At 61.3% G+C, this 69,703-nt stretch overlaps 3 protein-coding genes across 3 annotated transcripts; 1 reads left to right on the plus strand and 2 right to left on the minus strand.

The window, feature by feature from the left end:
* Positions 1-703: 703 nt before the first annotated feature.
* Positions 704-22,309, minus strand: LOC141937041 (dual specificity tyrosine-phosphorylation-regulated kinase 1B-like). The gene is made up of 11 exons (XM_074854449.1): positions 22,190-22,309; positions 19,215-19,354; positions 18,135-18,254; positions 16,426-16,614; positions 13,796-13,943; positions 12,355-12,641; positions 10,343-10,489; positions 9,221-9,361; positions 6,540-6,843; positions 4,044-4,150; positions 704-1,525 (listed from the first exon to the last, which is right to left on the minus strand). The coding sequence occupies exons 2-11, from the start codon at positions 19,275-19,277 to the stop codon at positions 719-721; spliced, it is 2,313 nt and encodes a 770-aa protein (XP_074710550.1). The 5' UTR covers positions 19,278-19,354; positions 22,190-22,309; the 3' UTR covers positions 704-718.
* Positions 22,310-22,866: 557 nt separating this feature from the next.
* Positions 22,867-33,960, minus strand: LOC141937040 (rRNA 2'-O-methyltransferase fibrillarin-like). The gene is given in 10 exon segments (XM_074854448.1): positions 22,867-23,101; positions 23,829-23,911; positions 23,913-23,975; positions 25,354-25,466; positions 27,631-27,763; positions 29,259-29,429; positions 30,883-30,977; positions 31,642-31,785; positions 32,352-32,405; positions 33,910-33,960. Coding segments are annotated over 10 exon segments (888 nt in total). The 5' UTR covers positions 33,920-33,960; the 3' UTR covers positions 22,867-23,079.
* Positions 33,961-34,850: 890 nt separating this feature from the next.
* Positions 34,851-38,451, plus strand: COX6B1 (cytochrome c oxidase subunit 6B1). The gene is made up of 4 exons (XM_074854451.1): positions 34,851-35,020; positions 36,520-36,628; positions 36,761-36,861; positions 38,223-38,451. The coding sequence occupies exons 2-4, from the start codon at positions 36,523-36,525 to the stop codon at positions 38,274-38,276; spliced, it is 261 nt and encodes an 86-aa protein (XP_074710552.1). The 5' UTR covers positions 34,851-35,020; positions 36,520-36,522; the 3' UTR covers positions 38,277-38,451.
* The last annotated feature ends 31,252 nt before the right edge of the window (positions 38,452-69,703 follow it).

The raw sequence follows: 69,703 nt of genomic DNA on the forward strand, positions 1-69,703 counted from the left end.
CTATAGCCCCCCCCCCCATGGCCGGAGCAGTGAGGGGACCCCACGGGTGCTGCTGTCACCAGTTTATTCACCGCCCCCCCCTGGGGACACGCCCCCTCCCCCCCGTGAGGGGGGGGGGGGGGCAGCACCCATGGGTGGCCCTTGGGTGTGAGGGGGGAGGGGCAGCACCCATGGGTGGCCTTGGGGGGGGGGCAGCACCCTTGGGGGGGGGCACGGGGGGGGGGGGGCACCATCTTTGGTACAATGAATTAAAAACAGACCGGGGGGGGGGGGCACCCCCACCCATGGGTGCTACCACATAGAGCTAAGGGGGGGGGGGGGGGGGGAACGCTGAGAACCCCCCCCCAAGGGTAAAGGGGGTGGGGGGGCCCCCCTAAATTGTGGGTGCGCTCCCCCAAAACGGGCGGGTGCCCCTAAAAGAGGTGGGTGCCCCCCCTCGGAGGTCGCAGCCCCCCCCAAAATGGGTGGGTGCTCCCCCCCCCCCCCCAATCACTGGGTGCTCCCTCAAAGGGATGGGTGCCCCCCCCCCCCCCCAAAAGGCAGAACCCCCCCCCCTCAATGTCTGGGTGCCCCCCCCCGGAGGTGGCAGCGCCCCCCCCCTCAAGAGGTAACACCCCCCTAAAAAAGGGTGGGTGCCCCCCCCCCCCCGATTTTCAGCCATTTCCCCCCCCCCTTACCCCAATTCCTACCCGCCCCCCCCAATAATAATTAATAATAATTAATAATAACAATAATAATAATAATAAAGCGCCGCGGGGGGGGGACACACACCGCCGGGGGGGGCTGGGGGGAGCCACGGGGTGCGGGGGGGGGGGGGGGGGGTTGTGTCAAGAGCTGGCGGCCGTACTTTGGGGGACGCCCCCCCCCCCCAAAATGGCCGAGTCCTCGTGATCGGGGCGTCCCCGTAAATGGGGGCCCCCGTACGGGGGGTGGGGGGGTGTCGTGGCCCCCCCCCCCCCCGCCTCCTCCTCCCGCCGTCGATGACATCGTGGTGGCGCTCGCTGTCGTCGTCCCCCCCCCGCCACCTCCTGCCGCCCCCCCGATTGTGCCGCCCCCCCCCCCCGCCTCCGGTGACCCCCCCTCGAGTCCGGAAAATTGGGGGGACAAAGGGGTGACAGTCCGGGTGGTGACGAGGAGGCGGGGGGGGCGGTGGAGGAGGAGGAGGAGGAGGAGGGGGGGGCGGTGGTAGAGGGGGAGGAGGGGGGGGTCCCCCCAAATCCATCCGCTCGCTTAAGGGGACCCCCCCGGGAAGTTGGGGGGCTGGTGGTGGCGGGTGGTGCTGGTGGTGCTGGTGGTGCTGGTGGTGCTGGTGGTGGTGGTGGTGATGGGGGGGGTGGGGGGCTGGGGGGGGCCGTGGGAAAGAAGAGGGGGGGGCGCCCCCCCCTCCTCCTGCTCCTCCTCCTCCTCCTCCTGGCAAAATTGGGGGGGGTTTGGGGGGTCCCAAGGGAGCGAAGGCGTCGCTGACGGTGGCGGGGGCGGCCGGGTCCCCCCCGGGCCAAGGTCGGGGCGGCTGCGTTGGGGGGGCCTGGGGGGACAGAGAGAGAGAGAAAGGGGGGGGTGTTAGATTTGGGGGGGGGTCACGGTGTCCCCAAGGTCCCCACGTCGTGGTTATGGGGTGCCCAAGATGTTCTGGGGGGGTGGAAGGTGGTTATGGGGCCCCCAAGGTCCCCACGTCATGGGTTATGGGGTCCCCAAAGTCTCCAGGTCATGGTCACGAGGTCCCCAAGGTCCCCACGTCATAGTCAGGGGGTCCCCAAGATGTTCTGGGGGGGTGACACGTGGCCATGGGGTCCCCGAGGTCCCCATGTCATGGTTATGGGGTCCCCAAGATGTTTTGGGGAGGTGGCACGTGGTTATGGGGTCCCCAAGGTCTCCAGGTCATGGTCACGAGGTCCTCAAGGTCCCCACGTCATCATCAGGGGGTCCCCAAGATGTTTGGGAGGGTGGCACATGGTTATGGGGACCCCAAGGTCCTCACGTCGTGGTTATGGGGTCCCCAAAATGTTTGGGGGGGGGTGACACGTGGTTATGGGGTGTCCAAAGTCTCCACGTCATGGTCATGAGGTCCCCAAGGTCCCCACGTCATCGTCAGGGGGTCCCCAAGATGTTCTGGGGGGGTGGCACATAGTTATGGGGTCCCCAAGGTCCCCAGGTCATGGTTATGGGGTCCCCGAGAGGTTCTGGGGGGGTGGCACATGGTTATGGGGTCCCCAAGGTCCTCATGTCGTGGTTATGGGGTCCCCAAAATGTTTGGGGGGGGGGGGGGTGACACGTGGTTATGGGGTGTCCAAAGTCTCCAAGTCATGGTCATGAGATCCCCACGGTCCCCATGTCAACATCAGTGTGTCCCCAAGATGTTTTGGGGGGTGGCACGTGGTTATGGGGTCCTCAAAATGTTCTGGGGGGGTGGAAGGTGGTTATGGAGTCCCCAAGGTCCCCACATCATGGTTATGGGGTCCCCAGGGTCCCCACATTGTGGTTATGGGGTGGCCAAAGTCTCCAGGTCATGGTCATGAGGTCCCCAAAGTCCCCATGTCATCATCAGGGTGTCCCCAAGATGTTCTGGGGGGGTGGCACATGGTTATGGGGACCCCAAGGTCCTCACGTCGTGGTTATGGGGTGCCCAAGATGTTCGGGGAGAGGGGGGGGGTGGCACGTGGTTATGGGGTCCCCAAAGTCTCCAGGTCATGGTCACGAGGTCCTCAAGGTCCCCACGTCATCGTCAGGGGGTCCCCAAGATGTTTTGGGGGAGTGGCACATGGTTATGGGGTCCCCAAGATGTACTGGGGGGTGGCACGTGGTTATGGGGTCCCCAAGGTCCCCACATCATGGGTTATGGGGTGGCCAAAGTCTTCAGGTCATGGTCATAAGGTCCCCAAGGTCCCCACGTCATCGTCAGGGGGTCCCCAAGATGTTTTGGGGGGGTGGCACATGGCTATGGGGTCCCCAAGGTCCTCACGTCATGGTTATGGGGTCCCCAAGATGTTCTCGGGGTGGGTGGCACGTGGTTATGGGGTCCCCAAAGTCTCCAGGTCATGGTCATGAGGTCCCCAAAGTCCCCACGTCATCATCAGGGTGTCCCCAAGATGTTCTGGGGGGGTGACACATGGTTATGGGGTCCCCAACTTATGGCCACGAGGTCCTCAAGGTGCCCACCTGGTGGTCATGGGGTCCCCAAGGTCCCCATGTCATCATCAGGGGGTCCCCAAGATCCCCACGTCATGGTCATGGTGTCCCCAAGGTCCTCACCTCATCACCATGGTGTCCCCAAGTTCCCCAACTTATGGCCATGAGGTCCTCAAGGTCCCCACTTGGTGGCCATAGTGTCCCCAGGGTGTCTTGGCTGGGTGACACACAGCCATGGGGTCCCCAAGGTCCCCAACTTATGGCCATGAGGTCCTCGAGGTCCCCATCTCGTGGCTACGGTGTCCCCAAGGTGCCCTGGGTAGGTGGCACAAGGCGTTGGTGTCCCCAGGCTCCCCATCTCATGGCCAACGCAACCTCATGGACTCCAGTGTCCCCAAGGTCCACGTCACCCTCCTGGTGCCACCAGAGGAATCCCGAGGGTCCCCAAGGTCCATGTCACCCTCCCAGTGTCACTAGAAGAGTGCCAAGGGTCCCCAAGGTCCATGTCACCCTCCCGGTGTCACCTGAGGGATCCCAAGTGTCCCCAAGGTCCATGTCACCCTCCCGGTGTCACCTGAGGGATCCCAAGTGTCCCCAAGGTCCATGTCACCCTCCTGGTGTCACCAGAAGGGTCCCAAGAGTCCCCAAGGTCTGTGTCACCCTCCCGGTGTCACCTGAGGGATCCCAAGTGTCCCCAAGGTCCATGTCACCCTCCTGGTGTTGCCAGAGGGGTCCCGAGGGTCCCCAAGGTCCACGTCACCCTCCCGGTGCCACCAGAGGGATCCCGGGAGTCCCCAACCTCCATCCACATCTCCCACCCATGGAACCAAGATGTCTCCAAGGGCCGCGTCTCCCACCTGCCCTGGCCGGGGTTGTCCCCAGAGGGGGGTGGCACCCATGGGTGCCAGGGGCGGTACCTGGGGGCTCTGCATCTCGTAGTCGGCGTGGGGGGGGGCCGCGCTCCCGTAGTAGCGGTTGCTGTAGCGGTAGCTGCGGTTGTCGTTGGAGGAGCCGCTGGAGCCACCTGAGGGGGTACAACGGGGGCATCAGAGGTGGTGGCCTGCGATGGGGAGGTCCCTAAGGGGGGGACTTGGGGCACCCAGGAGATGTCACCCAGGAGGAGGAGGAGATTGGAGGGATGGGGAGGGGACAGGACTGGGGGTGGGGGTGGTTTGGGAGCCACCAGACACTGGGACACGGAGCCTGGTGGGACAAGGATGGATCAGGGACACGACCCAACCCAACGGCCACGTTTTGGGGCACCACGATGAGCTGAGAAGATGGAACCCCAAAGAACATGGAGCCTGGTGGGACAGGGATGGAGATGGGAGATGACCAAGAGCTTGTGGTGGACTTGGGAGCCACCATTGAGCAGGACATGGAGCCTGGTGGGACAACGATGAATCGGGGTCACGACCCAACCCCATGGCCACGTTTTGGGGCACCACGATGACCTGAGAAGATGAAACCCCAGAGAACATGGAGCCTGGTGGGACAGGGATGGAGATGGGAGATGACCAAGAGCTTGTGGTGGACTTGGGAGCCACCGTCAAGTGGGACATGGAGCCTGGTGGGACGAGGATGGACATGGGACAAAACCAAACCATGTTTTGGGGCACCACGATGACCTGAGAAGATGAAACCCCAAAGAACATGGAACATGGTGGAACATGGATGGAAATGGGAGATGACCAAGAGCTTGTGGTGGACTTGGGAGCCACAATCCAGCAGGACATGGAGCCTGGTGGGACAACAATGGATCGGGGTCACGACCCAACCCCATGGCCACGTTTTGGGGCACCACGATGACCTGAGAAGATGAAACCCCAGAGAACATGGAGCCTGGTGGGACAGGGATGGGGATGGGAGATGACCAAGACCATGTGGTGGCCTTGGGAGCCACCATCCAGCAGGACATGAGCCTGGTGGGACAATGACAGATCTGGGAGAGGATTGAGGCCCATGGCCACGTTTTGGGGCACCATGATGACCTGAGGAGATGGAACCGCAGAGAACATGGAGCCTGGTGGGACAGGGATGGAAATGGGAGATGACCAAGAGCTTGTGGTGGACTTGGGAGCCACCATTGAGCAGGACACGGAGCCTGGTGGGACAAGGATGGATCAGGGACACGACCCAACCCCATGGCCACGTTTTGGGGCCCTACGATGAGCTGAGAAGATGGAACCGCAGAGAACATGGAGCCCAATGGGACAGGGATGGAGATGGAGAGGACCAAGAGCTTGTGGTGGCCTTGGGAGCCACCATCCAGCAGGACATGGAGCCTGGTGGGACAACGATGGATCGGGGTCGCAACCCAACCCCATGGCCACGTTTTGGGGCACCATGATGACCTGAGAAGATGAAACCCCAGAGAACATGGAGCCTGGTGGGACAGGGATGGAGATGGAGAGGACCAAAAGCTTGTGGTGGCCTGAAGAACCACCATCCAGCAGGACATGGAGCCTGGTAGGACAATGATAGCTCTGGGACACGACCCAACCACATGGCTACATTTTGGGGCACCATTATGACCTGAGAAGATTGAACCCCAGAGAACACGGAGCCTGGTGGGACAAGGATGAAAATAGGAGAGGACCAAGAGCTTCTGGTGGCCTTGGGAACCACCATCTAGAAACACATTGAGCTTGTGGTGGGACAGGGATGGAGATGGGAGATGACCAAAACCACGTGGTGGCCTTGGGAGCCACTATCCAGCAGGACATGAGCCTGGTGGGACAATGACAGATCTGGGAGAGGATTGAGGCCCATGGCCACATTTTGGGGCACCACGATGACCTGAGGAGATGGAACCACAGAGAACATGGAGCCTGGTGGGACAGGGATGGAGATGGAGAGGACCAAGAGCTTGTGGTGGCCTTGGGAGCCACCATTGAGCAGGACACGGAGCCTGGTGGGACAAGGATGGATCAGGGACACGACCCAACCCCATGGCCACGTTTTGGGGCCCTACGATGAGCTGAGAAGATGGAACCGCAGAGAACATGGAGCCCAATGGGACAGGGATGGAGATGGGAGAGGACCAAGAGCTTGTGGTGGCCTTGGGAGCCACCATCCAGCAGGACATGGAGCCTGGTGGGACAACGATGGATCGGGGTCGCGACCCAACCCCATGGCCACGTTTTGGGGCACCACGATGACCTGAGAAGATGAAACCCCAGAGAACATGGAGCCTGGTGGGACAGGGATGGAGATGGGAGATGACCAAGAGCTTGTGGAGGCCTTGGGAGCCACCATCCAGCAGGACATTGAGCTTCTGGTGGGACAACGATGGCTCTGGGACACAACCCAACCCAACAGCCACGTTTTGGGGCCCCACGCTGCCCCAGAAGTCCAACCCCTGTCACATCCCAGCACCCCAAAGCCCAGGGGGGTGGTTTTGGGGTCCCTACCCGAGCTGGAGATGGAGCTGGTGGTGCTGGTGCTGTGGCTGTGCTCCATGGCCGGGCTGGTGGAGGTGCTGTTGCTGGTGTTGGTACCTTCATCGTTGGTTTTCTTGAAGAAGTTGTGTTGGAGAGCGTAAAAGGGGGTGATGCGACTTCGGGGTTCGTAGTCCAACATCCGTAACACCAAGTCCTTGAACTTCAGGTAGTCGGAGGGCGCGTGGCCCTGTTCCCCCGCCCGGCGGCCACCCGGGCCACCGCTCTCCACCCCCAGCACCTCGTGGAGTCGGCGCGTCCCCGGCACCTTGTACTCCTGGGAGGGGACAGAGGCGGGGTGGGGTGGGGGGAGGTTCTTGGAGGGGGGATCTGATGGTTTGGGGGGGGTCCTTGGGGGAAGATCTGATGGGTTTGGGGACGGATCTGAGGGATTTGGGGATCCTTGGGGGAGATCTGAGGGGTTTGGTGGGTCCTTGGGGGCAGATCTGATGGGTTGGGGGGGGGGTTCTTGGGGGGTATCTGAGGGATTTGGGGATCCTTGGGGAGATCTGATGGTTTGGGGGGGGCCCTGGGGGGGAGATGTGAAGAGTTTGGGGATAGATCTGAGGGGTTTGGGGGTCCTTGGGGGGATCTGATGGGTTGGGGGGGTTCTTGGGGGGGTATCTGAGGGATTTGGGGGTCCTTGGGGGGATCTGATGGTTTGGGGGGGCCCTCGGGGGAGATATGAGGAGTTTGGGGGCATATCTGAGGGGTTGGGGGGTCCTTGGGGGAGATCAGATGGTTGTGGGGGGCTTGGGGGGAAATCTGAGGGGTTTGGTGGGTCCTTGGGGGGATCTGATGGTTTGGGGGGGTTCTTGGGGGGTATCTGAGGGGTTTGGGGGTCCTTGGGGGAGATATGATGGATTTGGGGGGAAATCTGAGGGGTTTGGGGGTCCTTCGGCGGAATCTGATGGGTTTGGGGGGAGACCTGAGGGATTTGGGGGTCCTTGGGGAGATCGGATAGTTGGGGGGGGGGCTTGGGGGGAAATCTGAGGGGTTTGGGGGTCCTTGGGGGAGCTCTGAGGGGTTTGGTGGGTCCTTGGGGGGGGATCTGATGGTTTGGGGACAGATCTGAGGGATTTGGGGATCCTTGGGGGATCTGATGGTTTGGGGGGGGCCCTGGGGGGGAGATATGAGGAGTTTGGGGATAGATCTGAGGGGTTGGGGGGTCCTTGGGGGGATCTGATGGGTTGGGGGGGCCCTCGGGGGAGATATGAGGAGTTTGGGGGCATATCTGAGGGGTTGGGGGGTCCTTGGGGGGATCTGATGGGTTGGGGGGGTTCTTGGGGGGTATCTGAGGGGTTTGGGGGGAGAACTGAAGGATTTGGGGGTCCCCAGGAGAAGGACAGGAAGTTTTGGGGGTCCCTGAGGGGAAACTGAGGGTTTGGGGGGGTCCTTGAGGGGAGATCTGAGGAGTTTGGGGGGAAATCGGAGGGGTTTGGGGGTTCCCAGGTAAGGGAAAGGGGTCTGGGGGGGCCTTGGAGGCCCTGATGGGATACTGGGCTATACTGGGAGGCCCTGAAAGGCAACAGGGCCATACTGGGAGGGACTGGGATACACTGGGACATCCGGGGAGGCACCAAGAACCGAGTGGAGCTTGGGAGGTTCTGAAGATCCACTGGGCCATACTGGGAGGTCCTGAGAGCTACTGGGCCACACTGGGAGGTCCTAAAAGGTTACTGGGCCATACTGGGAGGCACTGGGATACAAATCAGAGCCATTGGAACATCCTTGAGGCACCAAGAAGCGACTGAGCGGAGCTTGGGAGGTTCTGAAGATCTACTGGGCCATACTGGGAGATCCTGAGGGCTACTGGGCCATACTGGGAGGTCCTAAAGGACTACTGGGCCATACTGGGAGGTCCTAAAAGGTTACTGGGCCATACTGGGAGGCACTGGGATACAATTCAGAGACATTGGAACATCCTTGAGGCACCAAGAACCAACTGAGTGGAGCTTGGGAGGTTCTGAAGATCCACTGGGCCGTACTGGGAAGTCCTGAGGGCTACTGGACCATACTGGGAGGTCCTAAAGGGCTACTGGGCCATACTGGGAGGTCCTAAAAGGTTACTGGGCCATACTGGGAGGTCCTAAAAGGTTACTGGGCCATACTGGGAGGCACTGGGATACAAATCAGAGCCATTGGAACATCCTTGAGGCACCAAGAACCAACTGAGTGGAGCTTGGAAGGTTCTGGAGATCTACTGGACTCTACTGGGAGGTCCTGAGGGCTACTGGGCCATACTGGGAGGCCCTAAAGACCTACTGGTTCATACTGGTGCATACTGGGAGGTCCTAAAGGGTTACTGGGTCATACCGGGATACAATTCGGAGCCATTGGAACATCCTTGAGGCACCAAGAACCAACTGAGTGGAGCTTGGGAGGTTCTGGAGATCTACTGGGCTGTACTGGGAGGTCCTGAGGGCTACTGGGCCATACTGGGAGGCCCTAAAGGCCTACTGGTTCATACTGGTGCATACTGGGAGGTCCTAAAGGGCTACTGGGTCATACTGGGATACAATTCAGAGCCATTGGAACATCCTTGAGGCACCAAGAACCAACTGAGTGGAGCTTGGGAGGTTCTGAAGATCCACTGGGCCATACTGGGAGGTCCTGAAACTCTTACTGGTCCATACTGGGAGGGTCCCGCTCACCTTCTTGCTCTCCTTGTTCCTCTTGAGGGCCCACCCCCCTTCTGGCAGCTTCTCAAAGTACTTCCGGGCTTTGGGGGCCTGGTCCAGCATGTGGGGGGGGGGCAGCCCCAGCACCTCCACGATCCGGTTCATCTGGTCGGCCTGGGGACGGGGGGGGACGTCACCGCTGTCCCCAAGGCCACCGGGGTCCCCAAGGCCACCCTCCACCCCCCCAGTGACGTCCATGGTATCCCCAAGGCCACCCAACTTCCTGGGAAAAGGGGATGTGGCAACCTCGAGGCCACCAGCATGGTGGTCCTCCAACATGGGTCAAGGACATGGATGTCCCCAAGGCCACCTCGGTCTTGTCATGATGTCCCCAAGGTCCCCAAGGCCACCTCGGTCTTGTCACAATGTCCCCAAGGTCCCCAAGGCCACCTTGGCCCTGCCCAGGACATCCCTGATGTCCCCAACGCCAGCTCGGTCTTGTCACAATGTCCCCAAGGACCCCAAGGCCACCTCGGCCCTGCCAGGACATCCTTGATGTCCCCAAGGCCACTTCGGCATTGTCACGATGTCCCCAAGGCCACCTCGGCCCTGCCCAGGACATCCCTGATGTCCCCAAGGCCACCCCAGCCTTGTCACAATGTCCCCAAGGCCACTTTGACCCTCTCAGGGGTGTCCCCAGGCTCCCCAAGGCCACCCAGGGATGTCCCTGGGGACTCACCCTACCTATGGCACCAAAGCCACCCCCCTCCCCCCGCCTCGGCGCTTCCAGGGTGCACCCCCCTCCAGGTCTGGCCCCGCCCCTTTTCCCAGGAGACCCCGCCCACCTCAACAGGCCACACCCCCTCCTTAAACCCCGCCCACCCCAGTGCCACCCCTTAAAGGGACACTCCTCAATTCGCACCTCCCCCAGCTCCGACCCCCCCAAGCCCCGCCCTCACCCCAGGCCACGCCCCCTCCCCCAACAGGCCACGCCCCCTCCCCAAGCCCCGCCCACCCCAGTGCCACCCCTTAAAGACACACTCCTCAATTTACACCTCCCCCAGCTCTGACCTCACCTTAACCCCTGCCTTCCCCCCCCATGGCCCCGCCTCCTCTCCCAGCAGGCCCCGCCCACCCTCCCCAAGCCCCGCCCACCTCATTAGCACCGCTGAAGAGGGGCTCGCCCGTGTGCATCTCCACCAGGATGCAGCCCAGGGACCACATGTCGATGGCCAGGTCGTAGGGCAGCCCCAGCAGCACCTCGGGGGAGCGGTAGAAGCGGCTCTGGATGTACTGGTAGATCTGGGGAGAGAGAGGGGCGGGGCGTCAGCGGGGGAGGGGGCGGGGCCAAGCCGGGGGGGCGGGGCCACGAGGGGGAGGCGGGAGAGCCCCCCCCCCAGGTGACAGCAGGGGGGTTGTGTGTGTGTGTGTGTTTAAAAAGGGGCGGGGTTACCGCCCAAGGGGGGTGGCTAGAGCGCAGGGGGCGGGGCTTGACACAGAAGGGGCGGGGCTTGACACAGAAGGGGTGGGGCTTGACACAAGCGGGCGGGGCTTAAAACACCCCGTCTCAAATGGGGGTGGTGGTGTCTGCTGCAGGCTGGGGGCGGGGCCAAAGCAGGGGGTGTGGCTTCATACGGGGGGCGGGGCTTAGGGATTTAGGGGGCGTGTCTTTGTGTAGGGGGCGGGGCTTATGGGGGGGCGGGATTGGTGCGTCATGGCTCCTAGGGGCTGGACTCTGTGTCCAGGGGGTGGGGCTTATGGGCCAAGGGGGTGGAGCCTAATCAAGAGGGCGTGTCCTTACGACATGTGGGCGGGGCTTATTGCGCCGGGGGGGGGGCTTACTGCTCCACAGCCCTAAGAGACCCAACTGTAGGCGGGTCTTCCTGGCAAGGGGCGTGTCCTTACAGCCGGGGGGGGAGGGGCTTATGGGCCAAGGGGGTGGAGCCAAGGCAAGGGGCGTGTCCTTGTGACATGTGGGCGGGGCTTATCGCGCCAGGGGGCGGGGCTTACTGCTCCACAGCCCTAAAGGCACCCGAGGAAGGACTCAGCATCCTGGGGGCGGGGCTTATGGGCCAAGTGGGTGGAGTCAAGGCAAGGGGCGTGTCCTTATGGCATGTGGGCGGGGCTTATCGCGCCAGGGGGCGGGGCTTAGTGCTCCACAGCCCTAATAGACCCAACTGTAGGCGGGTCTTCTTGGCAAGGGGTGTGTTCTTACAGCCGGGGGCGGGGCTTATGGGCCAAGGGGGTGGAGCCAAGGCAAGGGGCGTGTCCTTGTGACATGTGGGCGGGGCTTACCGCGCCAGGGGGCGGGGCTTACTGCTCCACAGCCCTAAAGGCACCCGAGGAAGGACTCAGCATCCTGGGGGCGGGGCTTATGGGCCAAGTGGGTGGAGTCAAGGCAAGGGGCGTGTCCTTATGGCATGTGGGCGGGGCTTATAGCGCCAGGGGGCGGGGCTTAGTGCTCCACAGCCCTAATAGACCCAACTGTAGGCGGGTCTTCTTGGCAAGGGGTGTGTTCTTACAGCCGGGGGGGAGGGGCTTATGGACCAAGGGGGTGGAGCCAAGGCAAGGGGTGTGTCCTTGTGACATGTGGGCGGGGCTTATCGCGCCAGGGGGCGGGGCTTACTGCTCCACAGCCCTAAAGGCACCCGAGGAAGGACTCAGCATCCTGGGGGCGGGGCTTACGGGCCCAGTGCGTGGAGTCAAGGCAAGGGGCGTGTCCTTGTGACATGTGGGCGGGGCTTATCGCGCCAGGGGGAGGGGCTTGGTGCTCCACAGCCCTAAAGGCACCCAAGGAAGGACTCGGCCTCTGGGGGGTGGGGCTTATGGGCCCAGGGGGCGGAGCCAAATCAAGGGGGCATGTCCTTGTGGCATGTGGGCGGGGCTTATCGTGCCAGGGGGTGGGGCTTACTGCTCCATAGCCCTACAGGCACCCAAGGAAGGACTCAGCATCCTGGGGGCGGGGCTTACGGGCCCAGTGGGTGGAGTCAAGGCAAGGGGCGTGTCCTCATGGCATGTGGGCGGGGCTTGTTCCTCCAGGGGTGGGGCTTAGTGCTCCACAGCCCTACAGGCACCCAAGGAAGGACTCAGCATCCCGGGGGGCGGGGCCTCCGGGGGCCAGGAGGCGGAGCCAACGGGAGCGGGCGCGTCCTCCGCGGGCACCTCACCCTCTGTCCGAGCTGACAGGAGCTGCCAAAATCGACGATTTTGACGGCGGAACGTTTGGGGTTGCAGAGGAGGATGTTCTCGGGTTTGAGGTCGCAGTGGATGATGCTGAGCTCGGGGGTGGCGAGGAAGAGGAGGGCGGCGCAGAGCTGCTGGGCGAACTTGCGGGTGAGGTTGAGGGAGACGCCGCGGAAGTTGGTGTTGCGCAGGAGGTCGTAGAGGTTGTAGGAGAGGAGCTCGAAGGCCAGGCAGAGGTGGTTGCGGAACATGAAGTGGCGCTTCAGGTGCACTGCAGGGGCGGGGGGGGAAAATGGGGGGCGGTGAGGGGGGGCGCTGAGGGGAAAGGGGGGTGCTCGGGGGGGTGGGGGTGCTTAGGGGGCAGGGGTTGGCCTCAGGGTCCCTCCGTGGGGGGAGATGGGGATGGTGTCCTGCCCCAGAGATAGGGGCTGGGGGGGTGGAGCCCCCCACGCGTGCCCCCCAAGTGTGTCCCCCAAGCATGCCCCCATGTGCCCCACAAGCGAGCCCAAGCGACTTCCCCAAGCAACCCCAAGCGAGCCCCCCAAGCGTGCCCCCAACATGTGCCTCAGTGTGCCCCCCGTGTGTGACCCCCAAGCGAGCTGAAGCGTGCCCCCCAAGCGTGCCCCCAAGCGAGCCCAAGCATGTTCCCCAAGCGAGCCCCCCACATATGCCCCCTAAGTGAGCCCAAGTGTGCCCCCCAAGTGAGCCCAAGCGAGCCCCCCAAGTGAGCCCCAGCATACCCCCAAGTGAGCCCCCAAGTGTGTTCCCCAAGCGAGCCCCCCATGTATGCCCCCTAAGTGAGCCCAAGTGTGTCCCCCAAGCGAGCCCAAGCAAGCCCCCCAAGCGAGCCCCTCACGTATGCCCCCAAGTGAGCCCAAGTGAGCCCCCCAAGTGAGCCCCAGCATACCCCCAAGTGAGCCCCCCAAGTGTGCCCCCCAAGCGAGCCCAAGCGAGTCCCCCAAGCGAGCCCCAGCATACCCCCAAGTGAGCCCAAGTGTGCCCCCCAAGCGAGCCCCCCATGTATGCCCCCTAAGTGAGCCCAAGTGTGCCCCACAAGTGAGCCCAAGTGTGTCCCCCAAGTGAGCCCAAGCAAGCCCCCCAAGCGAGCCCAAGTGTGCCCCCCAAGCGAGCCCAAGTGTGCCCCCCAAGTGAGCCCAAGCAAGCCCCCCAAGCGAGCTCAAGTGAGCCCCCCAAGTGAGCCCCAGCATACCCCCAAGTGAGCCCAAGTGTGCCCCCACAAGCGAGCCCAAGTGTGCCCCCCAAGCGAGCCCAAGTGTGCCCCCCAAGTGAGCCCAAGCGAGCCCCCCAAGCGAGCCCCAGCATACCCCCAAGCGAGCCCCCCAAGCGAGCCCCAGCATGCCCAGGTGTGCCCCCCACATGTACCCCCCAAGCGAGCCCAAGCGAGCCCCCGCGCGCCCCACTGACCGATGTAATACTTCATCTCGGTGTGGTGCTGGTTCATCAGCTGCAGCAGCCGCAGCTCGATCTGCGCCTGGTTCAGAAACGCTTTCTTGTTCTTGATGATTTTAATGGCCACCCACTCCTGCGCCTGGTGGTCGTAGGCCTTCACCACCTGCGGGGGGGGGACGGGGCACGTGGGTTGGGGGAGCAGGGGCACCCCAAAACTGGGGGGGACACCCCGAAAATGGAGGGGGGGGTCCCAAGAGGGTGCAGGGACCACAGGGAGGAACCTGGAGGGAGATGGGGGGTGCAGGGGGGACGCCCTGGTGAATCTGGGGTGATTTGGGAGGGATATGGGGGACCCCAAGACTTGCAGGGGCACCCCAAAGGTGTTGGGGGGACCCCAAGAATGGGGGGGGTCCCAAGAGGGTGCAGGGACCCCCAGGGAGGAACCTGGAGGGAGATGGGGGGCACAGGGGGGATGCCCTGGTGAATCTGGGGTGATTTGGGAGGGATATGGGGGACCCCAAGACTTGCAGGGGCACCCCAAAGGTGTTGGGGGGACCCCAAGAATGGGGGGGGTCCCAAGAGGGTGCAGGGACCCCCAGGGAGGAACCTGGAGGGAGATGGGGGGCACAGGGGGGATGCCCTGGTGAATCTGGGGTGATTTGGGAGGGATATGGGGGACCCCAAGACTTGCAGGGGCACCCCAAAGGTGTTGGGGGGACCCCAAGAATGGGGGGGGGGGTCCCAAGAGGGTGCAGGGACCCCCAGGGAGGAACCTGGAGGGAGATGGGGGGTGCAGGGTGCACGCCGTGGTGAATCTGGGGTGATTTGGGAGGGATATGGGGGATCCCAGGGGCACCCCAAGACTTGCATGGGCACCCCAAAAGGGTTGGGGGGACCCCAAGAATGGGGGGGGGGGGTCCCAAGAGGGTGCAGGGACCACAAGGAGGAACCTGGAGGGAAATGGGGGGTGCAGGGGGGACGCTCTGGTGAATCTGGGGTGATTTGGGAGGGATATGGGGGACCCCAAGACCTGCATGGGCACCCCAAAAGGGTTGAGGGGACCCCAAGAATGGGGGGGGGGGTCCCAAGAGGGTGCAGGGACCCCAGGGAGGAACCTGGAGGGAGATGGGGGGCGCAGGGGGGACGCCGTGGTGAATCTGGGGACCCCGCAGGTGATTTGGGAGGGATATGGGGGACCCCAAGACTTGCACGGGCACCCCAAAGGTGTTGGGGGGACCCCAAGAATGGGGGGGGGGTCCCCAAGAGGGTGCAGGGACCCCAGGAAGAAACCTGGTGGGACATGGAGGGTGCAGGGTGGACGCCCTGGTGAATCTGGGGTGATTTGGGAGGGATATGGGGGACCCCAAGACTTGCAGGGGCACCCCAAAGGTGTTGGGGGGACCCCAAGAATGGGGTGAGACCCCAAGAATGGCAGGGGCACCCCAGGGATGAACCTGGAGGGAAATGGAGGACTGGGGGTGCAGGAGGAACATCCCCGAGGGGACCCCAAGACTCTCAGGGAACCCCAGGGCTTTCAGAGGGACCCCAACGATGCTCCGGGAGACCCCAACAATGCTGTGGAGACCCCAGGGATGGATCTAAAGGAAAATGGAGTATGGGGGTGCAGCGGGGACACCCCAGTGACAGTTTGGGGACCCCGAGGGGACCCCAGGACTTTCAGGAGGACCCCAGGGATGCTGTGGGGAACCCCAAGGATGCTCTGGGGACCCCAGGGATGAACCTGAAGGGAAACGGAGGATGGGGGTGGAGCGGGGACACCCCAGTGACAGTTTGGGGACCCCAAGGGGACCCCAAGACTGTCAGGGGGACCCCAGGACTTTCAGAGGCACCCCAGGGATGCTCTGGGGACCCCAGGAATGCTCTGGGAGACCCCAGGGAGGGATCTAAAGGAAAATGGATTATGGGGGTGCAGGGGGAACACCCCAGTGACAGTTTGGGGACTCCAAGAGGACCCCAGAACTGTCAGAGGGACCCCAGAACTGTCAAAGAGACCCCAAGGATGCTCTGGGGACCCCAGGGATGCTCTTAGGTGACCCCAAAAATGCTGCAGAGACCTCAGGGAGGAACCTGAAGGGAAATGAAGGATGGGGGTGCAGGGGGGACACCCTGGTGACAGTTTGGGGACCCCGAGGGGACCCCAGGACTTTCAGAGGGACCCCAGGGATGCTGTAGGGACCCCCAAAGATACTCTGGGGACCCCAGTGATGCTCTGGGAGACCCCAGGGATGAACCTGAATGGAAACGGAGGATGGGGGTGGAGCGGGGACACCCCAGTGACAGTTTGGGGACCCCAAGACTGTCAGGGGGACCCCAGGACTTTCAGAGGCACCCCAGGGATGCTCTGGGGACCCCAGGAATGCTCTGGGAGACCCCAGGGAGGGATCTAAAGGAAAATGGATTATGGGGGTGCAGGGGGAACACCCCAGTGACAGTCTGGGGATTCCGAGGGGACCCCAGGACTTTCAGAGGGACCCCAGGGATGCTGTAGGGACCCCCAAAGATGCTCTGGGGACCCCAGTGATGCTCTGGGAGACCCCAGGGATGAACCTGAAGGGAAACGGAGGATGAGGGTGGAGCGGGGACACCCCACTGACAATTTGGGGACCCCCAGGGACCCCCCCGACCTGGCCGAAGGAGCCCTTGCCGATGAGGGAGTCGATCTCGTAGCGATCCAGCCAGCGCTCGCCGCTGCGGACGATGTAGTCGTGGTTGTCGTCGTCGTAGCCCTCGTTGCAGAGGCGTCGCTCCTTCTTGGTGCCGGCGTCCTCGGGGGGCCCCTGCTGCGCCCGACGCTTCTTCTTGGCGTAGTAAACCTGGGGGAGGGGGTGGGGGGCATAAAAAAGGGGGGACACGCACGCGTGGGAGATGGGCGGGGGGATTTGGGGGGGTCGGTGGGGGGGGATTTGGGTAGGTGGGAGGAGATTTGGAGGGGCAGGGGGGATTTGGGGGGCTGTGGGGGGGTCAGTAGAGGGGTTTGGGGGGATGTGGGAGGCTGGGGGGGGGATTTGGGGGGTCGGTGGGGGGGATTTGGAGGGATGTAAGAGGATGGTGGGGGGATTTGGGGGGTCAGTGGGAGGATTTGGGGGGACATGGGAGGCTGATAGGGACATTTGGGGGGTCGGTGGGGGGATGTGGGAGGCTGGTGGGGGGATTTGGGGTGTCAGGGGGGGATTTGGGGGGATGTAAGAGGCTGGTGGGGGGATTTGAGGGGGTGTGGGAGGATGGTGGGGGGATGTGGGGGGCTGGTGGGGGGATTTGGGGTGTCAGGGGGGATTTGGGGGGATGTGGGGGCTGGTGGGGGGATTTGGGGCGTCAGGGGGGATTTGGGGGGATGTGGGAAGTCACTGGGGGAATTTGGGGGGTCAGTGGGGGGATGTGGGGGGCTGGTGGGGGGATTTGGGGGGATGTGGGAAGTCACTGGGGGGATTTGGGGGGTCAGGGGGGGGATGTGGGGGGCTGTGGGAGGTCATTGGAGGGATTTGGGAGGTCAATGGAGGGATGTGGGGGGTCGGTGGGGGGTCGGTGGGGGGATTTGGGAGGCTGATGGGGGGATTTGGGGGGGTGTGGGGCAGTGACGGGGGATGTGGGGGGGGCAGGGGGGGATTTGGGGGGACGTGGGAGGTTCTCCTACAGCACCCACGGGTGCCAGACACCCCCCCAGGGGAGATCTACCCCTCCCAGAGCACCCATGGGTGAAAAACACACCCCCCCAGGGGAGATCTACCCCTCCCAGAGCACCCATGGGTGACAAACACCTCTCTGTAGAGGATCTTTACCCCTCCTGGGGCACCCATGGGTGCCAGACACACTCCCCCAGGGGACATCTACCCCTCCTGGGGCACCCATGGGTGCCAAACACACCCCCCCAGGGGACATCTACCCCTCCTAGAGCACCCATGGGTGCCAGACACAACCCCCAGGGGAGATCTACCCCTCCCAGAGCACCCATGGGTGCCAAACACACCCCCCCAGGGGAGATCTACCCCTCCTAGAGCACCCATGGGTGCCAGACACAACCCCCAGGGGAGATCTACCCCTCCCAGAGCACCCATGGGTGACAAACACACCCCTCCCAGGGGAGATCTACCCCTCCCAGAGCACCCATGGGTGACAAACACACCCCTCCTAGGGGACATCTACCCCTCCTAGAGCACCCATGGGTGACAAACACTCCCCCCCAGGGGAGATCTACCCCTCCTGGGGCACCCATGGGTGACAAACACCTCTCCATAAAGGGCCTTTACCCCTCCTGGAGCACCCCCGGGTGCCAGAAACCCCCCCCCCAAGACCCCCCGGGGGGGTGCACCCATGGGTGCTGGCACCCACCGCTGACCTCATTGATGTGCTTGTAGGTCTTGATGAGGTCGACGGAGAGTTTGCGCAGGGGAGCGCTCCCCGCGTCCCGAAAACTCAGGGGGATGCGGCGCTGCAGCAGGCTCAGCTCCGGCAGGATCTGGGGGGGCCACCGGGTTTGGGGGGGGGCACACAGGAATTAGAGGGTCCCCAGGGGGCCCTGGAGCAGCCCTGACCCCCCCCCCGATATCAGCCAAGGGGGTTCTGGGGGTCCTAAGGGGAGGGTGGGGGGGATATAGGGGGCGTTGGGGGGATTGAGGGGGGCCTGGGGGTGCCAGGGGACTCTTGGGGGGGCTGAGAGCTTGTGGGGGGTCCCATTAGGCTCTGGGGGGGCAAGGGGGTGAAGTGGGGGTCCCAGTGGGCTCTATGGGGGGAATTAGGGGGGCTGCGGGGGGTCCCAGTAGGCTCTGGAGGGGGAATTGGGTGAACTGGGAGTCCCAGGGGGTGATATGGGGGGGAACTGGGGTGAAGTGGGGGTCCCAGTGGGCTCTATAGGGGGGAACTGGGGGTCCCAGTGGGCTCTATAGGGGGGAACTGGGGGTCCCAGTGGGCTCTATCGGGGGATATGGGGGGAATTAGGGGGTCTGGGGGGGGTCCCAGTAAGCTCGGGGGGGGGAATTGGGTGAACTGGGTGTCCCAGTGGGCTCTATTGGGGGAACTGGGGGGAACTGGGCGTCCCAGTGGGCTCTATGGGGGGGGAACTGGGGTGAACTGGGGGTCCCAGTGCATCTATGAGAGGATACAGGGTGAACTGGTGGGACTGGGAGGAAGAACTGGGGTAAACTGGGGGTGCCAGGGGGCTCTATAGGGGAATATGGGGTGAACCGGGGGCACTGGGAGGGTGAACTGGGGGTCCCAGGGGGCTTTCGGGGGGTCCCAAGGGTCCCTATGTCCCCCCCTGGGGGGTCCCAAGGGTCCTAGTGCCCCCCCTACCCCTTCAGGGCTCCCAGGGGTCCTAGTGCCCCCCCACCCCCCATTTCAGGGGTCCCAGGGGTGCCCGTTGTCATGTGTCCCCCCCCTCCCCGGGGGGGGGCCCCCCCCCACCTCATTTTGGGGGTACCTGGGGGGGCTCGGCCATGGGCTGGAGGCTGGCGAAGGGGGCATGGCCGGGCTGGCCCGACATGGTGGGCTCAGAGCGGAACCAAACGCCCGGCCAGGCCGGCCCGGGGCATCCTGTGCTGCGGCCGCGGCTGCCGCCACCTGCGGGGAGAGAGAGGGGGTGGGGGGAGTTAGGGGGAGCCCCCTCAATCTGTCCTGACCCCCCCCCAAACCCCACCACAACCACCCTAAAGATAAGGGAGCTATGCTTGTTTTGACTATCAGTAGGGACCAGAGTGAACGCGCACGACGAGTGCTCCAGGCTCATGAATTAAGAGACAGAAAGATCCGGCGGTCAACCCTCAGTAAGGACCAGAGTAAACGCGCACGATGAATGGCCCAGTCTCATGAATTGGACTCAGAAAGATCGACAGTCAGCCCGCAGTAGGGACCAGAGTGAACGCGCATGATGAACGGCCCAATCTCATTAATCGGAGTGAATAATATCAATGGGTGACCGTCAGTAGGGACAGGAGTGAACGCGTGTAAAATAGAGCCCGATCTCTTGTCTTCAAAAGGACAAAATTAATGTCCAATCGTTAGTAGGGCCCAGAGTGAACGCGCACAAGAAACGGCCAATCTCATCTCTCGGAGTGAACAAACCAGCGTTTGACCATCAGTAGGGCCCAGGGTGAACAGACACTAAACATGGCCCCAGCCATGTTGCATACAGCAGGCACGAGTAACCCTTGGCCATCAGTAGGGCTCAGAGTGAACACACGTAATAAACAGCCCAATCTCATCCCTTAGGGTGGGCAAACCCCAACATTCAACCATCAGTAGGGCCCAGACTGAACGCGCACAAGGAATTACCTCAACCGCAGCCCTCAGAGTGGACAAGACTAGTTCTAGGCCATCAGTAGGGCTCAGAGTGAACAGGCCGGGTGCCCTCCACCCTGCCTGGCCCTTCCCCAAGTGGGTTTTTCCCCCTTGAATCCTCAGTAGGCTCCAGAATCAACAGCCCTCAGTGGGGCCCAGAGTGAACGCGACAAGTGTCCCCCCTTCCATGCCGGGGGGGCAGGGGGAGCCATTTCTGAGCCTTCGGTAGGGTCCAGAGTGAACAGTGTGGGTGCACACAGACCCCCCCACCCCCCCGCCATCAGCAGGGCCCAGAGTGAACACGCCAAGATGGGGGGGGGGGGGGGGGGGGCGGTAGGGACACGACCCGCTCTCTACCTGCCGGCGTTGCCACCCGGCGTCTCCCACCATGGCAACAGGCTTCCCATTGGCTGCCCGCCCTCCCCCGCAGCCAATAGCGAGCCGGCGGCTCTGGCAATGGGCGGAGCCACGGCTGCGAGGGGGGGCGGGGCCTAAAAATCCCCCTCCCGGGTCCTAAACTCCCCGCTCTGTCCTGGGGGGGGGGACACACACACACGACACCCCTAAAGTTGCCCCGGGGGGGGGGGCAGTTGCCCCCCTGGCCCCCAAGTTGCCCCAAGGGGGGAGTAGAAGTCGCCCCCCAAAAACTGTCACCCCCGCCCCCCCCCCCCCCAATCTCCTTGAGGGGCTTGAAGGACCCAGGGCAAACCAGTATGGCCCAGTATGGCCCAGTATGGCTGGGGATGGGACACCGGGGGGGGAACTGGGACGGGACTGGGATGGGACTGGGGGGGAACTGGGACGGGACTGGGATGGGACTGGGATGGGACTGAGACTGGGAGGAACTGGGACGGGACTGGGATGGGACTGAGACTGGGAGGAACTGGGACGGGACTGGGATGGGACTGAGACTGGGAGGAACTGGGATGGGAACTGGGATGGGACTGGGGGGAACTGGGACAGGACTGGGATGGGACTGAGACTGGGAGGAACTGGGACGGGAACTGGGACTGGGGGGAAACTGGGATGGTTCTGGGGAGGAACAGGGATGGGACTGGGATGATGGGGGGGAGAAACTGGGATGAATTGGGACAGGGACTGGGAGAAACTGGGACAGGGTAGGGAGGAAACTGGGATGGGACTGGGGGGAACTGGGACAGGGCCAGGACTGGAATGACCAACCAGTCCTGGGGGGGCCCAAACCAGTATGGAAAAAAACACACCTGTACTGGGCAAACTGGTAGAGCCACACTCATACTGGGAGAACTGGGGGATCCATTACTGGTCCCGGGGAACCCATACTGGTACTGGGGGGGGGGTCATACTGGTCCCGGTGAATCCATACTGGTACTGGGAATCTCATACTGGTACTACGGGGATCATACTGGTCCCAGACAATCCATACTGGTATTGGAGAGACCATACTGGTCTCGGGGAACCTGTACTGGTACTGGGGGGGTCATACTGGTACTGGGGGACCCATACTGGTACTGGGGGGGGCCATACTGGTCCTAGGCAGTCCATAATGGTACTGGGAATCTCATACTGGTACTACGGGGATCATACTGGTCCCAGACAATCCATACTGGTATTGGAGAGACCATACTGGTCCCGGGGAACCCGTACTGGAACTGGGGGGGTCATACTGGTCCCGGGGAATCCATATTGGTACTGGGGGGGCCATACTGGTCCCAGACACTCCATACTGGTATTGGGAGGGTCATACTGGTCCTAGACAGTCCATAATGGTACTGGGAATCTCATACTGGTATTACGGGGATCATACTGGTCCCAGACAATCCATACTGGTATTGGAGAGACCATACTGGTCCCGGGGAATCCATACTGGTACTGGGGGACCCACACTCGTACTGGGAGGGCCACACTCGTACTGGGAGGGCCACACTGGTCCCAGTACCGGTTCCGGGGAGCCCCGAGGGAGCCGGTAACCGCGGCCGCGACACCCCCCCCCTCCCCCCCCCGCCCCCTCCCCGGGCCCGGGGCGAACCGCGAAGCCCCTGAGGGCGCCGCCGGGTCGCGTCAGGACGCGGAGCCCCGGGGCCGGTGGCGGTGCGCGGGCCCGGCGGAGGCCGTGCCCGGGAGGAGGGACAGTCTCACCTGAGGCGGCGGCGCGGGGGCTGGAGCGGGGGCGGAGGCGGCGGCGGGGCCGGGCCGGGGGCGGCGGCGGCGCCCCGGGGATTTCCCAGTAATGCCCGCGGAAAATGGCGGCCACAACAAACCGCCGCCGCCGCCCTCGCCTCTGCGCAGGCGCAGCCCCCGCCCCTCCACCCTCCACCAATCAGCGACCGCGAAGCCGGGCCTCATCATCCAATAGGCGCTGAGGACGGGCTGCTCCTTGCCCCCGCCCTACCGGGTGCGGCGCCTGCGTGTTGCAAGCCCACCGCCCTCCCCGTGACGTCACCACGGCGCGCCGCCCCGCCTCAAGGGAGAGGGAAAGGGGCGCGGCGCATGCGCGGAGCGGCGGCGCCTCGGCTGAGACCACGCCCCCCACGCTGGAAAGGGGCGGGGCTTAAAGGAGATACGCCCCCCCCCCCCCCGCGACCCGCTCCACCCCCCCCGGGGGCTAATTACACCCCCCCCACGGTTAATTAACACCCCCCCCCCCCCCATCTGACCCCCCCAGGGGCTAATTACCACCTGGGCTAATTACCCCCCAAATCTGACACCCCCCCCCCCCAATTATCTCCCCATTTGCCCCCCCCCCCCCCCCGGCTAATTACCCCCCCCAAGGGATTAATTACCCCCCAGGCTAATTACCCCCCCAGGCACAAGCCGCTTTTTTCCCTTTATTTTAATAAAATCCCATTTTCCTCCCCACCCCCCCCACCCACCCACAAAAACCCCAAAACCGCCAGAATTTGCCCCAAAACCGAGGGGGGGGGATGGGCAGTAGGAGCCCCCCCCCCCCCCCCCCAGGGCAGGATCGGGCCCCCCCGGGTTGGGGGGGGGGGGGGGGAGGAAGAGGAGGGGGGGGGGGTGAAGAGGCGTCACTTCTGCTTGGGGGGGGGCCTGGGGACAGAGGGGGGGGGGCACCTCAGTCACGTGACCCCTCCCAGTCTGTCCCAGTCCCTCCCAGTTCAACCTACTCCCCTCCCAGTCCAACCCAGTCCCCTCCCGTCCCCTTCCAGTGCTTCCCAGTCCATCCCAATCCCCTCCCAGTCCATCCCAGTCCCACCCACTCCCTCCCAGTCTACCCCAATCCCCTCCCACTCCCTCCCAGTCCCTCCCAATCCCCTCCCAGTCCATCCTAAATCCCGTCCCAGTGTCTCCCAATCCCCTCCCAGTCTATCCCAGTCCCTCCTAGCGTACCCCCCATCCCCTCCCAGTCCCCTCCCAGTGTCTCCCAATCCCCTCCCAGTCCTTCCCAGTCCCTCCCAGTCCTTCCCAGTCCCCTCCCAGTCCTTCCCAGTCCCACCCAATCCCCTCCCCGTCCTTCCCAGTGCCTCCCAGTCCCCTCCCCGTCCTTCCCAGTCCCGCCCAATCCCCTCCCAGTCCTTCCCAGTCCCTCCCAGTCTCTCCCAATCCCCTCCCAGTCCTTCCCAATCCCCTCCCAGTCCTTCCCAATCCCTCCCCTGTCCCCTCCCAGTCCTTCCCAGTGTCTCCCAATCCCCCCCAATCCCCTCCCAGTCCCTCCCAGTGTATCCCAATCCCCTCCCAGTCCCTCCCAGTCTACCCCAATCCCCTCCCAGCGTACCCCCATCCCCTCCCAGTCTCTCCCAGTGCCTCCCAGTCCCACCTGTAGACGCCCACCACCACGGCGTGGTCCCTCTCGTAGGGCTCCAGCGTCAGCTGCTCCTGCGGCCGCAGCCGCTCCCCCCGCCATCTTGCGCACCTCCCCCGCGAACACGGCCTCGGCCGGCGCCGTCGAGTCGATGCAGTTCGCCTGTGGGCGGGGCAGCGCTTGGACACGCCCACGGGGGCGGGGCCACGCTCACACACACCCATTTAGGGGCAGGGGCCACTCTTGGACAGGCCGTGGGGGCGGGGTCATGCTTAGACACGCCCACAGGGGGGGGCCATGCCCAAACATGTCCACGGGGGCGGGACCATGGGCAGACACGCCCACTGGGGCGGGGCTACAGGGGGATGGGGTGGGGCTATGGGAGGGTTATAGGGGCATTCAACCCCCCCCCCGCCCTCCCCCGGGGCAAGAGAAGCAGTTACTGGGCCTTACTGGTTCCTAGGGGCCTGTTACTGGGCCTTACTGGTTCTCAGGGGCCTGTTACTGGGCCTTACTGGTTCTCAGGGGCCTGTTACTGGGCCTTACTGGTTCCTAGGGGCCTGTTACTGGGCCTTACTGGTTCCCCGGGGCCTGTTACTGGGCCTTACCGGTTCCCAGCGGTCCGTTACTGGGCCTTACCGGTTCCCAGCGGTCCGTTACTGGGCCTTACTGGTTCCCAGGCGCCTGCTACTGGGCCTTACTGGTTCCCCGGCGCCTGCTACTGGGCCTTACTGGTTCCCCGGCGCCTGCTACTGGGCCTTACTGGTCCCCGGCGCCTGCCACTGGGCCTTACTGGTTCCCCGGCGCCTGCTACTGGGCCTTACTGGTTCCCCGGCGCCTGCCACTGGGCCTTACTGGTTCCCCGGCGCCTGCCACTGGGCCTTACTGGTTCCCAGGGGCCTGCTACTGGGCCTTACTGGTTCTCAGGGGCCTGTTATGTGTTCTCAGTAGCCTGCTACTGGGCCTTACTGGTTCCCCATGGCCTGTTACTGGGCCTTACCGGTTCCCAGCGGTCCGTTACTGGGCCTTACTGGTTCCCAGTGGTCCGTTACTGGGCCTTACTGGTTCCCAGTGGTCCGTTACTGGGCCTTACTGGTTCCCCGGCGCCTGCTACTGGGCCTTACTGGTTCCCCGGCGCCTGCTACTGGGCCTTACTGGTTCCCCGGCGCCTGCTACTGGGCCTTACTGGTTCCCAGGCACCTGCTAATGGTTTCTAATCACTTGTTACTGGGCCTTGCTGGTTCCCAGTACTCCATCACAAGTCCTTACCGGATACCAGTTCCTGCTACTGGTTCCCAGTGCCCCATACTGGTTCCCAGTACCCCATTATGATTCCTTACTGGTTTCCAGCAGCCTCTTACTGGTTTATAACGACCCGTTACTGGTCCTTACTGGTTCCCAGTGCCCCCTTTATGCTTCCTGGTGCCTCATGACTGCTCAGTGCTGCTTCCCAGTGCCGAGTACTGGTGGGGACTGGTGGGTATTGGTGGGGACTGGTGTGTACTGGTGTATACTGGTCTATACTGGTGTGTACTGGTACCTTGATGGAGATGACGAAGTGGCCGCCGTTGCGCAGGAAGTTGTGGGCGTTGAGGGCCACGATGCGGGTCTGGTCCGGCTGCGCCACGTCCGCGAAGATCACGTCCACCATGCCTGGGGGGGGCACCCCAAAAATCAGGGGGACCCCAAAACCCCCCTGAACCCCCCCAAATCCCCCCGACCCCCCCCACGGCACCCCAAAAATCAGGGAGCACCCCAAAACCCCCCTGAGACCCCCCCAAATCCACCAGACCCCCCCCAGAGCACCCCAAAAATTAGGGGGCACCCCAAATCCCCCCTGACACGCCCCCCTGACCCCCCCCCAGGGCACCCCAAAAATCAGGGGGCACCTCAAAACCCCTCGGGGTGCCCCAAAAATCAGAGGACACCCCAAAAACCCCGACACCCTCCCAGGACACCCCAAAAATCAGGGGGCACCCCAAAACCCCCCTGACACCCCCCCAATCCCCCCTGGGCACCCCAAAAATCAGGGGGCACCCCAAAACCCACCTGACACCCCCCGATCCCCCCAGGACACCCCAAAAATCAGGGGGCACCCCAAAACCCCCCGACACCCCCCCAAAATCCCCCTGACCCCCCCCAGAGCACCCCAAAAATTAGGGGGCACCTCAAAACCCCCCTGACACCCCCCCACCCCCCCAGGGCACCCCAAAACCCCCCTGAACCCCCCCAAATCCTCTCCTCGACCCCTCAGCACCCCAAAATTCTTCTCCAGGACCCCTAAAACACCCCAAAACCCACCTTAGATGCCCCCAACCCCCCCAGGTGGCCTCAAAGCTTCTCCCACACCTCAAAGACCCCCCCAAATTGTCTCCTAGAACCCCCGGGACCCCAAAAAACCTCCCCAGGACCCCCCAAAACACCCCAGAAACCCAAAAGCGCCCCAAAAACCTCTGAGAGAGACCTTGAGGAGCCTCCAGACCTTCTCCCAAACCTCCAAACCACCTTCAACACCCCCAAAATCTTCTCCTAGAACCTCCTGACACCCCCAAATTCTTCTCTAGGACCCCCAAACTCACCACAGGTCCCCCCAAACCCACCTTAGATCCCCACAACACCCATGAGCACCCCAAAAACCTCTTTTGAGGTGCCTCAAGATGCCTCCAGACCTTCTCCCAAACCTCCAAACCACCTTGAACATCCCCAAAATCTTCTCCTAGATCCTCCTGACACCCCCAAATTTTTCTCTAGGACCCCCAAATTCTTCTCTAGGACCCCCAAATCACCTCCAGACCCACCACAGGTCCCCCCAAACCCACCTTAGATCCCCACAATACCCAAGAGCACCCCAAAAACCTCTTTGAGGTGCCTCAAGATGCCTCCAGACCTTCTCCCAAACCTCCAAACCACCTTCAACACCCCCAAAATCTTCTCCTAGATCCTCCTGACACCCCCAAATTCTTCTCTAGGAGCCCAAAATTCTTCTCTAGGACCCCCAGATCACCTCCAGGCCCACCACAGGTTCCCCAAAACCCATCTCAGATCCCCACAGCACCCAAGAGCACCCCAAAAACCTCTTTGAGGTACCTTGCAGAGCCTCCAGACCTTCTCCCAAACCTCCAAACCATCTTGAAAACCCCCAAAATCTTCTTCTAGATCCTCCTGAGAACCCCAAATTCTTCTCCAGGACCCCCAAATCACCTCCAGGCCCACCACGGATCCCCCAAAACCCACCTTAGATCCCCACAACACCAAGAGCACCCCAAAAACCTCTTTGAGGTACCTCGAGGTGCCTCCAGACCTTCTCCCAAACCTCCAAACCACCTTCAACACCCCCAAAATCTTCTCCTAGAACCCCCTGACACCCCCAAATTCTTCTCTAGGACCCCCAAACCCACCACAGGTCCCCCCAAACCCACCTTAGATCCCCACAACACCAAGAGCACCCCAAAAACCTCCACCAGATACCTTGAGGTGCCTCCAGAGCTTCTCCCAAACCTCCAAACCACCTTCAACACCCCCAAAATCTTTTCCTAGAACCTCCTGACACCCCCAAATTCTTCTCTAGGACCCCCAAATCACCTCCAGACCCACCACAGGTCCCCCCAAACCCACCTTAGATCCCCACAATACCCAAGAGCACCCCAAAAACCTCTTTGAGGTGCCTCAAGATGCCTCCAGACCTTCTCCCAAACCTCCAAACCACCTTGAAGACCCCCCAAAATCTTCTCCTAGACCTTCCCCAAACCCCCCAACTTCTTCTCCAGGACCCACAAACCACCACGGGGCCCCCCCAGATCCCCCCGCTCCGGCTCACCAATGAGCATGCGGTACTTGTGGGGGTGGCGGGCGTCTTCGATGACGGGGATGACGTTGGTGCGTTTCTTGGCCACGTTGATGAGGTCCCGGCCCGAACGATGTGAGAACTCAACGGCGTAAACCAGCCCCTCCTGGGGACGGGGACACGGAGGTCACCCCACCGCTGTGGGGACACCCCCGAGAACATGGAGCCACCACCCATGAGGACATCCCTTGGGTCCCCAAGATGGCGGACACCTCTAGGGACATGAAGCCACCACTCATGGGGACATCCCTGGTGTCAACAAGATGGTGGACACCTCTAGGGACATGGAGCCACCACCCATGGGGACATCCCTGGTGTCAACAAGATGGTGGACACCACCAGGGACATGGAGCCACCACCCATGGGGACATGGAGCCACCACCCATGGGGACATCCCTTGGGTCCCCAAGATGGCGGACACCTCTAGGGACATGGAGCCACCACCCATGGGGACATCCCTGGTGTCAACAAGATGGTGGACATCCCCTAGGACATGGAGCTACCACCCATGGGGACATCATGGGTGCCCAAGATGGTGGACACATCTAGGGACATGGAGCCACCACCCATGGGGACATCCCTGAGGTCCCCAAGATGGCGGACACCTCTAGGGACATGAAGCCACCACCTATGGGGACATCCCTGAGGTCCCCAAGATGGCAGACATCCCCTGGGCCATGGAGCCACCACCCATGGGGACATCCCTGGGGACAACAAGATGGCAGACATCTACTGGGACATGGAGCCACCACCCATGGGTGTCCCCAAGTACATGGAACTGCCACCTCCAGGTTGTCCCCATGTGGTTGATGACCCAGTCCCCATGTGCCCTCACCCCGTGACCCCACAGTGATGTCCCCAAGGTGTCACAGTGCCACCCCCATGTCCCCAAGGAGCTCATGGTGCCACCCCCATGTCCCATCACCCCACAACATCCCCAAAGATCCGCACAGATGTTCTCAAGAACGTTGAGATGCCACCTCCAGCCTGTCCCCATGAGGTTGATGACCCCATCCCAGTGTCCCCTCAGCCCGTGACCCCACAGTGATGTCCCCAAGGTGTCACAGTGCCACCCCCATGTCCCATCACCCCACAACATCCCCAAAGGTGTTCCAAAGATGTTCTCAAGAACATTGAGATGCCACCTCCAGGCTGTCCCCATGAGGTTGACGACCCCATCCCCGTGTCCCCTCACCCTGTGATGCCATCGTGATGTCCCCAAGGTGTCCCAGTGCCACCCCCACGTCCCCAAGGTGTCCCAGTGCCACCCCCACGTCCCATCACCCCACAACAACGTCCCCAAAGACCCTCATGGATGTTCTCAAGAACGTTGAGATGCCACCTCCAAGCTGTCCCCATGAGGTTGACGACCCTGTCCCCATGTCCCCTCCCCCTGTGATGCCATGGTGATGTCCCCAAGGTGTCCCAGTGCCACCCCCATGTCCCATCACCCCACAACTTCCACAAAGGTCCTCGTGGATGTTCTCAAGAACACTGAGATGCCACCTCCAGCCTGTCCCCACGCAGTTGACGACCCCGTCCCCGTGTCCCCTCCCCCTCGGCGATGTCCCCAAGGCCCCGGTGGCCCCGTGTGTCCTTACCGGTCCCACGATGTCGGAGACGTGGGACACGGTTGTCCCCGAGGCTGCGCCCAGGTAAAGGACCTTCGTCCCCGGCCGGATGTGGATCTGGTCGATGCCACCCAAGATGGCGGCCGCCAACTTGGAGCGGAAGGGGTTCCAGGCGCGGTACTCCACCTTGGTGTCACCGTCCTGGGGACAGGGACGTCGGGGGACGTGTCACCCACCAACTGGGACACCCTATGGACATCCACAGCCTCCCAGTGCCACCAGTACCACCTCCCAGTGCTCCCAGTATGGAGTTGGAGAAGGTTCTGGTGACGTTCTCCATGTTGGTGTCACCGTCCTGGGGACAGGGACATCGGGGGACATGTCACCCACCAACTGGGACACCCTATGGACACCCACAGCCTCCCAGTATCACCAGTGCCACCTCCCAGTGCTCCCAGTAAGGAGTCCCCATGGACATCCACACCCTCCCAGTGCTCCCAGTATGGAGTTTGAGAAGGTCCTGGTGACGTTTTCCACCTTGGTGTCACCGTCCTGGGGACAGGGACATCGGGGGACGTGTCACCCACCAACTGGGACACCCTATGGACATCCACAGCCTCCCAGTGCCACCAGTACCACCTCCCAGTGCTCCCAGTATGGAGTTGGAGAAGGTTCTGGTGATGTTCTCCAACGTGGTGTCACTGGCCGGGGGGACAGGGACACCGAGGGGACACGTCACCCGCTGGTTGTGACACCCTATGGACGCTCACAGCCTCCCAGTATCACCAGTGCCACCTCCCAGTGCTCCCAGTAAGGAGTCCCCATGGACATCCACGCCCTCCCAGTGCTCCCAGTATGGAGTTTGAGAAGGTCCTGGTGACATTCTCCACCGCGGTGTCACCGTCCTGGGGACAAGGACACTGGGGGACACGTCACCCGCCAGCTGGACCACCCACCCCCTCCCAGTGGCACCAGTGCTGCCTCCCAGTGCTCCCAGTATGGAGTTTGCAAAGGTCCTGGGGGTCTACTCGCCCCTCCCAGTTGCTCCCAGTCCCCACCCAGTGTCTCTCAGTATCTCTTAAATTTCCCAACTCCCTCCCACTCTCTCCCAGTTGCCCCCAAGTCCCTCCCAGTTACCCCTACGCTCCTCCCAGTCCCTCCCAGTTACCCCTACGCTCCTCCCAGTTACCCCTACGCTCCTCCCAGTTACCCCTACGCTCCTCCCAGTTACCCCTACGCTCCTCCCAGTTACCCCTACGCTCCTCCCAGTCCCTCCCAGTCACCCCTACGCTCCTCCCAGTCCCTCCCAGTCACCCCTATGCTCCTCCCAGTCACCCCTACGCTCCTCCCAGTTCCCACCCAGTGCCTCCCAGTATCTCCTAACCTTCCCCAATTCCCTCCCACTCCCTCCCAACTGTCACCAGGTCCCTCCCAGTTACCCCTACGTTTCTCCCAGTTCCTCCCAGTTACCCGCACGCCCCTCCCAATCCCTCCCAGTTGATTCCAGTCCCTCCCAGTTGCTCCCAGTCTCCACCCAGTGCCTCCCAATGTCTCCTAACCTTCCCCAATTCCCTCCCAATTGCCCCCAAGTCCCTCCCAGTTACCCCTACACCCCTCCCAGTGCCTCCCAGTTGCTCCCAGTCCCTCCCAGTACCTCGACTGAGATCCTTTTCTCCCCGTAGACCGACTCCCCCGGGACCAGGTTGCGGGTGACCAGCGCGTCCTCCTTCCCCCGGCAGATGAACACCCCTGGGGGTGGTGGGGGGGGGGGGTGTCAGGGACCCCCAACTGCCCCCCCCGGGACCCCCAACTGCCCCACAGCCCCCCCAAATGCCCCCCAGGACCCCCAACTGCCCCCCAGCCCCCCCCCAACTGCCCCCCAAGGCCCCCAGCTGCCCCCCCAACCCACCCCTAACTGCCCCATAGCCCCCCCCCCCCCCCCATACCCCCAACTGCCCTGGAGCCCCCTCAAACTGCCCCCCAAGACCCCCAACTGCCCCATAGCCCCCCCAAACTGCCCCCCAACTGCCCCATAGCCCCCCTAAACCACCCCCCAACTGCCCTGGAGCCCCCTCAAACTGCCCTCCACCCCCCCAAACTGCCCCACAGTCCCCCCCCAACCACCCCCCAGCTCCCCCCAAACTGCCCCCCAAGACCCCCAACCCCTCTAATCTGCCCCCCAAGACCCCCAACCCCCCTAATCTGCCCCCCAAGACCCCCAACTGCCCCATAGCCCCCCCAAACTGCCCCCCAACTGCCCCATAGCCCCCCTAAACCACCCCCCAACTGCCCTGGAGCCCCCTCAAACTGCCCCCCACCCCCCCCAAACTGCCCCCCACCCCCCCCAAACTGCCCCCCAAGACCCCCAAACTGCCCCACAGTCCCCCCAAACTGCCCCCCCGCCCCCCCGTACCTTCGTGCCGATGGGGCTCCACCGTCACCTTCTTGCCCCCCTTGAAGCCGCCGCGGCCCCCCCGCCCCCCCCGGGGGGGGCCACCACGCCCCCGCCCCCCAAAACCGCCCCCGCGGGGGCCCCCCCGGGGCTGGAAACCACCACCTGTGGGGAGAGGGGCACTGGGCTTACTGGGAGGGACTGGGAATGCTGGGGGAGGCGGGGGGGGATTGGGGGGGACTGGGCTGACTGGGTGGGGGGGGAACTGGGCTGACTGGGCATGCTGGGAGAAAACTGTGTATACTGGGAGGGAACTGGGGGAGAACTGGGCATACTGGGAGGGGATCTGGGCATGCTGGGAGGTAAACTGGGGCGCAACTGGGCATATTGAGGAGCCACTGGGTATATTGGGAATGCTGGAAAACTGGGCATACTGGGAAGGCAGCTACAGGGCGCTGGGCAGACTGGGAGTGAACTGGGAATGCCAGGGGGCAACTGGGCATACTGGGGGCACTGCAGAGAGAACTGGACATACTGGGAGGGAGACTGGAGGAACTGGGAATGTTGGGGGGGGAACAGGGCATACTGGAGGACAAACTGGGCATAGCGGGAAGGGAACTGGGGAGAACTGGGCAGACTGGGAAGAGATCTGGGCATGCTGGGGTAGGACTGGGGGTCCCAGTACAGGCAGGACTGGCCTTACTGGGAGCACTGGGAGGGGACTGACTCACCTCGGCCCCCCCGGAAGCCCCCGCGGCCGCCGCGCCCCCCCCGGGGGCTGAAACCTGTTGGGAGCTGGAGTCAGACTGGGGCAACTGGGAGCACTGGGGCAGACTGGGATGGCTGCAAGACGCTCCCAGTTCCCACCCAGTAACCCCACACAGGCTCCCAGTATTCCCAGTTTGGCCCAACCACCCCCCACATCCCTCCCGGACACCTCCTAATTCATCCCAGTTGCCTCCCAGTCTATTCCAGTTACCTCCCAGTAGCATTTCTCTCACTCATCCCCTTCTCCTTCCCAGTTACGTCCCAGTCCCTCCCAATCTCATCCCAGTTTAAACCCAGTTCCTCCCACTCCCTCCCAGCTCCCCCCAGTCCCTCCCAGTATACCCTAGTAACCCCCAGTCCTTCCCAGTTACCCCAGTTCCATCCCAGTGCCTCCCAGTTACTCCCTAGTGCCCCTCCCAGTATACCCCAGTACCATCCCAGCATTCCAATTTTTCCCAGTTGCCCCCAGTCCATCCCAGTTACTCCCAGTCCGTCCCAGTCCCCTCCCACTTTCCCCTAATTACCCAGTTCCATGCCAGTCCCTCCAGTCGGCCCCCAGTGCCCCCCCAGTCCATCCCAGTTACACCCAGTTCCCTCCCACTTACCCCTAATTACCCCAGTCCCATCCCAGTCAGCCCCAGTACCCCCCCAGTCCATCCCAATCCTTCCCAGTTACCCCCAGTCCCATCCCAGTGTCTCCCAGTCCACCCAGTACATCCCAGTGTCTCCCAGTCCGCCTCAGTTACCCCTAATTACTCCCAGTCCATCCCAGTATACCCCACTCCCATCCCAGCATCCCAATCCTTCCCAGTTACCCCCAGTCCCATCCCAGTCCATCCCAGTTCCCCCCAGTTCCATCCCAGTCCCCTCCCACATATCCCTAATTACCCCAGTCCCATCCCAGTCCCTCCCAGTTCCCTCCCACTTACCCACAATTACCCCAGTCCCATCCCAATTCCTCCCAGTCCATCCAGTCCCCTCCCACTTACCCCAGTCCCATCCCAGTTACCCCCAGTCCACCCCAGTTCCCTCCCACTTACCCCAGTCCCATCCCAGTCCATCCCAGTCCATCCCAGTCCCCTCCCACTTACCCCAGTCCCCTCCCAGTCCACCCCAGTTACCCCCAGTCCATCCCAATCCCCTCCCACTTACCCCAGTCCCATCCCAGTTACTCCCAGTCCATCCCAGTTCCCTCCCACTTACCCCTAATTACCCCAGTCCATCCCAGTTACCCCCAGTACACACCAGTTCCCTCCCACTTACCACTAATTACTTCCAGTCCCATCCCAGTCCATCCCAGTTACCCCCAGTCCACCCCAGTCCCCTCCCACTTACCCCAGTCCCATCCCAGTCCACCCCAGTTACCCCCAGTCCATCCCAGTCCCCTCCCACATACCCCTAATTACTCCCAGTCCCGTCCCAGTCCACCCCAGTACATCCCAGTGTCTCCCAGTCCGCCTCAGTTACCCCTAATTACTCCCACTCCCATCCCAGTCCCTCCCAGTACATCCCAGTTCCCACCTGGCCTCATCCCGCCGCTGCTCCACGCGGGGCCTCACGCGCCGCTCTCCCGGAACCGGAAGCGCCTCCCCCATTGGCCCCGCCCCTTCCCGGGCATGGCGCATGCGCCTAAATCCACCTGACGTCACCGCCCCGCCCCGGACCGGGCGGCAGTGCCCGCCGAGGGCGGCAGCAGGAGGGGCTCCCCCGGGTCCTAGTGCCCAGAACCAAGACCCGTCCGGGGAGGGGGGGATTTGGGGACAGAAATGGGGTTTTTGGGAGTTCTGAAGGGTGTTTGGGGGTCCTGAAAGATATTTGGTGAGGATTCTGTGGATGGCTGGAAACATCTTGGGAGATCCTGGAGTGAATTTGGGGTCAGAAATGGGGCTTTTGGGAGTCCTGGGGGGTGTTTGGGGACAGGAATGAGGCAGTTTGTGGGGTCCTGGGGTCGATTTGGGGACAGAAATGGGGCTTTTGGGGGTCCTGGGGGGTATTTTGGGACAGGGATGGGGATTTGGGGGTTCCTGAGGGGTATTTGGGGACAGGACGGGGACATTTGGAGGTCCTGGGGGATATTTGGGGATATTCTGGGGGTCTTGTGGGATTTGTGGGCTCTTGGGGACATTTGGGGGCTTTGGGGCCATTCTGGGGGTCCTGGGGGGGATTTGGGGATATTTGGGGGCTCTGGGGGTCATTTTTGGGGTCCTGGGGGAGGATTTGGGGATATCTGGGGGCCATTTTGGGGGGAAGAAGGTGGTATTTGGGGGCACGCCGAGGCTGTTAATGGCAACTTTCGGCTGCCGGAGGTACTTTGGAGCCGGTTCAGAGCGTTTTGGGGCTATTTCGGGGCATTTTGGTGCAGTTCCGGGTAGGGTCGCGGAGCCTCCCGCCGCCATTTCCCGCCTCGTCTCTATAGCCGCCGCAGTCCTCCACGCTCCCACCCCGCCCTCCGCCTCGGCCACTCTACCCGCCGCATCTCGACTGCTCCACCCCTTCAGTTCCCTGGGAGTGGGCGGGGAGACGTGACGTCACTTCCCGCGGCGCTCTGGCCCGCCCCCTCCCGCTGCGTCTCGTTGGTTCCGGCGGGAGGGCGGCGGCGCTGAAAGTCACTTTGAGCGGAGTCGGTGGCACCCGGTGAGGGGGAGGGAGGGGAACTGGGAGCACTGGGAGGGCACTGGGAGCACTGGGAGGGCACTGGGAGCCTCCCCCCATCCCGGCGACTCCCCTCAATCCCCCCCGCCTCGTTATCGGGGGCGTTAATTACCCCCGTTAATTACCGCCCCCCCCCCTCCATTACCACCCTTCTCCTCAATCCCGGTGCGCGTTAATTAGTCCCGGGGGGGGGTCAATTAGTCCCAGGAGTTTGTTTATTAGTTCCGGGGGGGTTAATTAGTCCCAGGGGATTGTTAATTAGTCGGGGGGGTTAATTAGCCCCGTTAATCACCGCCAGGGTGACTCCCCCCCCCCCCCCCCCCATTACCATCCCCATTCCCGGGGGGGGGGTGGGGGGGTGTGTGCGTGTTAATTATTCCCAGGGGGGTTAATTATTCCCGGAGTGTTATTAATTAATCCCAGGGGATGTTAATTAGTCCTGGGGGGTTAATTATCCCCATTAATTACCGCCCACCGGTGTGTCCCCAACACTCCCCACCATTACTCTTCCCCCATTACTATCCCCCTTCTCATTCCCGTGGGGGTTAATTATTCGTGGGGTGTTGTTAATTAGTCCCAGGGGGTGTTAATTAGTCCTGAGGGGGTAATTAGCACTGTTAATTACCCACAACGGCGGCACCCCCTTCCCCAACACTACCCCACCGCTTACCATCCCCCATTACCATCCCTTTCTCATTCCAAGGGGGGGGTTAATTATTCCCTGGGGTGTTGTTAATTAGTCCCAGGGGGGTGTTAATTAGTCCGGAGGGGTAATTAGCCCCATTAATTACCCCACACTGGGGTCTTCTCTTTGCATTACCATCCCCCTGTTATAATTCTTCTTGTTACTCTTGGAGAGTAGTTAATTATTACAAGGAGATTGTTGATTATTGGAAAGTGATTGGTAATTCATTATAGAGTATATTAATTAGTCTTGAGAGGTTAATTATCTCTGTTAATTACCCCCTGCCAGGGTGCCCCCCACCCCCTTACCATCCCCCTGTTACCATCCCCTTCTCATTCCAAGGGGGGGTTTAATTATTCCATGGGGTGTTGTTAATTATTCCCAGGGGGGTGTTAATTATTCCCAGAGGGGTATTAATTAATCCTGGGGGGGTAATTAGCCCCATTAATTACCCCACTCTGGGGTTTTCTTCTTGTATTACCATTTCTGTGTTATAATCCTTTTTCTTATTCCTGGCGAGTTGTTAATTATTACTAGAGGATTGTTAATTATTGGAAAGTGATTGATAATTGATTATGGACTATATTAATTAGTCTTGAGGGGTTAATTATCTCTGTTAATTACTCTCTGTCAGAGTGCTCCCCACCCCGTTACAGCCCCTTTGTTACCATCTGGTTTTTTTTTTTTTCATTATGGGGGTGGGGAGGGATTAATTATCCCCAGGGTGGATCAATCAATCCCCGGAGGCTTCCTAATTAATCCTGACTAATTAATTACCCTGTTAATTACCCCCAGCCATGGCGGAGGACATCAAGACCAAGCTGGAGCGCTACAAGACGGCGCCGTTCGACAGCCGCTTCCCCAACCAGAACCAGACCAAGAACTGTTGGCAGAACTACTTGGGTACGGCCCCTCCCCACCCCCCCCCGGTGTCTTGGGGGGTCCCTGAGGGGTGGGGGAGGGGCTGAGGGACACTTGGGGTCCCCTCAGGTCCCCTCATGTCCCCTCCCTTGTCCCCTTTGTCCCCCCCCCCAGATTTCCACCGCTGCGAGAAGGCGATGGCGGCCAAGGGGGCGGACGCTGCTCCCTGCCAGTGGTACTATCGCGTCTACAAGTCCATCTGTCCCACCGCCTGGGTGAGTGTCCCCAAGGTGTCCCCAAGGTGTCCTCAGGGTCCCCTCGGGGTCCCCACAGTGTCCCCGTGGCCCTCGGTGTCCCCTTGGTCCCCTTATGGTCCTCAGGGTCTCCACAGCATCCCCAGAGCTTTCAGGGTCCCCCTTAGTGTCCCCAAGGTGTCCCCACAGTGTCCCCACAGCCCTCAGGGTCCCCACAATGTCCCTTCAGGGTCCCCCAGGGCATCCCCGTGGCCCTCGGTGTCCCCAAGGTGTCCCCATGGCCCTCAGGGGCCCCACAGTGTCCCCACAGCATCCCTGTGGCCCTCGGTGTCCCCTTGAAGTCCCCTCAGTGTCCTCAGGGTCCCCCAAGGTGTCCCCTAAGGTGTCCCCGTGGCCCTCAGGGGCCCCACAGCGTCCCCTCGGTCCCCTGTGGCGCTCGGGGTCCCCCTTGGTGTCCCCATGGCCCTCAGGGTCCCCCTCGGGGTCCCCCTTGGTGTCCCCATGGTCATCAGGGTCCCCACAGTGTCCCTTCAGGGTCCCCCAGGGCATCCTCATGGCCCTCGGTGTCCCCACAGTGTCCCCACAGCATCCCTGTGGCCCTCGGTGTCCCCTCGATGTCTCCAGGGTGTCCCCGTGGCCCTCAGCGTCCCCACAGTGTCCCCACAGCATCCCCGTGGCCCTCGGTGTCCCCTCGGTCCCCACAGCGTCCCTATGGCCCTCAGTGTCTCCTTGGTGTCCCCATGTCCCCCACGATGTCACTGGGATCCCCGTGTCCCCCAGGGTGTCCCCATGTCCCCCATGATGTCACTGGGATCCCCGTGTCCCCCGGGGTGTCACCGTGTCCCCCATGATGTCACTGGGATCCCCGTGTCCCCCAGGGTGTCACAGTGTCCCCCACGATGTCACTGGGATCCCCGCGTCCCCCAGGGTGTCCCCATGTCCCCCACGATGTCACCAGGATCCCCGTGTCCCCCAGGGTGTCACCGTGTCCCCCAAGATGTCACCAGGATCCCCGTGTCCCCCAGGGTGTCTCCATGTCCCCCACGATGTCACTGGGAGCCCCGTGTCCCCCAGGGTGTCCCCATGTCCCCCATGATGTCACCGGGATCCCCATGTCCCCCTGGGGTGTCCCCATGTCCCCCATGATGTCACTGGGATCCCCGTGTCCCCCGGGGTGTCCCCATGTCCCCCATGATGTCCCCATGTCCCCCATGATGTCCCCGTGTCTTCCATGGTGTCCCTGTGTCCCCTGGGACATCACCGTAGTCCCTGTGTCCCCCGTGGTGTCCCCCACCATGTCACCGTGTCCCCCACGATGTCACCGCAGTCCCTGTGATGTGTGTGTGTGTGTCCCCTCATGCTGTCACCGTGTCACCCCACAGGTGACAACGTGGGACGAGTACCGCGAGGAGGGGACCTTCCCTGGCAAGATCTGAGCGTCCCCAACCCCCCCGGGGAGGGGACATCCGTGTCACCACGGGAGTGGGGGAGGGGGGAGGTGACACCGCCATCCCCCACCCTGGGGAGGGGTGGGGACACACGGTTGTCACCGGGGGGAGGGGACATCGCTGTCACCCGGGTGGTGGCCCGGCCAATAAAGGGTTAAACTGGTCCTGGGTTTGGTTTGTGGTGGAAAAGGGGGGGGGAGGGGGGGGATGTCCCCAAGGTGTCCCCAAGGTGGGGGAGGGGACAGACCAGACACCCCTCGTTAATCTGGAGCCAGAAGGGTTTTTTATTAATTAAAAATTGGGGTGGGATGACCCAGAATGGGGGGAGGGGACACACATAACCCCCCCCACCAGCACTTGGGTGCCCCCGGGGTGTCCCTCGGGGACACTACGGGACCAAGGGGACACCCGCGAGGGGCTGGAGACCCCCCAGGGGCCACCCCAGGATTTGGCCCACGACGTTCCCGGGGGCCACCAGGGTGTGGCCGAGGCCTCGCAGCGGCAGCGCTCCCAGGAGCTCCCCTGGGGGAGGACACGGGGTCAGGGGGGCTTCTCCGTCCCACCACCCGTCCACCTCCAACCATCTCCCCAACCTTCCGCCTTCAATGGTTTGTCCAACCATCTCCCCAACCTTCCACCTCGATGGTTTCTCCAACCATCTCCCCAACCTTCCGCCTTCGATGGTTTCTCCAACCATCTCCCCCAACCTTCTGCCTTCGATGGTTTCTCCAACCATCCCCCCAACCTTCCACCTTCAATGGTTTCTCCAACCATCTCCCCAACCTTCTGCCTTCGAGGGTTTCTCCAACCATCTCCCCAACCTTCCACCTTCAATGGATTCTCCATCCATGTCTCCATGAACGGATGGAGAAACCATTGAAGATCTCCTGGATTTGTCCATCTGATGTTCAACCTTCTGTGGTTCCATCCACCCAACCATCCATCTTGGATGGTTTCTCCGTCCACCCACCCAACCGGCCACCTTGAAGGGTTTCTCCATCCATCACCCCAATCCTCCACCTTTGATGGTTTCTCCATCCATATCTCCATGAACGGGTGGATGGGGAAGCCACCAAATTTCTTTGGTTTGTCCATCCATCCATTCATTTCTGCTCTTCAATGGATGGAGAAGTCCCTGAAGAACTTCTTGGATGGTTTCTCCAACCATCCATCCGTCCTTCAGTGGTGTCTTCATCTCCTCATCCATCCACCCATCTCATCCTTCCATCCCTTCTCCATTCATGGTTTCTCCAGCCCCATTGCATTTTTTCACCTGGAGATCCTCCCATCACCTGCCCCCATGGTGTCCCCTCACCTGGAGGTCCCTTCCCACCACCCCCCACAGTGTCCCCTCACCTGTGGGCAGGTCCCGCGGCAGCAGCGTTCGGTGGGGGACGCACTTGTCACCCGCGCGGCAGCGAGAGTCCTCGGGGCACCATGGGGCTGTAGGTGACACATTGGTTGGGTTGGGGACATCACGGAGGGGACAGGGATGGATGGAGAGGTGGAGGACATCAGGGATGCGTTGGGGTCACTGTGGACACGTGGGGTGGACAGAGGCGGAGAAGATCATGGAAGGACACGGGATGTCATGGATGAGTAGAAATGGGGGACACCAGAGATGGACATGTAGGGAGGTCACAGGTGGACCAAGAGATGGAGGACATCATGGAGACAGAAGATCTCATGGACACAGAGGGAGGTCATGGGTGGACACAAGAGGTGGAGAACATCGTGGAGACACATGAGGAGGACCTGGATGGGCAGAGATGGAGAACATCATGAAAACAGAAAACCTCATGGACATGTAGGGAGATCACAGGTGGACACAAGAGGTGGAGAACATCGTGGACACATGAGGAGGACTTGGATGGACACAAAGATCATCATGGACACATGGAGATGTCATGGATGGACAGAGATGGAGGACATCATGGAGACAGAAGACCTCATGGACATGGAGGGTGGTCACAGGTGGACCAAGAGGTGGAGAACATCATGGACACATGAGGAGGACCTGGATGGACACATAAAGGTCATCGTGGAGCTGTCACAGGAGGACATTGACATGGGGGACACCATGGGGGGACACGTGAGGATGTTGTGGCTGGATGGAGAACGTCATGGAGAACGTGGGGCACGTAGACGCGGTTGGTTGGACAGTTGTAGGACACCACGGGGGGACAGAGGGGACATCGTGGAGGGCCATGGAGAGATGTCATGGGTGGACAGAGCTGGAGAACATCATGCATGGACCCACGGAGGTCGTCACGGACATGGAGGGACATCTTGGGTGACCATCATAGACCACGAGGAACCCCCCTGAGGACACCTCCCACCCCCTGGTCCCCAACTCACGGCAGATGGTGGGGGTGCTCCAGGGTCCCACCCGAGCTCCGGCCTGGTGACAAGTGGCCTCGTAGGCCCCCAAGACCTCCTTGAGGACCTCGTTGTCCCCAGGGGCCTCGCAGAGCTCCCGGAGACAGACGTCGAAGAAGATCCCAGGGTGGACCACGGCGTGACAGGTCCCAAAAGGTCCTTGGGTGGCCCGGAGGAGACCACAGAGCTTGGTGTGGACGAAGGCTCTTTTGGGGGGCTGGTGACACGGGGGACACGCGGGACCGGGACAGGGCCGGTGACACGTGCCCACGGTGGTGGCCTCGGAGAGGTGGAGGTGGTCGTTGGAGGGGTGGCCGTCGAAGTTGCCGCAGAGGCCGCAGGTGCCGTTGCGGTGCTGCGGGGACACGGTGACGGCCACCGCCGCCCCGGGGCCGACGGTCACGCGCAGGCCGGAGCGGGCGAGGAGGAGGAGGGTGGTGGCACCTTGGGGTGTCACGCAGACGGCCCGGCTCTGCAGGCAGAAGGGCAGCGGCACCGCGGTGCCGTCCACCTGGGGGGGACGACACACCTGGTCAGCTGCCCCCCCTGGTTCACCACCGTGGTCCTTCTAGACAGTGTCTGTTTGTCCTCCTCCATCCTTCCCATCTTCTCCATCCATCCATCCAACCTTCATCCAACCTTCTCCAACCTTCATCCAACCTTTTTCAACCTTCTCCATTCATCCAACCTTCATCCATCCAACCTTCATCCAACCTTCTCCAACCTTCATCCATCCATCCATCCAACCTTCTCCATCCATCCAACTCTCATCCAACCTTCTCCAACCTTCTTCATCCACCCAACCTTCATCCAACATTCTCCAACCTTCTCCATCCATCCAACCTTCTCCACCCATCCTTCACCCATCCATCCTCATCCATCTGTCCAACCTTCATCCATTCATCCTCCTTCCACCCATCCTTCTCCATCCATCCTCATCCATCCAACTTTCTCCAACCTTCATCCATCCATCCATCTCCAACCTTCTCCTCCAACCTTCATCCATTCATCCTCCTTCCATCCATCCTTCTCCATCCAACCTTCTCCAACCTTCATCCCTCCATCCTTCATTCTCCATCCCCCCCTTCTCCTTCCATCCATCCAACCTTCTCCCTCCATCTTTCTCCACCTCCCCCCCGCCCCCACTCACCTCCACAACTCCGGGCCGCCCTCCCCTCATCACCCAGCGGTGCTGCTCCACGGTGACGGTCACCCTACGGCTGCCGCTGCCACCCCGGGCCGGGTCGGTGACGGTGACATCGAAGCCAGGGTCAACCCCAGGGGGGCCGCAGCTCCGGGCCACCACGTAGGAGCAGTTGCCGGCCACGGCCATGGCCGCCCCGTCAAAGCTCAGGTAGTGCCGGGTCCCCACAGCCCGGCAGGTCCCAGGGGGGCCGCTGCCACCTGCTGCTGTCCCTGGTGCCACCGAGCACCCATGGGTGCCCCCAGCACCGGGGGGGGCCACGCAGCCCTCCCGGCACCCTTGGGTGCAGCTGGGGGCGCAGACAGCGTAGCGGGTGCCCGCAGGGCAGCTGGGTGCTGGGAGAGGGGGGAAGAGAGGGGTTGTTGGGGGTGGGACCCCCCTTGGGTGTCTGGGACCCCCTTGGGTGCTCTGTGGGTCCATATTGTGTGTGTGTGTGTGTCCCCAAGATACTGGGGTCCCTGGGTGCTCTATGGGTCCATGTCCCCCCCACCAACCTGGGTCCTTGGGACCCCCCTGGGTGCTCTGTAGGTCTGCGACCCCCCCAGATGCCTGGGACACCCCCGGGTGCTCTATGGGTCCATATTGTGTCCCCCCCCAAAATACTGGGGTCCCTGGGTGCTCTATGGGTCTGTGACCCCCACCAACCTGGGTCCTTGAGACCCCCCTGGATGCCTGGGTCTCCCCTGAGTGCTCTATGGGACCCCCATGGGTGCTCTATAGGTCTGGGAGCCCCCCCCCCCGGTGCCTGGGACCCCCCTGGGTGCTCTATGGGTCCATGTTGTGTCCCCCCCCCAAGATACCGGGGTCCCTCGGTTCTCTATGGATCTGTGTTCCCCCCACCCATCTGGGTCCCTGGGACCCCCATGGGTGCCTGGGTCTCCCCTGGGTGCTCTATGGGGCCGTGTGTCCCCACCCCCAACCCCAAACTGGCTCCCTGGGTGCTCTATGGGGCCGTGACCCTCCCCCCCAAACCCGGACCCCTGGGTGTGGGGGGGGGGGCGGTGGGTGACTTACGGCAGAAGCCCTTCGCCCGCCATTCCAGGACCCTCTTCCCGGCCTCCTGGCAGGCGGCGGCGTAGGCAGCGAGGACGCGGCACGGGCCCTCGCGGTGACACCGGTCGGCGACGCAATCCCGGTAGTAGGTTTCAGGGTGAACGCTCGCGTGGCAGAACCGGAAGGGCCCCTCTTTACTCAGCACCACCCCGCACTCGCCCCCCCCCTCCCCCTGTCCTTTCCCCGCCGTCCCCCCGCACCCCAAAACCTCCCCGCACCCTTCCTCCGCCGCTCCCCCCGCCGGCGCCGCGTCGTTACGGGGGTCCCCGTCCGAGTCCCCGCAGAGGCCGCACAGTCGCCCGCCGTAAACGCCCGGCACCTGGACGCTCACCCGGCCGTGGCGCCCGTCGAAGGCCACCCTCACCCCCCGGGGGGTCCTCACAGTCACCTCCCAACCCCGTGCCTCCAGGGTCACCGACGAGGCCCCCACCACGTGGGGGAGGCGGGTCAGCACGCCGTTCACCTGCAGCGGGGGGGGGGGGGGGGGAAATGGGGGTTATGGGGGGGGAAATGGGGCTGAAATGGGGGTCATGGGGGGCAGAACCTGCGTTCGGCCAGCCTGGAGCCTGTTTCCCTGCTACTCATGGTTTACTCACAAGTTACTCTTAGTTTACTCACACACTACTCACTGTTTTGTACCAGCCCGGAAGGCAGCTTGTGCTGGGGACTGGTTGGGAACAAGCACTCCTACTCGCTACTTATGCTTTACTCACTCACTACCCAGCACTTCCAGCTTACACCACTTTGCCTCTTACTCCCTCCTTACACACTTGCTACTCACTCACTACTCTCTCTTAACTTACTACGCATCCTGGGCAACTCTACATTCCCTATAACCTCCCAGCTTGCTCATCTACTCATGTTATTCACTTGTTATTTGCTTACTACTCACTCCTCGGGCCCTCCAGACCAGCTGAAACACTCTTTACACCCACTACTCACTCCCTACTCATCCCTTGGCCAACACACGCATCTCCACTTACTACCAGCACCGGGAGAAAGTGCTACTCGGCCCTCCAAGGCAGCTTGTGTTGGGGACTGGTTGGGAACAAGCCCTCTTACTCGCTACTTATACTTTACTCACTCACTACTCAGCACTTAACTTTCAGCTTACAACATTTCGCTTGTTACTCCCTCACACTAGCTACTCACTACTCGCTCTTAACTCACTACACATCCCAGGCAATTCTACATTCCCTATAACCTCCCAGCTTGTCCGTCCATTCATGTGTTACTCACTCATTACTTGTTACTACTCACTCCTCAGGCCCTCCAGACCAGCTGAAACACTCTTTACACCCACTACTCACTCCCTACTCATCCCTTGGCCAACACACACATCCCCACTTACTACCAGCACCATGAGAAAGTGCTACTCATCCTCCCTGGTTACTCACCGCCTTACTCCATCCTCCCAACTCCCTCCTCGCAGCTCTTACTCACTCCCCGCCATACTCGCGCCCTCCTCCTCCCTTACTCCGCCCTTAGAGCTACTCACCGTCACCTGCCCGGGCTCCAGCCCCACGCGCGTGCGATGCACGAGGACCTCGGCGCCCACGATGCCGCCGGGGCCACCGCGCACCAGGACGCGGAAAGGCTCCGCCCCGTCGCCGCCGTCGCCTCCGTGGCAGAATCCAACCAGGAGTTGGACGCAGGAGATGGCGAAGTCGCGGTGGAGGCGGTCGAAGGTGCGGAGGTGGCCCATGCCCAGGGCGGAGCAGGTGGCAGGGACGGGGGGGACGGGGACAGGGGGGATGGGGGGGACAGGGGGGGACACACAGGGCTCCTGGGGGTGTTTAGATGAGCAGGATGGAGCTGTGGGGACAGGAGGAGCCGTGGTGGGTCCAGTTGTCCTTCTGGAAGGGTTCTTCATCCATCCCTCCACCCCTCCCTCCCTCCGTCCATCCCTCCCGCCATCCTTCCACCCCATCATCGCCCATTTATCCCTCCCTCCCTCCTTCCCCAGGTTCTCCCTCCCTCCTCCCACCCCTCTGTCCTTCTTCATCCGTGTCTCCAACCCTTCGTCCTTCTTCCACTCTTTCTCCATCCCCTAAATCCTCCTTCATCCATCTCTCCATCCTTCCTCATCCATCTCTCCATCCCTAAATCCTTCTCCCTCCATCCCTAAATCCTCCTTCATCCATTTCTCCATCTCTTCATCATCCTTCCACTCTTCCTTCGTCCCTCCCTCCATCCCTAAATCCTCCTTCACCTGTTTCTCCATCTCTCCATCCTCCTTCATCCATCTCTCCATCCCTTCGTCCTTCTTCCACTGTTCCTCCATCCCTAAATCCTTCTCCATCCATCCCTCCATCCTTCCTCACCCATTTCTCCATCCCTTCATCATCCTCCCACTGTTTTTTTGTCCCTCCCTCCATCCCTCCCTCCATCTCTCCATCCTTCACCCATTTCTCCATCTCTCTGTCCTTCTTCACCTCCTCCTCCACCCCACCCTCCGCACCCCCACTCCTCCCACTGCTTCCCCTCTGTCCCCCCCCCCCCATCCCCCCCGTCCCCCCTGCCCCACTCACGGCACTGCAGCCCCTGCCCCCCGCCGTCACCCTCCTCCGGCCGGGCGCAGGCCCCGCAGAGTTGTCCCCGTAGCGTCTCCGGCGCCGTCACTGTCACCGCACCGTCCCCGCCGAAGGCCACCCGCACACCTGCTGTTGTTGTCACCCGCCGCTGGCCCCCGCGACGCTCCACCCGCACCCGGCCCCCTGTCAGCGACAGGGGCAGGCGGGCCGGGTGCCCGGCAACCTGCGGGGAGGGGACATTGACTGGGACACCCAGACACGGGGGGGGTCCCCTTCCCAGTTATGGTGTCCGGGGGTTGGGAATGGGGTGGGAAACCCTGGACACTTGGGTCTCCTCCTGGAGAAGACGCCCGGGGCCGCATCCTCACCCTTGCCATCGTTTCCTCTCCTCGGAGCAGAACCACCTCGTAGTCATCACCACGGAGCGTGATGTGGCCGAAGGTGGCAGCTGGTCCCCTGCCCACTTGCCCACCTGCCGTGACCTGCAGGGTGGGCAACCGGTTGCCGCAGGTGGTCACCAACGTCTGGGTGCAAGTTCCAGCCAAACCGTAGTTCTTCCCATCGAAGGCCCGGTAGCGCCAACGCCCCAAAACATGGCAGACGAGGGGGGGCTGCGAGACGGGAAGGCATCTGGGGGAGGTTTCCACCATCTTACATGTTGTCCCTTTCGGGCAATGGACATCGTTGCAAGAGGGGTTGATGGGAACGCATCTGGGGGAGGTTTCCACCATCTTGCAGGTCGTTCCAGATGGACAATTCAGGTCATTGCAAGACGGCTTGTTGGCTGTGCATTTGGGCCAACCCTCCACCATCTTGCACGTCGTCCCTTTCAGGCAATGCAGATCTTTGCACGACAGCTTGGTGGGGACGCAGCTGGGGGAGGTTCCCACCATCTGACATGTCGTTCCGGATGGGCAATGCACATCGTCGCAAGATGGCTTCTTGGGCACGCATTTGGGCCAGTCCTCCACCACTTGGCACGTTGTTCCGGATGGGCAATGCATATCGCTGCAAGATGGCTTCTTGGGCACGCACGTAGGCCAATCCTCTACCACCTGGCATGTTGTCCCCGCTGGGCAATGCACCTCAGCGCAAGATGGCTTGTTGGGCACGCATTTGGGCCAGTTCTCCACCATCTGGCAGGTGGTCCCAGCCGGGCAACGGACGGCATCGCAGGATGGCTTGTTGGGCACGCAGGTGGGCCAACCGCCCAGCGTCTGGCAAGTGGTGCCGGTGGGGCAGCGGACGGCGCTGCAGGTGGGTTGGTTGGGCAGGCACTTGGGCCAACCCTCCACCATGTGGCAGGTGGTACCTTCTGAGCAGTGGAACGTGGCGCAGGTGGGCTCGGGGGGGACGCAGCGGGGGGCACCATTCACCACGCGACACACGGTCCCGGATTTGCAGGATAAGTCGGCGCAGGAGGTGGCGGGTGCGCTCCTCGTCATCCTCACGCACTTGGGCCACCCTTGCACCGCCCGGCACGTCATCGCGCTGGGGCACCGCAGCTCGCCACATGAGGGGACGCGGACGCAGCGGGGCCACCCGTTAAGGAGTTTGCAGCCCATCCCTGCCTGGCAGCGGAGGTTCTTGCAGGAGGGGCGGGAGACGCAGGCGGGGTGGCCGTGCACCACCACGCAGGCCGTGCCGGGTTTGCAGGTGACATGCTGGCAGGACCCAGGGGTGGGGATGCAGTGGGTGCCGGTGCAGGACAAAGGAGATGTTGAGAGACCTGGAAAAAATGGTGGGATGGAAGCGGGGTGGCCCCAGGAGATGGGTCTGAAGATGGAAAAGGCGGGAACACAGCGGGGCCACCCGCGTGTCACGGTGCAGGTTGTGCCCTTGGGACAGAGGATGTCACTGCAGGAAGGTTGGGAGTGGACACACTGGGGCCACCCCTGCAGCATCTTGCACGTGGTCCCTTGGGGACACTGGAGGTCGCTGCAAGAAGGTCTCCTAATGGAGGTCTTGGTTTGGACACACCGTGGCCAACCATCAACCATCTGGCAGGTGGTTCCCTTCTGGCACTGGGTGTCACTGCAGGAGGGACGATTTTGGACACACTGGGGCCACCCATTGACCATGTGGCACGTGGTCCCTTGGGGACAGTGGACGTCACTGCAGGAGGGTCGTTGATGGACACACTGCGGCCACCCCTGCAGCATCTTGCAGGTGGTCCCTTGGGGACATCGCAGGGCGCTACAAGAAGGTCTCCTAATGGAGGTCTTGGTTTGGACGCACCGTGGCCAACCATCGACCATCTGGCATGTGGTTCCCTTCTGGCATTGGACGTCGTGGCAGGATGGCGGGTTGTGGACACATTGGGGCCATGCCTGCAGCATCTTGCACGTGGTTCCTTTGGGACACTGGATGTCCCTGCAAGATGGCTGCCTCACAGTGGTCTTGGTTTGGACACATCGTGGCCAACCGTCAACTATCTGGCACGTGGTTCCCTTCTGGCACTGGATGTCATTGCAGGAGGGTGGGTTGTGGACACACTGTGGTTGGCCACTGATCATGTGACATGTGGTCCCTTGGGGACAGTGGACATCGCTGCAAGAAGGTTGCCAGGGAGAGACCTTGATTTGGACACACCGTGGCCAACCATTGACCATCTGGCACGTGGTTCCCTTCTGGCACTGGGTGTCACTGCAGGAAGGCTGGTGATGGACACACTGGGGCCACCCCTGCAGCATCTTGCAGGTGGTCCCTTGGGGACACTGGAGGTCGCTGCAAGAAGGTCTCCTAATGGAGGTCTTGGTTTGGACACACCGTGGCCAACCATCGACCATCTGGCAGGTGGTTCCCTTCTGGCATTGGGTGTCACTGCAGGAGGGACGAAGTTGGACACACTGGGGCCATCCATTGACCATGTGGCACGTGGTCCCTTGGGGACAGTGGACATCGCTGCAGGAGGGTTGTTGATGGACACACTGGGGCCACCCCTGCAGCATCTTGCACGTGGTGTCCTTGGAACACTGGATGTCCCTGCAAGATGGTCGCCTCAGGGAAGTCTTAGTTTGGACACACTGTGGCCAACCATCAACCATCTGGCAGGTGGTTCCCTTCTGGCACTGGATGTCACTGCAGGAGAGCTGGTGGTGGACACACTGTGGTTGGCCACCGATCATGTTACATGTTGTCCCTTGGGGACAGTGGACATCTCTACAAGAAGGTCTCCTTGGAGACATCTTGGTTTGGACGCATCGTGGCCAACCATCAACCATCTGGCATGTGGTTCCCTTCTGGCACTGGATGTCACTGCAGGAGGGACGAGTTTGGACACACTGGGGCCAACCATCAACCATCTGGCACATGGTCCCTTGGGGACAGTGGACATCACTGCAAGAGGGTTGTTGATGGACACACTGGGGCCACCCCTGCAGCATCTTGCACGTGGCACCTTTGGGACACTGGAGGTCCCTGCAAGAAGGTCTCCTAATGGAGGTCTTGGTTTGGACACACCGTGGCCAACCATCAACCGTCTGGCAGGTGGTTCCCTTCTGGCATTCGATGTCCTTACAGGAGGGCGGGTTGTGGACACACTGGGGCCACCCATCAGTCATCTTGCACGTGGTCCCAGTGGGACAGTGGACATCACTACAAGAAGGTGGTCTCCAGAAGGTCTTGGTTTGGACACACCGTGGCCAACCACCAACCACCTGGCACGTGGTTCCCTTCTGGCACTGGATGTCACTGCAGGAGGGACGATTTTGGACACACTGAGGCCAACCGTTGATCATGTTGCACGTGGTCCCTTGGGGACAGTGGACATCGCTGCAAGAAGGTCTCCTAATGGAAGTCTTAGTTTGGACACATCGTGGCCAACCATCAACCATCTGGCAGGTAGTTCCCTTCTGGCACTGGATGTCACTGCAGGAGGTTTGGTGATGGACACATTGAGGCCACCCATCGGTCATCTTGCACGTGGTCCCTTGGGGACAGTGGAGGTCATTGCAAGAAGGTCTCCTGATGGAGGTCTTGGTTTGCACGCACCGTGGCCAACCATTAACAACCTGGCACGTGGTTCCCTTCTGGCACTGGATGTCCTGACAGGAGGGTTGGTGATGGACACATTGAGGCCACCCATCGGTCATCTTGCACGTGGTCCCTTTGGGACACTGGATGTCACTGCAAGAAGGTCTCCTGATGGAGGTCTTAGTTTGGACGCACCGTGGCCAAGCATCAACCATGTGGCAGGTGGTTCCCTTCTGGCACTGGATGTCACGGCACGAGGGTTCATTGGGGACACAGTGAGCCCATCCACCCGTGATCTGACACATGGTCCCCTTGGAGCACTGGACGTCACTGCAGGAAGGTTGGTTGTGGTCACAACGAGGCCACCCGTCTCTCATTCTGCACGTGGTCCCTTTGGGACACTGGATGGCCCTGCAAGAAGGTCTCCTAATGGAAGTCCTGGCATGGACACACCGTGGCCAACCATCGACCATGTGGCATATTGTCCCCTTCGGGCATTGGATGTCATTGCAAGCAGGTGGGCTTTGGACACACAGTGGCCAACTGTCCGTCATCTTGCACGTGGTCCCTTTGGGACACTGGATGTCCCTGCAAGAAGGTCTCCTGATGGAGGTCTTGGTTTGGACACACCGTGGCCAACCATCAACCACCTGACACGTGGTTCCCTTCTGGCACTGGATGTCACTGCAGGAGGGTTGTTGATGGACACACTGGGGCCACCCCTGCAGCATCTTGCACGTGGCACCTTTGGAACAGTAGATGTCACTGCAAGAAGGTCTCCTAATGGAGGTCTTGGTTTGGACACACCGTGGCCAACCATCAACCGTCTGGCAGGTGGTTCCCTTCTGGCACTGGATGTCATTGCAGGAGGGTGGGTTGTGGACACACTGTGGTTGACCGTCCATCATCCTGCACGTGGTCCCTTTGGGACACTGGATGTTCCTGCAAGAAGGTCTCCTCAGGGACACCTTGGTTTGGACACACCGTGGCCAACCATTGACCAACTGGCACGTGGTTCCCTTCTGGCACTGGATGTCCTGGCAGGAGGGTGGGTTGTGGACACAGTGAGGCCACCCATCGGTCATCTTGCAGGTGGTCCCTTGGGGACAGTGGACATCACTACAAGAGGGTGGTCTTGAGGAGATCTTGGTTTCGACACACCGTGGCCAACCATCAACCATCTGGCAGGTAGTTCCCTTCTGGCACTGGGTGTCACTGCAGGAGGGACGATTTTGGACACACTGGGGCCACCCATTGACCATGTGGCACGTGGTCCCTTGGGGACAGTGGACGTCACTGCAGGAGGGTCGTTGATGGACACACTGCGGCCACCCCTGCAGCATCTTGCAGGTGGTCCCTTGGGTACATCGCAGGGCGCTGCAAGAAGGTCTCCTAATGGAGGTCTTGGTTTGGACGCACTGTGGCCAACCATCAACCATCTGGCATGTGGTTCCCTTCTGGCACTGGATGTCACTGCAGGAGGGTTGGTTGTGGACACACTGTGGTTGACCGTCCACCATCCTACACGTGGTCCCTTTTGAACACTGGATGTCCCTGCAAGAAGGTCTCCTTGGAGACATCTTGGTTTGGACGCACTGTGGCCAACCATCAACCATCTGGCACGTGCTCCCCTTCTGGCATTGGACATCATGACAGGAGGGCTCATTATGGACACACTGTGGTTGACCATCCATCATCTTGCACATGGTCCCTTTAGGACACTGGATGTCCCTGCAAGATGGCTGCCTCAGAGTGGTCTTGGTGTGGACGCACCGTGGCCAACCACCAACCGTCTGGCACGTGGTTCCCTTCTGGCACTGGATGTCCTGGCAGGAGGGTGGGTTGTGGACACACCGTGGTTGGCCACCAATCATGTTACACGTGGTCCCTTGGGGACAGTGGACATCTCTACAAGAGGGTGGTCTTGAGGACATCTTGGTCTGGATGCACCGTGGCCAACCATCAATGACCTGACACGTGGTTCCCTTCTGGCACTGGACGTCCTGGCAGGAGGGTGGGTTGTGGACACACTGTGGTTGACCGTCCACCATCTTGCACGTGGTTCCTTTGGGACACTGAATGTCCCTGCAAGAAGGTCTCCTTGGAGACATCATGGTTTGGACACATCGTGGCCAACCATCAACCATCTGGCACGTGGATCCCTTCTGGCATTGGACGTCGTGACACGAGGGCGGGTTGTGGACACACTGTGGTTGACCGTCCACCATCCTACACGTGGTCCCTTTTGAACACTGGATGTCCCTGCAAGAAGGTCTCCTTGGGGACATCTTGGTTTGGACACACCGTGGCCAATCATCAACCATTTGACACGTGCTTCCCTTCTGGCATTGGATGTCCTGGCAAGAGGGCAGGTTGTGGACACAGTGGGGCCACCCATCGGTCATCTTGCACGTGGTCCCTTGGGGACAGTGGACATCACTACAAGAGGGTGGTCTTGAGGACATCAAGGTTTGGACACATCGTGGCCAACCATCAACCATCTGGCATGTCATTCCCTTCTGGCATTGGACGTCGTGACAGGAGGGTGGGTTGTGGACACACTGTGGTTGACCGTCCACCATCTTGCACGTGGTCCCTTTGGAACACTGGACGTCCCTGCAAGAAGGTCTCCTTGGGGACATCTTGGTTTGGACGCACCGTGGCCAACCATCAACCATCTGGCACGTGGTTCCCTTCTGGCACTGGATGTCCTGGCAGGAGGGCGGGTTCTGGACACACTGTGGTTGGCCACCAATCATGTTACATGTGGTCCCTTGTGGACAATGGACATCTCTACAAGAAGGTCTCCTTGGGGACATCTTGGTTTGGACACACCGTGGCCAACCATCAACCATCTGGCACGTTGCTCCCTTCTGGCATTGGATGTCCTGGCAGGAGGGTTGATTGTGGACACACTGTGGTTGACCGTCCACCATCTTGCACGTGGTTCCTTTGGGACACTGAATGTCCCTGCAAGAAGGTCTCCTTGGAGACATCTTGGTTTGGACGCACCGTGGCCAATCATCAACCATTTGACACGTGCTTCCCTTCTGGCATTGGATGTCCTGGCAAGAGGGCAGGTTGTGGACACAGTGGGGCCACCCATCGGTCATCTTGCACGTGGTCCCTTGGGGACAGTGGACATCACTACAAGAGGGTGGTCTTGAGGACATCAAGGTTTGGACACATCGTGGCCAACCATCAACCATCTGGCATGTCATTCCCTTCTGGCATTGGACGTCGTGACAGGAGGGTGGGTTGTGGACACACTGTGGTTGACCGTCCACCATCTTGCACGTGGTCCCTTTGGAACACTGGACGTCCCTGCAAGAAGGTCTCCTTGGGGACATCTTGGTTTGGACGCACCGTGGCCAACCATCAACCATCTGGCACGTGGTTCCCTTCTGGCACTGGATGTCCTGGCAGGAGGGCGGGTTCTGGACACACTGTGGTTGGCCACCAATCATGTTACATGTGGTCCCTTGTGGACAATGGACATCTCTACAAGAAGGTCTCCTTGGGGACATCTTGGTTTGGACACACCGTGGCCAACCATCAACCATCTGGCACGTTGCTCCCTTCTGGCATTGGATGTCCTGGCAGGAGGGTTGATTGTGGACACACTGTGGTTGACCGTCCACCATCTTGCACGTGGTTCCTTTGGGACACTGAATGTCCCTGCAAGAAGATCTCCTTGGAGACATCTTGGTTTGGACACACCGTGGCCAATCATCAACCATCTGGCAGGTGGTTCCCTTCTGGCATTGGACATCATGACAGGAAGGCGTGTTGTGGACACACTGTGGTTGACCGTCCACCATCTTGCACGTGGTCCCTTTGGAACACTGGACGTCCCTGCAAGAAGGTCTCCTTGGGGACATCATGGTTTGGACACACCGTGGCCAACCATCAACCATCTGGCACGTGGTTCCCTTCTGGCACTGGGTGTCACTGCAGGAGGGTGGGTTGTGGACACACCTTGGTTGACCATCCACCATCTTGCACGTGGTCCCTTGGGGACACTGGATGTCCCTGCAAGATGGCTGCCTCAGAGTGGTCTTGGTGTGGACACACCGTGGTTGACCGTCCACCATCTTGCACGTGCTCCCTCGCAGACACCCCCCGTCCGTGCAGGCCGGTTTCACCCCGGATGCTTGTTTCGGCCTGGGAGGGGAGTCGGAATATTTCCCGCTTCCCGCCCGAACGGGAGAAGCTGATTGGTGGTGGGCCGGCCCCCTCTGCACGCACCGTGGCCAACCGTGCGCCATGAGGCACGTGGTCCCCTTCGGACACCGGAAGTGGCTGCAGGAGGGCGGGTTGTGGATACATTTGGGCCAACCGCCGATCGTCTTGCACACGGTGCCGCGGGGACACTCGATGTCACCGCAGGAGGGGAGGGGCCCGACGCACTTGGGCCACCCTTCCACCATCTTGCACATCGTCCCCTTTTGGCACCGGATGGCGTCGCACGTCGGCCGTTTGGGGGCGGGTTCTGAGGGGGAGCTCTTGGTTGGCCCACACCAAGGCCACCCATCCACCATGTGACAGACGGTCCCCGCCTGGCATTGGACGTCGTCGCAGGAGGGCGGGTCGTGGACACAACGCGGTTGGGCGTCGACCATCTTGCACGAGGTTCCTTTGGGACATTGGATGTCCCCGCAAGGTGCTCTTGGGGACGTCTTCGGTCGGACACATCTTGGCCAATCATCAACCAGTTGACACGTGGTTCCCTTCTGGCATTGGATGGTCTGGCAGGAGGGGCCATTTTGGACACAGTGGGGCCACCCATCCACCATCTTGCAGGTGGTCGCTTTGGGACAGTGGATGTCCCTGCAAGAAGGTCTGGGCGCCATCTTGGTTGGGACACACCGGGGCCAACCATCTACCACCTTGCACGTGGCCTCTCGGGGACAGGGGTGACGGTGGCACGAGGGTGGCATGGGGAGGGCCGGAGGGGACGGTGCTTCCCTCTGGAAGAGCTGCTTGCGCACGCATTTGGGCCACCCGTCGGCCATCTTGCACTGGGTGCCCTTCGGGCAGCGAATGGGGCGGCAGGAGGGCAGGAGGTGGACACATTTGGGCCACCCCGCCACCATCTTGCAGCGCAGGCCCTCGCCGCAACGGAAGTGGTGACACGAGGGGGTGGGGACACACTTGGGTCTCCTGGCCACCATCTTGCATCGCGTCCCACCCTTGCAGGGGAAGTTCTGACATGAGGGGGTGGGGACGCACTTGGGCCACCCGGCCACCATCTTGCACTGGGTCCCTGCCCCACAACGGAAGTTCTGACATGACGGAAGCGGGACACACTTGGGCCACCCATCCACCATCTTGCACTGGGTTCCTGCTTCACAGCGGAAGTTGTTGCATGAAGGAAGTGGGACACATTTTGGCCACCCGTCCACCATCTTGCATTGGGTTCCTGTTTCACAATGGAAGTTCTGACATGACAGAAGCGGGACACACTTGGGCCACCCGTCCACCATCTTGCACTGGGTTCCTGCTTCACAGCGGAAGTTGTTGCACGAAGGAAGTGGGACACATTTTGGCCACCCGTCCACCATCTTGCACCGTGTTCCTGCCTCACAATGGAAGTTGTTGCATGAAGGAAGTGGGACACACTTGGGCCACCCGTCCACCATTTTACACCGTGTTCCGGCCTCACAACGGAAGTTGTTGCATGAAGGGAGCGGGACACATTTTGGCCACCCGTCCACCATCTTGCACTGGGTTCCTGTTTCACAATGGAAGTTCTTACATGATGGAAGTGGGACACACTTGGGCCACCCGTCCACCATCTTGCACTGGGTTCCTGTTTCACAATGGAAGTTCTTGCATGAAGGCAACGGGACACATTTTGGCCACCCGTCCACCATCTTGCATTGGGTTCCTGTTTCACAACGGAAGTTGTTGCATGAAGGAAGTGGGACACATTTTGGCCACCCGTCCACCATCTTGCACTGGGTTCCTGTTTCACAGTGGAAGTTGTTGCACGACGGCAACGGGACACACTTGGGCCACCCGTCCACCATCTTGCACTGGGTTCCTGCCCCACAACGGAAGTTCTTACATGATGGAAGTGGGACACACTTGGGCCACCCGTCCACCATTTTACACCGTGTTCCAGCCTCACAACGGAAGTTGTTGCATGAAGGAAGCGGGACACACTTGGGCCACCCGTCCACCATCTTGCACTGGGTTCCTGTTTCACAACGGAAGTTCTGACACGAAGGAAGTGGGACACACTTGGGCCACCCGTCCACCATCTTGCACCGTGTTCCTGCCTCACAATGGAAGTTCTTGCATGAAGGCAACGGGACACACTTGGGCCACCCATCCACCATCTTGCACTGGGTTCCTGCCCCACAATGGAAGTTGTTGCACGATGGCAACGGGACACACTTGGGCCACCCGTCCACCATCTTGCATTGGGTTCCTGCCTCACAACGGAAGTTCTGACACGAAGGAAGCGGGACACACTTGGGCCACCCGTCCACCATCTTGCACTCTGTCCCCTCCTTGCACTGGTGGTTTTTGCACGAGGGCAAGGGGACGCACTTGGGCCCCGCGTCCACCATTTGGCACGTGGTCCCCGGTCCGCATCGCACCCCACGGCAGAGCTTGGCGGCTGGATCGGCACCTGCGGAATAAACCCAGGAGCTCCGTGAACAACAGCCCAACCCTTTCTCAGACAGCAGAGAATCCACTGCTTGGGTGGGGCAGCTTCTTTCGTTGTCCAAAACCACGCAGAATTCCCCATTATTTTTGCTCTCCTCCCACTCAAACGACCTCTTTCCTCCCTCAGGCCCATGCTCATTGGAGGATTTAAGGGTGGGGATTCTCCAGGGGCTTGCATATGCGTTGAGCACTCACCATGGATGATTCTAAAGGGAATTTGGGGCTGGAAATGCCAAATTTGGGGTTAGAGATGCAAAGGGAGAGGTGAAAGGAAAGGGTGGGTGGATTTGGGTCTAGAAATGCTAAGTTTGGTGTTGGAGAGGCAAAGGGAGAGGTGGAATGAAAAGGTGGGTGGATTTGGGCCTAGAAATGCCAGATTTGGGGTTGTAGAGGGAACGGGAGAGGTGGAATGAAAAGGTGGGTGGATTTGGGTCTAGAAATGCCAGATTTGGGGTTGTAGAGGGAACGGGAGAGGTGGAAAGAAAGGCTTGGTGGAATTGGGGCTGGAAATGTCAAATTTGGGGTTGGAGAGGCAAAAGGAGAAGTGCAAGGAAAAGGGGCATGGATTTGGGTCTAGAAATGTCAAATTTGGGGATGGACGTGTAATAGGAGAGGTGGAATGAAAGGGTGGGTGGATTTGGGGCTGGAAACACCAATTTTGCGGTTGGAGATGAGGAGGGACAGGGCGAGGAAGGAGGCTCTGGGTGGCTTTGGGGGGGGGAGGGGCAGGGTGGAATTTGGGTGGAGAAAAGGGGATTTTGGCCCAAGAGGGACTCACCGCACTGCAGCAGGAACCAAACCCAGAGGAGCAACGTCCGAGGAGGCCCCATCTGCCCCACATGAGGGGGGAGGAAGGTGAGAAGGGGGGGGGACATGCAGGTGGCCTTATAGAGAGACCCCATAGACCCCATAGATCCTATAGACCTCATAGATCCTATAGACCCCATAGACCCCATAGATTCTATAGATCCAGGGCCCTCCCTGCCCCATAGACCCCATAGATCCTATAGATCCTGTAGACCCCATAGACCCCATAGACCCTGTAGACCCCATAGACCCCACAGACCCCATAGGCCCCATAGATCACATAGACCCCATAGACCCTGTAGACCCCATAGATCCAAGGCCCTCCCTCCCCCATAGATCCTATAGACCCCATAGATCCTATAGATCCCTGGCCCATAGACCCCATAGACCCTACAGACCCCATAGACCCCCCAGAAGGGAAAGGGGACCCAGATGTCCAAGAACCTCCTTGCCCCATAGATCCCATAGGTCCTATAGATCCCAGAGACCCCACAGCCGGTCAGGGTACCCGGATGTCTGGGACCCTTCCTGCCCCATAGATCCTATAGATCCCAGAGACCCCAGAGACCCCAGAGACCCCATAGATCCCATAGACCCCATAGACCCCACAGCTGGGCAGAGGACCCAGGCATCCAGGACCCTCCCTGCCCCATAGATCCTATAGATCCCAGAGACCCCAGAGACCCCATAGACTCCATAGACCCCACAGACCCCATAGACCCCACAGCTGGGCAGAGGACCCAGGTGTCCAGGACTCTCCCTGCCCCATAGATCCCATAGACCCCGGAGGTCCCAAAGACCCTGTAGACCTTATAGACCCCATAGATCCCATAGACCCCAGAGACCCCATAGATCCTGTAGACCCTATAGACCCCATAGACCCCACAGCTGGGCAGGGGACCCTCCCTGCCCCATAGACTCCATAGATCCCATAGACCCCATGGAGCCCGGAGACCCCATAGACTCCATAGACCCCATAGATCCTCTAGATCCTATAGATCACACAGACCCCCCAGAAGGGAAAGGGGACCCGGGAGTCCAGGACCCTCCCTGCCCCATAGATCTCATAGACCCCATGGATCCCATAGACCCCATAGACCCTGTAGACCCCATAGGCCCCATAGATCCTATAGACCCCATAGACCCCCCAGAGGGAAAAGGGCCTCCCGGGTGTCCGGGACTCACCGCTCCGGGGCCACAGGTCTGCGGCTCCTCTGAAGGCTCCAGGTTTTTGTAGGGGCCAACGGGGCAGCATCAACCAATGGCACGCTGACTCCGCCCCCCGCACCCCACCCCAGTGCCGCCCCACTGGTCCCTGGGGAGGGGGCGGGGCCTGGGGGGCACCTTGGCCCCGGGGCAGAGATAAGATCTGGGGCTGGAGGGAGCTGGGTAGGGGCTGGCGCCAGTGAGGTGGTGGGGCGGGGGAGGATGGAGGGGGTGGGGTGGGTCCTCTGTGGTCTCCCCCTCGTCCATCTGTCCCCCCAGTGATGCCTCCAGCCATCTGTCCGTCCATCCCTCCAGCCCCCTCCCTCCCTCCACCCAACTGGCCGTCCATCCATCTGTCCGTGTCTGTCCAACCATCCCTCCATCCATCTCCCTCCATCTCCCTCTGTCCAACCTCCATCCATCCATCTCCATCCATCTCCCTCCATCCATCTCCCTCCATAATCTCCCTCCATCCCCCTTCCCTCCATCTGTCCTTCCATCCATCTCCATCCAACCATCCCTCCATCCATCTCCCTCATCCATCTCCCCCTTCTGTCCCTCCCTCCCTCCCTCCCTCCCTCCCTCCCTCCCTCCCTCCTTCTGTCTTTCCATCCATCCAGGTCCATCCAACCATCCCTCCCCCTCCATCCATTCATCCCTCGCTCCATGTCCCTCCCTCCATCCAACCATCCCTCCATCCATCCATCTGTCCTTCTACCCATCCATCCATCTCCATCCAACCAATCCTTCATCCCTCTATCCATCTCCCTCCCTCCCTCCATCCATTTGTCCAACCACCCAACCAACCCTCCATCCATCCATCCATCCATCCATCCATCCATCCATCCATCCATCCATCCATCTCCCTCCATCCACCCGTCCCTCCCTCCCTCTGTCCAACCATCCCTCCATCTATCTCCCTCCATCTCCCTCCCTCCAACCATCCCTCCATCCTTACACCCATCCATCCATCTCCCTCCAACCATCCCTCCACCCATCTCCCTCCCTCCCTCCCTCCCTCCCTCCCTCCATCCATCCTTCTCCACCCATTCCTCCCTCCCTCTTATCTCCCTCCATCCAACCATCCCCCCATCTGTCCTTCCCTCCCTCCCTCCATCTCCATCCAACCATCCCTCTGGCCCTCAAACCTTCCATCCATCCCCCATCCATCCCCCATCCATCTCCCTCCACCCCTCCTCCACCCGGGTGTCCCCCCTGTCCATCCCCCCTTTGGGGACACCTGGGTCCCTCTGCTCTCCTGCGCCGGATAATTGGGGCTGCGACAGGGCACGAGCCTTTTGTTCTCTGGAACAATAGAAAAAGGGGGGGGGGGCACCCACAGACCCAGGCGTGGGGGGGGAGGGGAGGTGTGGGCAGAGCCCCATGGAGCACCCAGGATCCCAGACATCCGGGTAGGGGTGGGGGGGATGACACCCAGGTGTCTGGGGGTGACACCCCAAATGTCCCAAAGGACCCCCCCAAACATTGCTTCCCCCAAAGCCTTCCCCCCCCCATCTCCCCCCAACAGGGACCCAGGCAGTCGGGACCTCCCCCCCGCCCCAAAAAAAGGACCCAGGCAGCTGGGGACACCCTCCCCCTGAGAGTTTGGGGGGGTCCTGAGGGGGGATTGAGGGATCCTTGGGGGTGGTTTGAGGGGTCCTTGGGGTAGTTTTGGGGTTCCTAGAGGGGATTTGGGGGTCTGAGGGGGGCGTTTGGGGGTCTGGGGGGGGGCCTTGGTGGGGTTGGGGGGGTCCTTGGGAGGGTTGAGGGATCTCTGGGGGTGGTTTTGGGGTTCTTAGAGGGGATTTTGGGGTCTCCTGGAGAGGCTTGGGGGCTGAGGGGGGGCTGAGGGGGTTCCCAGGAGGGGTTGGGGGGAGGCCTTGGGGGGGGGTTGAGGGGGTCCCTGGGGTGATTTGGGGGGTCCCCAGGACGGCAGTGGGGACTCCAAGGGGGAGCTAACCCCCCCGAGGGACTCAGGCATCTCCAGCCCCCCCCCCCCCTCCCGAGGGATCCAGGCAGTTGGGGACCCCCTCTCCCCCACCCCCCCGCGAGGGACACAGGCAGCTGAGGACCCCCTCCCTACCCCCCAGAGGGATCCAGGCATCCGGGGACGCCCTCCCCCCCCGCCCCGAGGGACCTAAGCAACTAGGGACCCCCCCCCAGAGGGACTCAGGAAGCTGGGGACCCCCCCCAGAGGGACCCAGGCAACCGGGGGCCCCCTCCAGAGGGACCCAGGCAGCTGGGGGACCCCTCCCCATTCCCCCAGAAGGACCCAGGCAATGAGGGACCCCCCCCCAGGGGGACTCAGGAAACTGGGGACCCCCCCCAGAGGGACCCAGGCAACCGGGGACCCCCTCCAGAGGGACCCAGGCAACTGGGGACCCCCTCCCCACCCCCACCCCCCAACCTTGGGGGACTCAGGTGGCCGGGGACCCTCCCCCAACCCCCCCCCCAAGGGACTCAGGCAGCCGGTTGTGGGTCAGCCCCTCCCCCGTCGCCGTTAATTGCTGAGCAAATGAACAGGCGGCACCGGGACATCACGGTCCGGAGAGCCCTTAACGGGGCGGGGGGGGGGGCGGACATCTGGGTGCCCCCCCCCCCGGATGCCTGGGACCCCCCCAGGACACCTGGACCCCCTTCTGATACGCAGGGGGGGGTGGGTCTTGTGGAAGGAGGGGGTCCCTGGACAGGTTTGGGAGGTCTCTGGGGTGGTTTAGGGGGTCCCTATGGTGATTTGGGGGTTCCTAGAGGGGATTTGGGGATTTTGGGGGGAGCTGAGAGGGGCCCCAGTTGGGTCAGGGGGGGTCATTGGTGGGGTTGAGGGACCTGGGGGTGTTTTTGGGGTTGCTAGAGGGGATTTGGGGGTTTTGGGGGGGGCTGAGAGGCGCCCCAGTGGGGTCAGGAGGGTCCTTGTGAGGGTCGAGGGATCCCTGGGGAAGGTTTTGGGGTTGTTAGAGGGGATTTGGGGATCTCCTGGACAGGCTTGGGGGTTCTGGGGGGGTCGCCAGGGAGGTTGAGGGGGTTGAGGGGGTCCCTGGGGTGATTTGGGGGTTACCCAGGAGGGGACTGGGGTCTCCAGGGAGTCCCTAGGGAGTTTGGGGGGGGTCCTTGGGGGGGGATTGAGGGGTCCTTGGGGTAGTTTTGGGCTTCCTAGAGGGGATTTGGGGGTCTTCTGGGGGGGTTGGGGGTTTGGGGTGGGGGCTGAGGGGGACCCTAGCGGGGTTGGGGAGTCCTTGGGAGGGTTGAGGGATCCCTGGGGGTGGTTTTGGGGTTCCTAGAGGGGATTTGGGGGTCTCCTGGAGAGACTTGGGGGTTTCAGGGGGGCTGAGGGGTCCACAGAGAGGTTTAGGGGAGTCCCTGGGTAGTTTAGGGGGGTCCTGGGATGATTTGGGCTGACCCCTAATGGGGTCTGGGGGGCCCCCCGGCAGGGTTGGGGCAGTCCCCTGGAAGAGTTTTGGGGGTTTAGGGGGGCTGAGAGGGTCCATGGGGGGGTTCGAGACTCTCCAGGGGGTTTTGGGGCGTCCCTGGGGTGGTTGAGGGATCCCTGGGGAGGTTTGGGGAGTCCCCTGGAGGAATCGGTGGGGGGGGGGGTTCAGCGGGGTTGAGGAGGACACAGGGGGGTTGGAGAGTCCCCAGGGACATTTGGGGGTCCTCTGGGGGGTTGGGGAATCTCTGGGGAGGTTTGGGGGGGTCCCTGGGGTGGTTTGGGGGGGTCCCTGGAGGGGTTCGGTGGATCCAGAGGGGCTGAGAGCGTCCACAGGGATGTTTAGGGGGTTCTTGGGGGTTTAGGGGGGTCCCCTGGAGGGGTTTGCAGGGTTCAGGGTGGTTGAGGGGGTCCTGGGAGGGCTTGGAGTGTCCCCAGGGTGGTTTAGGGGGTCCCTAGGGGGGTTGGGGGTGTCCCTGGGATGGTTATGGGGGGGTCACTGGGCAGGTTTGGGGGGATCCCAGGAGGGATTTGGGGGCTCCAGGGGGGGCTAAGGGGGTCCTTGGGAGGGTTGGAAAGTCCCCAGGGAGGTCTGTGGGGTCCCTGGGGTGATTTGGGGGGGGTCTCTGGAGCAGTTTGGGGGTTCTAGGGGGATTTGATGGATCCCGAGGAGGGTCTGGAAGTTCCTTGCGGAGGTTTGGGGGAAACTTCAGGGTGGTTTTGGGGGTGTCTGGAGCAGTTTTGGGGATTTAAGGGGGTCCTGAGTCGGGTTGGGGGGTCCCTGGAGTGGGTTGGGGGGTCCCTGGGGTGGTTTTGGGGGTCCCAAGAGGGATTTAAGAGCTCCTGGGAAGGTGGTTTGGAGAATCCATGAGGTGATTTGGGGGGTCCCTGGGGCGGTTTTGGAGGTTCCTGGAGCAATTTGGGGTCCGGGGGGGGGGGGGTTAAGGGGTCCTGAGTGGGGTTAGAATGTCCCTGGAGTGGTTTGGGGGTTCCTGAAGAAATTTGGGGTCCCAGGGGGGATTTAAGGGGTCCTGAGTGGGGTTGGGGGGTCCCTGGAGTGGGTTGGAGGGTCCCTGGGGTGGTTTTGGAGGTCCCTGGAGCAATTTGGGGTCCCGGGGGGGGGGTTAAGGGGTCCCAAGGCAGGTGGGGTGGTTCTGGGGGTGGTTTGGAGGGTCCCTGGAGCAGTTTGGGGGGATCCCTGAGGGGTTTAGGGGATCCCTGGGATGATTCAGGGAGGCTTGGGGGGTCCACAGGGGGGTTGGGGATCCTTGGAGTGGTTTTGGGGGACCCCAGGGTGTTGGGGTTTGGTTTTTTTTTTTTGGAGGGGGTGTGGAGGTAAATACACCGGGAGAAAAAAACATTTTTTTTCCTCTTTTTTTTTTTTTTTTTTTTCTCTGTGCCTTTATTCAGGGAAGAGCCGGGGAGACGCAGCGAATCGGGGGAAGAAACGAGGATTTTGGGTCTGCCGGGAAGGAATCGCCCCCCTGTAATACCCTGACCCCCCCCCCACCTGGATTCTCCAGTTGGGATCCTCCCAAAGTACCCCAAAACCTCGATCCCGTACCCCCCCCAGTACCCCAATCCCTTTGGGATGTTCCATCCCATACCCGCCCCCCCCCCGATGTTCCCCAGGGATCCTCCGCTTGGGATCCCCCCCCCCCCCCCAAATACTCCCCCCCCCCCCCCCAATCCCTCCGAGATGCTCCAGTTGTCACCCCACCAACACCCCAATCCCCCCCCTTCTCCCCTCAGGGTCTCCCCACGACACCCCCACTCTCAGGGTGGGGGGGGTCACCCTCAGGGTCCCCCCCCTGGAGCAGGCAGAGCCCCCTGCCCCCTCCACCCATCCCCATCGAGCAGCGGGTGCCCTCGCAGGAAAACACCCTCCAACACCTTCAAAAGCCCAGGACACCCCTTAAACCATCACGACCCCCACTTATTTCCAAAATGGGGGGGTGGGGGGGGCAGGAGGGGGGGTAAGAGGACACTTGGGTGCTGGTCCCACCCCCGGATTGGGATTGCAGCCTGGGTAGGGGGGGTGCAATCCCACCCCCAGCCCATTTTCACAATCCCAGCCCATTTTTGCAATCCCCATCCCACCTGGCCAGTCCCATCCCCATCCCGTGGTTTTTGCAATCCCATCCCCATCCCACTTTTTCAATCCCATCCCATGTTTCAATCCCACCCCCATCCCATTTTTTCAATCCATCCCCATCCCCCTTTTTCAGTCCCACCCCATCCCGTGTTCCAACCCCATCCCCATCCCATGGTTGGAATCCCCATTTTTTCAATCCCATCCCATTTTTACAGTCCCATCCTGTTTTTTCAATCCCATCCCGTGTTCCAACCCCATCCCCATCCCAGGGTTCTAATCCTCATTTTTTCAATCCCATCCCCATCCCCCTTTTTCAGTCCCACCCCATCCCATGTTCCATCCCCATCTCCATCCCAGGGCTGTGATCCCCATTTTTACAATTCCATCCCCATCCCATTTTTCCAATCCCATCACATTTTTTCAATCCCATTCCCATCCCGTGTTTCAATCCCATCCCCATCCCATGGTTGGAATCCCCATTTTTGCAATCCCATCCCACTTTTTCAGTCCCGCCCCATCCCGTGTTCCAACCCCATCCCCATCCCATGGCTGGAATCCCCATTTTTTCAATCCCATCCCATTTTTACAGTCCCATCCCATTTTTTCAATCCCATCCCATGTTCCAACCCCATCCCCATCCCAGGGTTCTAATCCCCATTTTTTCAATCCCATCCCCATCCCCCTTTTTCAGTCCCACCCCATCCCATGTTCCATCCCCATCTCCATCCCAGGGATGTGATCCCCATTTTTACAATTCCATCCCCATCCCATTTTTCCAATCCCATCACATTTTTGCAATCCCATTCCCATCCCGTGTTTCAATCCCATCCCCATCCCATGGTTGGAATCCCCATTTTTTCAATCCCATCCCACTTTTTCAGTCCCACCCCATCCCGTGTTCCAACCCCATCTCCATCCCAGGGTTCTAATCCCCATTTTTTCAATCCCATTCCCATCCCGTGTTTCAATCCCATCCCCATCCCATGGTTGGAATCCTCATTTTTGTAATCCCATCCCATTTTTACAGTCCCATCCCATTTTTACAGTCCCATCCAATTTTTTCAATCCCATCCCCATCCCCCTTTTTCAGTCCCGCCCCATCCCGTGTTCCAACCCCATCCCCATCCCATGGTTGGAATCCCCATTTTTACAGTCCCATCCCATTTTTTCAATCCCATCCCACGTTTCAATCCCATCCCCACCCCATTTTTTTGATCCCATTCCACTTCTTCAGTCCCACCCCATCCCATATTTCAACCCCATCCCCATCCCAGGGTTGTGATCCCCATTTTTTCAATCCCATCCCCATCCCAAAGGGGGGTGCAAGAGGACGGTGCAAAATTGTGATGCAAAAGGGGGTGCGGGTGGGGTGTGCCAAAAGGGGGTGCGAAAGGGAAGGCAGGAAGGGGGGTGGAAAATGGGGTGCAAAAAAGGGGGGTGTAAGAGGAGAGCGCAAAAATGTGCAAAAAGGGGGTGGAAAGGGGGTGCAAAAAGGGGGTGCAATGAGCAGGGGCAAAAGGGGATGCACGAAGAGGGTGCAAAAGGGGGTGCCCAAACGCAGTGCAAAAAGGGGTGCAACCACATGCCGGAGGGTGCGTTAGGGCTCATTAGCATGTATTTGCATATATTAGCATACATTAGCGTGCCCCAGGTGGGCAGCAGGTGGCAGCAGCGACACGAGGGTGTGAAGGGCGCAGGAGGATCCAGGCGTTCGGGGGGGGGGCCTCCACCCCCCCCCCCCCCCCCGCCCCAAAACCCAGGCGTCTTGGGGGGGACCCAGGTGTCCGTCCCCTTCTCACCACTTCCCTCCCAGTAAGACCAGTTCGACCCCCACCAGTAAGTTCCCAGCTGTCCCCATCATGGCCCCAGGGTCTCCCCCCTGCACCCTGGGTCCCCTTCCATGGAGGGGGGTCCCCCCGAATGCCCAGGACCCCTTCAAACACCTGGGTCCCCCCCCAGACACCTGGGACTCCTTCCATGGAGTGGGGGGTCCCCCCGAATGTCTGGGTCCCCCCCAAACGCCTGGGCACCCCCAGAATCCCCCCTCCCTGCACCCTGGGTCCCCTTCTATGGAGGGGGAGGTCTCCTCGGACACCTGGGTCCCCCCAGAATGCCTGAGTCCCCCCAAGGTCCCCCCCTACCCCCTTCCATGGATCTCCTCAGACTTCTGGGCCCTCCCAGACACCTGGGTGCCCCCCGGATGCCTGGGTCCCCCCAAACACCCGAGTGTTGTCCCCCCCCAAGGGCAGCATTACCCTGCACCATCTCAGCAGCAGCAGGTGACCCAGCGGGTGCCTGGCAGGGCTGGGAGCACCCATGGGTGCTGGCACCAAGGGGGATTTCCTCACAGCCTGCCTGGGTGCCAGCATCCCCCGATACTGGGGGTGATTGTCACTGGAATCTTGGGGGGACCCTGGAATCTTGGGGGAGACACAGGAATCTTGGGGGGACCCAGTTATCTGAGGGGGACCTAGGGATTTTGGGGGCACCCCGGAATCTTGGGGGGACCCAGGAATCTTGGGGGGGACCCAGGTATCTGAGGGGGACCTAGGGGTTTTGGGGGCACCCAGGAATCTTGGGGGGACCCAGGAATCTTGGGGGGACCCAGGTATCTGAGGGGGACCCAGGGGTTTTGGGGGCACCCAGGAATCTTGGGGGGACCCAGGAATCTTGGGGGGACCCAGGGGTCTTGGGTGCACCCAGGAATCTTGGGGGGACCCTGGAATCTTGGGGGGGACCCAGGTATCTGAGGGGGACCCAGGGGTTTTGTGGGGACCCTGGAATATGGGGGGGACCCAGGTATCTGAGGGGGACCCAGGAATCTTGGGGGGACCCAGGTATCTGAGGGGGACCCAGGGGTTTTGGGGGGACCCAGGGGTCTTGGGGGCACCCAGGAATCTTGGGGGGACCCTGGAATCATGGGGCATCCAGGGGTTTTGGGAGGACCCAGGAGTCTTGGGGGGGACCCAGGAATCTTGGGGGGACCCAGGGGTTTTGGGGGGACCCGGGAATCTTGGGGGGACCCAGGGGTCTTGGGTGCACCCAGGAATCTTGGAGGGACCCTGGAATCTTGGGGGAGACCCAGGAATCTTGGGGGGACCCAGTTATCTGAGGGGGACCTAGGGGTTTTGGGGGGATCCAGGAATCTTGGGGGGGACCCAGGTATCTGAGGGGGACCCAGGAATCTTGGGGGGGACCCAGGAATCTTGGGGGGACCCAGGGGTTTTGGGGGGACCCGGGAATCTTGGGGGGACCCAGGGGTCTTGGGTGCACCCAGGAATCTTGGAGGGACCCTGGAATCTTGGGGGAGACCCAGGAATCTTGGGGGGACCCAGGAATCTTGGGGGACCCAGGGGTTTTGGGGGGATCCAGGAATCTTGGGGGGGACCCAGGTATCTGAGGGGGACCCAGGGGTCTTGGGTGCACCCAGGAATCTTGGAGGGACCCTGGAATCTTGGGGGAGACCCAGGAATCTTGGGGGGACCCAGTTATCTGAGGGGGACCTAGGGGTTTTGGGGGGATCCAGGAATCTTGGGGGGGACCCAGGTATCTGAGGGGGACCCAGGAATCTTGGGGGGGACCCAGGAATCTTGGGGGGACCCAGGGGTTTTGGGGGGACCCGGGAATCTTGGGGGGACCCAGGGGTCTTGGGTGCACCCAGGAATCTTGGAGGGACCCTGGAATCTTGGGGGAGACCCAGGAATCTTGGGGGGACCCAGGAATCTTGGGGGACCCAGGGGTTTTGGGGGGATCCAGGAATCTTGGGGGGGACCCAGGTATCTGAGGGGGACCCAGGGGTCTTGGGTGCACCCAGGAATCTTGGAGGGACCCTGGAATCTTGGGGGAGACCCAGGAATCTTGGGGGGACCCAGTTATCTGAGGGGGACCTAGGGGTTTTGGGGGAACCCAGGAATCTTGGGGGGACCCTGAAATCTTGGGGGGGACCCAGGTATCTGAGGGGGACCCAGGGGTCTTGGGGGGGACCCAGGAATCTTGGGGGGACCCAGGTATCTGAGGGGGACCCAAGAATCTTGGGGGGGACCCAGGGTTCTTGGGGGGACCCAGGGGTTTTGGGGGGACCTGGGAATCTTGGGGGGACCCAGGGGTCTTGAGGGCACCCAGGAATCTTGGGGGAAGCCAGGTATCTGAGGGGGACCCAGGGGTTTTAGGGGGACCCAGGGGTCTTGGGGGCACCCAGGAATCTTGGGGGGACCCTGTAATCATGGGGGCACCCAGGGGTTTTGGGAGGACCCAGGAATCTTGGGGGGACCCAGGTATCTGAGGGGGACCCAGGGGTTTTGGGGGCACCCAGGAATCTTGGGGGGACACCCAGGAATCTTGAGGGGACCCAGGAATTTTGGGGGACCCGGAAATCTTGGGGGGCTCAGGTGTCTTGGGGGCACCCAGCAATCTTGAGGGGAATCAGGAATCTTGGGGGGACCCAGGTATCTGAGGGGAACCTAGGGGTTTTGGGGGCACCCAGGAATCTTGGGGGGACCCTGGAATCTTGGGGGGGACCCAGGTATCTGATGGGGACCCGGGGTTTTTGGGGGGATCCAGGAATCTTGGGGGGGTCACAGGTGTCTGAGGGGGACCCAGGTATCTGAGGGGGACCTAGGGGTCTTGGGGGGGACCCAGGAATCTTGGGGGGACCCTGGAATCTTGGGGGGGACCCTGGAATCTGAGGGGGACCCAGGGAACTCTGGGGGGACCCAGGAATCTTGAGGGGACCCAGGGGTTTTGGGGGGACCCGGGAATCTTGGGGGGACCCAGGGGTCTTGGGGGCACCCAGGAGTCTTGGGGGGACCCTGGAATCATGGGGCACCCAGGGGTTTTGGGAGGACCCAGGAATCTTGGGGGGGACCCAGGTATCTGAGGGTTACCCAGGGGTTTTGGGGGGACCCAGGTATCTGAGGGGGACCCAGGAATCTTGGGGGCACCCAGGGGTCTTGGGGAGACCCAGGAATCTGGGCTGTCTGGGTCTCTCTCTATTTGCACCCGGGGTCAGATTATTCCCCCCCAGTTTTGCATTTACACCAGGTCTAATCTTTGCATTTTTTTTTTTTGCATTTGCAGCCAGTTTAATGATTTCTCTCTTTTTTTTTGCATTTTCATCAGGTTTAATCATCTCACCATTTCCTTTTACACTTGGGCCTGGTTATTTTTCCCCCCTTTTGCATCTGCTTAATTTTTAATGATTGCTCCATTTGCATTTGCACCCAGACTGGATTATTTCTCCCTATTTTTTCACTTGCACTGTGATTAATCATAGTTCTGTTTGAATTCGCATCGAGTTTAATTATTTCTCTCCATTTTTTTTTTTTGCATTTATGTCGGGTTAAATTATTGCGCCCGTCGCATTTGCACCCTGGGCCGGATTATTCCTCCCCCTTTTTGCGTCCCCGCTCTGCGCTGTTACATCGCCCTCCCCACCTCTGCTTTTCCTCCAGCACCTCATGCAAATGAATTTCAAACAAACCCCACCAAAACCTGCCCGGATCTGGGTTCCTTTCACGGAAAAAGAAGGAAAAAAAAAATATAAAATAATACCCGACTTTACTTTTCGCAGGGGAAGCGGCCGCTGGATTGCGAAAGGTCGGCAGCGGATTAACCCCGGGGAATCCTTTTCCTCCTTGAGAAGTTTTGCTTTTTTCAGAGCAAGGGGAAAATGAGCCCCTCGGTGTTTGCACGCTGCGGCCCTTCCCCCCAAAATCGCACCCGCCAGCCGCGCGGTGCCGGGATTTTTTTGCAAAAAATTAAACCTTTTTCCTGGGTCTCGCTCGCAACCGTGGCCCGGCCAACCGCAGTGGCTCAAATTGCAAAAGCAAACCAGGCATCCCGCCAGCTCCTCTCAGATTTCTGGGAAATTTGGGCCTCCCGCTGCCAAAGGCGGTTGCTCCCACCGCCCTCCCGCGCCTCCGCTTCCCGCTTGCGCCTTTGTTTGATTTTTTTTTTTTTTTAATTTTTTCAATTTTTTTTTTTTTTTTTGCGATGGCGACAGCAGAGACGTGGCCGCCCCGGGGGAGGGAGACACCTGATATTTCTGCTCCCCCCGGAGGT

This window comes from Strix uralensis, chromosome 36, assembly GCF_047716275.1.
Source record: "Strix uralensis isolate ZFMK-TIS-50842 chromosome 36, bStrUra1, whole genome shotgun sequence".
Classification (NCBI taxonomy): Eukaryota; Metazoa; Chordata; class Aves; order Strigiformes; family Strigidae; genus Strix; species Strix uralensis.

Coding starts and splice junctions, on each gene's coding strand:
- LOC141937041 (XM_074854449.1), bottom strand. CDS start 19,277: ATGTCGGGCCAGCCCGGCCATGCCCCCTTCGCCAGCCTCCAGCCCATG. Junction 16,615..18,134: donor CCTACAAGCACATCAATGAG/GTCAGCGGTGGG, acceptor CCCCTCCCCCAG/GTTTACTACGCCAAGAAGAA. Junction 1,526..4,043: donor ACGAGATGCAGAGCCCCCAG/GTACCGCCCCTG, acceptor CTGTCCCCCCAG/GCCCCCCCAACGCAGCCGCC.
- COX6B1 (XM_074854451.1), top strand. CDS start 36,523: ATGGCGGAGGACATCAAGACCAAGCTGGAGCGCTACAAGACGGCGCCG. Junction 36,629..36,760: donor CTGTTGGCAGAACTACTTGG/GTACGGCCCCTC, acceptor CCCCCCCCCCAG/ATTTCCACCGCTGCGAGAAG. Junction 36,862..38,222: donor CCATCTGTCCCACCGCCTGG/GTGAGTGTCCCC, acceptor GTCACCCCACAG/GTGACAACGTGGGACGAGTA.